At 41.1% G+C, this 72,089-nt stretch overlaps 1 protein-coding gene and 1 long non-coding RNA gene across 5 annotated transcripts; one reads left to right on the forward strand and one right to left on the reverse strand.

Moving 5' to 3' along the window:
• Positions 1–24,025: 24,025 nt before the first annotated feature.
• Positions 24,026–38,535, reverse strand: LOC119856302. 4 transcript variants are annotated; one of them, XR_006281403.1, is made up of 6 exons: positions 36,452–38,535; positions 35,330–35,454; positions 32,113–32,306; positions 31,934–32,006; positions 27,470–27,584; positions 24,026–24,081 (listed from the first exon to the last, which is right to left on the reverse strand). It is a non-coding gene; the product is annotated as an uncharacterized LOC119856302 (long non-coding RNA). The 4 variants fall into 4 exon arrangements; XR_006281400.1 differs by lacking the exon at positions 24,026–24,081 and having other exon boundaries at positions 26,043–27,584; XR_006281401.1 differs by lacking the exon at positions 24,026–24,081 and having other exon boundaries at positions 26,043–27,584; positions 32,101–32,306.
• Positions 38,536–42,682: 4,147 nt separating this feature from the next.
• On the forward strand, positions 42,683–55,698 carry ZFAND5 (zinc finger AN1-type containing 5). The gene is made up of 6 exons (XM_038402164.2): positions 42,683–42,819; positions 47,661–47,818; positions 48,248–48,356; positions 48,990–49,090; positions 53,600–53,725; positions 54,035–55,698. Exons 2-6 carry the CDS (start codon positions 47,668–47,670, stop codon positions 54,181–54,183), a joined length of 636 nt encoding a protein of 211 aa, XP_038258092.1. The 5' UTR covers positions 42,683–42,819; positions 47,661–47,667; the 3' UTR covers positions 54,184–55,698.
• Positions 55,699–72,089: the final 16,391 nt, after the last annotated feature.

Below are 72,089 nucleotides of genomic sequence, written 5' to 3' on the forward strand. Positions count from 1 at the left end.
GTTGAAACAAGTGCCGAAACTCAGGGATACAGAATCCCAGGAGATTTGGTTATGAGGGCTTGAGTCTTTCTAGCTTAGTGGTAGTAGAAAATATCAGACAACATGGGAGAATTTTGGGCAGAAGGGTTAGTCTGAGGTCAAGATGTTTAGTGTTAATTCCATTTGTCCAGATGCCTGTATTACAAAAGCATGTAATAACGAAGCATTATTAAAGAGAGATTTCTGGGAGACCCTTGCTTGTTGAATGCAGCTGTAACTCATACACAGCAGACATATTTACATTTTCACATTCAGTAGATACAGATTTGTAGTCTCTGGGCCTGATTCTTCTCCTCCTTCTACCTTCTTCTACTCTGTGGTCTGGACTGATATGAATAATTAACACAGGGTGGGAAGCCTCATTTCTTTGAGGATAGAATTAGGGAATTCAATAGATCAGTAGGCTGAAAACATAATGTTTTTGTGCTAAATAAGGTAAGTAAGTAGGTCAGTAGGCTAAAAAGACAATGCCTGAGTCTGCTAAGATAAGAGGGAGAACACCTGGGGACCATTTACTAACAATGGACAAGATAAGTTAGGAATGTGGAGATGAGGTAAACAGTATTAGGTCAAGCCTGGACAAAGCATGCAGCACAGAGATTGTTTTCTGCAAAATAACCAAGCCAATACAAAAGCGTGTGATGCAATGTATAGTAAATGCAATGAGATGTGTAAATGTATATAAAGGAAGAGGTTTTCTGTGTAACTTTGGATGTGTGGTAGGGCCCATACTCACCCGCTACACTTGAGTTTGATCAACTCAGCATAGCGTTGCTGTATGCCAAATTAAGGAACCTGAGTGATAAAATCAGAAGTCAAACTGAGTTTATTGAATCCCAGAGAACTGGATGAAGTATTGTCCAAGAACTGGACAAGGTGTTTTGGGTATGCTGAGTGGGTTAGAGAAGGGATCAGAGATAGGTCATGTCATGTCATCTCTCTGGTTTCCAGTCAAAGTGGAAAAGAGCAAGAGGTTGCATTGTTTTCTATCCCTGCAGTGACAACTAAGTTAATATTGAAGTTTACCCCTGGGTTCTCTCTCCTAATATTTCAGTTCTTCCAATTCCTGTGCCTGGAACCAATATGTGATACTGAAAATTAAAATAAACAAAACAAAAGCCTGAGTCCAATTTTCAAACCTCAAAAAGGTGTAGATCCAATTCTGATACAGAGACAGGTCAGTTCTTACTTTATTCAGACTAATTCACCCATCCCTAATTGACAGTAAGACTTGGACTGAGCCTCTACAGAATGAAAATGTACTATAACCCTGACTCTGCAAATACACACACACACACACACACACACACACGCTCAACTTTACTCATGTCAGTTGTCCCATTGACTTCAATGGGACGATTTATATGCTTAAAATTAAGTAAGTTCTTAAGTGCTTGTAGAATCAGAGTCCAAAATAGCCACCACAAGAGAAATCTCTAATATTATGCACAGTCATCTCAATAAGTTTCATATGGTCCATCAGGAGAGCTAGGTTTAAAGGGTATTCAGTTTCCTTTTTGCATAGGGAATTAAGTATATTCCAGGAATATTAAGTATATTCCAGGCAGGAGGAGAACCTTCCAAAAGAAAAAACAAAACAAAAGGATCCTGCTAGAGAAGAGGGCCTGAGGTAGGATTATGAACACAAAAATCTTAATTAAGGAGATGGTCTGTTTGTCCTCTGTGGAGAGGTTTCCCTATATAATCTTATCATTTTCCCCAGTGTACTTAATAAAGAGATGTGTTTTTAAAAACCTGGCAAGTCTCTCTTGTATCCAGGCCAGTAAGAAGCGGAGTGGAGTCAATCTGAAAAAGGTAAACAAGTGAGACTAGGAAACTTTGGGCATATGTAATTGCTGTAAAATGAATAGAACAACAACAGCATAGGGGTTGAGACTTACACAAGACTTAGGAAATAGACCTCTTTCAGACTGGAAAAGCGTCACTGGAATGCTGTCTGGTAGCAGGCTAGGGCAGGTGTCATTTCCAGCCTGCTAAATCAGATGTCTTGACTTACTCTCCAGCCTTCTTTTATGTCCCCTTTACCACCCTGTAATTGAAGGATTATATGCTATTAGAGACACGCTGACCTTGCCAAGAAAGTGCAGGCTGTTTAATACACACATTCTTTGAGTATAAACCAATCCAGAATTTGGCAAGATATTGGAGATTATAAATAACAACCATACCACATTTATCCTTGGCTACCATCGTCTCGAAATATGTGATACTATCTGTCAGCCTGGTATTTCATGTTAACAAACCAGTAAACATTCTGTTGATGTTGTCCTAACCCTTTGGATAGACACAGCCCTAGCCAGCTTCCTACAATCTTTCAGCTCACAGTGGTGCCTTGCAGATAAATGTGGTAGGATGATAGCCAAAAGAGAAAGGAAGAAAGAAACTAGGAGTAGGCTTAACTGGCAAAATTTGGGTCAGGATCTGGACTTTGAATCCCTCATAGTATAGCACCTACCAACATTTTAGAGTACAAACAAGGATGTTTTAAAGTAGAATAAATGTCTACACATTCAGGTTAGAGTTGGGCAGGGGCTTCCAGCTCCTCTTCGTTGGTGTGGGTCAATGTCCCAAAAATACAAATGCCACTTAATCTGTGCCCTCCTGTACCCTCAGCCCCCCCCCCAACCCCATCAATTAATTCTGGTCCCCCTCAGCCCCATATCTCAGTATCCCTTCAGCCTACATCTGCTCCTCCCTCCCAGCACATCTCTGCTCCCTCTGCAGCTCCACTGGCTAAGAAGTAGGGAGCATAGTAGAGGTCAGAGGCCCATGATCAGAACTGCAGCTCAGACTGCATGTACAAGTCATGTAAATGCATGTTTAGCTTCTAAATAGCCTTTTGCACGTGCAGATACCTGAATTGCACATCCATAACTTCCACTTGCAGTGTTGCTACCTCTCACAATTTTATCACAGGTCTCATGATACTTGGTGTTGTTTCTTAAAGCCCCAGCTCCTAGGTTATATGATTATGTAAGAATTTTCAGCTTTCTTTCCTTTTCTCTTTTTTTCTTTAAGGCAAGTTTTTAGCGTTTATGATTGTGGAGAAAAGCTTGAAAATGTGAAGCCTAAAGGCTTAAAAACCATAAAGCTAATTAGTCCAAAAATATTATTTTCAAAACCTAACAACTTTCAAACCTATCTCATGAGTTTTTTGAGGGCCTGACTCGTGGTTTTTGAATGTTTGGGGTTGGCAGTACTGCATTATACACATTGTATGCACACAAACCTGAGCCCCTCTCTTCTGAAAATGGATTGTATTCTGCCTTCTGAAAGGAGCCCATAAAATGTGGTGGATTTTTGCTTAGTATCAATTTTGGCCTTGCAGTCTGGCAAATGCTAGTGTTCTATGAGTTAAAAGCTTTGTGCAAGTGCGCCTTGGCAAATGGGATTGTTTTCAGCAATTACTTCCTATCTGTAAAATGCACCAATCTGGCTGGCACCAAAATTCCTCTCCTTATACCATGTGCTGACTGATGGAATATAAATCTCAGAAAATAAAGATAGAAAAGATCTATTGGCTCATCCATTCATTCCCCTGTCAGACCAGAATTGTTCCCTGCAATATATTCTCCAGTGCTTGTCAATTCCTTTTTTAAAGTAAAAAAATGGGGCTTCCACCATTTCCTTGGCAATCCATTACAGTGTCTAACAGATCTCACAATTAGGGAATCTTTCCTAATGTATAGCCTTTGCTCAATTTCATTGGATTACTTCAAGCTATATGACCTTGGAACACCCTAAACAACAACTCTGTATTAAATCTTTTATAAGCTGTATATGACTCAGTCTATTTCCACTCTCAGTCTGCAAGTCCCTCTTGTTGCTTGTCTCCTCTTGTCAAGGTGGTGAAAGGAGGAAAATAAATGCACGGGGCCAGACTACGGCTAGCCCCTATAGAGATGTGCAAGGGCTGGAGGCAGATGCAAGGAGTTTTATCTTTTTGTATTCCCATTAGTAAACTGATATGTACTCAGATATGATGGTGAGGGGCGCAGTACAAGAACCTAGATCAAAAGACAGATTAAGATTAGAGAAAGATTTGTCTCTTCCCTTCCCCATCACCTTGCACGCCCATGCAGGGCTCAGCAGCAATGGCAGTTCTTGTGCACACCTGAGCACAACTTCTGCTTATGGGTAGTGCTGGTAGCCACCTCAACAGGAGTGAGGCAGGACAGAGAGGAGGTCGGACGATGCCAACCAGCAGAGCCCCACAGAGTTGAGCACACATTATAATTGCCTTAAGAGGTAGAACAATGAGTTCACTCTCCATAAATACTAGTGTGCTCCAAGAGGCATTGCAACTCAGGAAGGCTATGCCAGACATGGTGCTGTACATCTAAGTACAAGTGAGCCTCTTTTTGAAAGAGAAACTTTCTTCCAAGAAGTACTGAACCTAATAGGATTTGTTCTAAAGATGCTAGCCAGGGTGGTACTTACAAACACAAAGCTGTAAGTCAAACTTTCTGGCCTATGGATAGAAGGTTTCCCCTGGCTATTCTAGATCTCCATGTCATGAAAACTGAAAGCATTCTCTAATTTGACAGAGCTTAATAGATTCTTGAAATCTCTGCACATTTGTATGTGTTGTTTATGCATTACACACAGGGCTTAAATTCAGCCGGAGCTGTCCAGAGCAGAGCTCCGGTAAATATTTAAAAACCCACAGGGCAGAAGTCCTGAGCCCTGGTGCACCCTCCATGGGGCTAAAGCCCCAAGATCCCCCCCTTCCCACAGCAGAAGCCCGGAGCCCTGCTGCCCTGCAGGCCAGAAGCCCCTAGATTCCCCACACATGCATGCGCATGCGCACACACACACCCAGGACAGAAGCCCCAAGTCCCCCACCCCCACCCCGCAGCACAGCAGCTTAATCCCCAAGCCTACTCCCCACCCCCAGCACCCTGGAGTTTTTATAGCATGTTGGGGGGGAGAGGTGAGGGGGCTCTGGGAAATAATCTGCAAATTTAAGCCCTAATTACACAAAGAGCCTCACAAGGTTTCCTATTCGATATACTTTCTATTCCAATTTGCTCTGTTCTTTCGCCTCCTACTGAAGCTGGTTGTAATAAATACCCATTTTTATGGCATGCTGATTAGTGATTGCTAAATATGCCAAAAGCCTGGCTTAAAAGAGCAGGCTCTGGAGCGAGCACAGTGTACTGTACTTTCTCCTTTTCATCACCCGCCCCCCTCCGCCTCTCTCTTCCCCACCCCTACCCCTTCTCCTTCTACAGAGGTGACAAGAGCACAGAAACAAAATTTGAAGCTTTTTGTGTGGCTGTTTTATTTGCCCTGCAATGACTTCAGCATTTGATTTAGATGAAACCTTCAGATGCCTTCATGCTTTCCTTGATGGAAAATATCATTTTACCTAGCACAGTAAAGCAAATCAAAAAACAAGAAAAATCCTTTCTACTCCAGTAGTTAACTTCTAAATTGCATGGCGGCCTCAGGGGAAGACTCAGAAATTGGTCTCGTGTCTCCTAAAAGACACAGATTGTGTCCCACCCACCAGTGCCAGTCAGTAGTCTGAGTATGAGTAATAAAATGCACTTTGTTGTCACTAACTATATGACTAGAAATCAATGCTGAGCACTCAAAGCATCATTTCAATTGGTTTAACAACATAGATTGTAGTGTCATAGAATCAGAAAAGTAAGAGAGGGAAGAGAGAGATTGTTTCATCTAATCATGTGCTGTATTGTTCCCTACAGTATGTTTTCTAGTGCTCTGTCCATTTGGATTTTAGGTGTTTAACAATGGGGCTTCTTTCACTTCTGATGAGGCTACAGATGCTTCCAATCTGCTATTATTACCAACTTCTCCATTAAAGCTGTTATTACTAGAGCTGTGTGGAGCATGGAAATTCCAGTTTGTCAAGGATGTTGAGTTTTTGAAATTTGACTTCATTCCAAATTGGACTAAAACCCCAAAATTTTGAAATTCGCTGCAAAGGAAAAGTCTGGGTGGAGGAAATCATTGGTTAAAATATATAATGCAAACACAAAAACGAAACAAAAGTAATTTCAAAATGAAAAATCAAAACATTTCAATCTGAAAATGTTGAAATGGGATGTTTCGACATTATTAGAACTTTTTTCCAATTTTCTTCTGAAATGACGTTCTACTGAAATTGACCCAATTTCACAAAGCATTTCAGTTTTGAGAGAGCTGCATATTCCAACAGAATATGGTTCTGTCAAAGTTTCTCTCAGATGGTCTAGTCATTACACAAGTATTTTTTTTATGTTCTGCCAGATAAATGACTGACCAAAGTATAGGCCAAATCTGTTAATATTCAGTTCCTGCTACATGCCGCATATAGCAAAGTATCATCTCCAGTTTAATTCCAGTGTGCTCTTAGTGTAAGTTTCAGTATACTTCAAATGAATCCTTAGAGTTTCTATGTATGCATAAACCTAAACCTATTGCATGCATATACCTATTTAATTTCTCATGCCAGATCCCTTAGTTAAAATAATATGCAATACTGTAGTTAGAGGGAGGTAGGGATAATTTTTTTTCATTCAGTTCTGACACGGGGGGGAGGGAATGACACTGTACTTCCACTTAAAACATATTGATGCAAAAATGTGTATAATTCTCATAGTTCCAGGGAGGCTCATCACATTTTTAAGCATTAAGCAACACTTAAATTTTAACAATGATTCCCTGAGGTATTGCAGTAACTGTTACAGTTAACAAAAGAACTTAATTATTAGCCTTAACAAAAGGTCAGCCTTAGTTTAAATTCACATAGTGCTGGCATGGCAGGTTAGGCTCCAGCTCTTAATTGTTTCTATTTATGATATTCTTTTTAAAATAACCCAAGCAAAACACATTTTCCGAAAAGCACATAAGGGTATGGTAACATTGAAGGGAAAAACAATAAGGAAAATAGATTTGTCAGTCCCAGTTCAATGCACTCCAACAAAAGGCCCTGATTCTGCTAACATCCATGTGTTTAACATTAAGTAAAATGAGTGATGTGAGGCTCAGGGCCCAGCTTTGTGGCCTAATCCTGCAAAATTCTAAGTGCTGTCAGCCCCCAATGGAGCAACTCAGCTACATTTTGTCTTGAAATGCTTTACAGAATTAAATAACAGAAGAAAGCAGGCAGGGTATGGTTTACGCTACAGAAAGTGATGTGTTAAGATGTTGCAGGATGAAGACTTTGTCTACGCAACAGATCTTACAGTGGTACAGCTGTACCACTGCACTGCACCACTGTAAGGTCTCCCATGTAGCCACTCGATGCTGTCAGGAGAGAGCGCTCCTGCCAGCATAATCAAACTATCCCTCGTGAGTGGCAGTAGCTATGTTGGCGGGAGAGCAGCTCCCACCGCCATAGCGCTGTCCACACTGGCACTTTTGTAGGTGAAACTTTTGTTGGTCAGGAGAGTGGGGGGTTTTTCACACCCATGACCAACAAAAGTTTTACTGACAAAAGTGCGAGGGTAGACAAAGCCTAAGTTTTAAATCTAGCTTCTAAACTGTGCCCACAAAATTTGCACACAAACGTTGCTCATGTAAAATAGATAACTGCATACAATTACAAATGCTATGAGTATTACTTGTTTGGATTTTGGTAATGTTAAAAAGTGGGATATCTTCACACACACACTCCCCACACACACACCGCCACACACAGAGGAAAATACAGTCCTTGCCCTGAAGAGCTTGTAATCTAAGAAGATAAGCAACATATGAAGGGTGAAAGAGAGGGACACAATCAAAATACATAGTTTTGTATACATAGTTGTATGCATTGTTAATATATTTTGTAAGTATATATGTCCATTAGTATCAGCAAATAAAAGTTTTACACAGAGAGACATTTGGGGGCATGATGGAGGCAATTTAGGATGGAAAATGTGGCCTTATATAATGTATGATGAATAAATAAAAAGCAGCTAATCATAAGACAAAGAGCACAGGAAATTCTGTTTCAAAATACTCAACCTCAATACATTTGGATTTTGTTCAGTTAAAAACTGGTTTTCGTTTTAAAAAAGCAATCAAGGAATACTAAAGAAACTAAAATCATGACCAGAAGAAAGGAGTTTGCTGCTTGTTGTTACTCTTACCTGGCATTGCTTTTGTCAGTGTTCAGAGTACCAGCCTGATTTCATTTTCAAGCTGTTAAATTATTACTTGCTTCAGAGAGCTGCTGAGGGGAAAGAATTCTAACATTTGCACAACTACAATGAAGCAGTGAGATAAAGGTCCTGAGTGTTCAAGCCATTTGTTGACGTATTTCTAAAGTACTGTCAAGGGAATTTGAAGTTCCTTGATCCAGTCCAAAGTCTGAAAGCTGCCATGGTATTCCGCAGACCCAACAGCACTGCCTCACATAGCGACATGGTCATACTACATGCCTATAACCTTTTTTTTTTTGGAAAATACAAACCTTGGACTTTTGTAATGATACTGTAACTGAAACTGGGCTGGTGTACTAGAGGGTACAATTTAATCCAAAATACTAATTTAGTCCTTTGTGATAAATTCTAATTGTTGAATTATCAGCAAAAGGCAGGTTTTTTCTGTGTAATGTGGTAAATGAAATAGTATCGTCAGATTTCCTTAGCAACCTACAGCTGGGATTTTTTTGTGAGCATGCAGGAAAAGTTACCAGCCTGTCTCAAATACATATTTTGTCTGTTGGAGACGAGCTAAATTTTGGTGTGTTGGTCAGAATTATTCTAGCTCACCTGAACCACATCAATGCAACTCCTCTCTAGAAAAGCAGTTTAGAGCGGTTGTAGTTAAAAGACCTGATTCCTCTGGTGTAACACCACTTACTTCGATGGCATTGCCCCTGACTTATTCCAGTGTACAGAAGACTTAGGGCCAAACAGTCAACATCAACTCTCAGTTCCTATACAGGGGTACAAGAGTTATTGAAAACCTTTCCTGTTCTAAGAATGAAGTACTATTGTGGTCTTCCACACATCATATTAACTTGGGTGACTTCAGTAAATGAAAAAAATATTAAGTGCCAAATTCTGGGCCAGGCTGAAATACTCTTCCTTACACTGAGTAGAACCTTAATTTGCAAGTAGTCCCATTGATTTCAACGGGCCTCTGCATGGAGTAAGATACTTCTCAAGGTGAGTAAGGGCATCACAATCTGGCCTTCTGTAAAGTCAGGGAACCATATTCTTTTCTTGCTAATGTAAACGGGGAGTGAATCTACTGACTACAGTGAATTTACTATGGATTTATAACTGTGTAACTGAGATCAGGTTTTGGCCCAATGTGTTTTTAATAAACATCTTAAAAATATAGGGGGGAAAGAACTTAGTGGGGGGAAAAAAAGGAAAAAACAACCAAAAAAAACCCTGTGGTCCACATGGACCTTTCTAGTGTGGGGGGGTCTTTTAACTTTGAATTTCCTGGCTTTCAGATGTTCACGTTTGTGCTTTTAAAAGGAGATTGTAAAGCACTTTTTTTTCTTCTTAGGATATTGATAGGAATTTCCAAGCCTAGGTCCACCTTACTGAAGATGTTTGGGCTGGAAATATATAAAATGTATCTCAAAATTGGCTATTTTCAATATATTAAATAGTGTCAGTTTCCACACAATTGTCACTAGTATTTTATTAATCTGTTCATTGAAAACACTGCTAAAATTGTCTAGTTTTGCAACATTTGAAATACAAAGCCTGATTCCCCTCTCCCTTACACTGGTGTAAACCGGGAGTAATGCCCTGAAGTCAGTGGAGTTACAGAGCCTACAACTGGTGTGAGAAGAGAATCAGGCCTATACTAGTCCTCTTTCTCCATTCCATGGCACCAGTGTAACATTGCTGAAGTCAGTGTTGTTATACTAGTATAAAACTGTATTTTACAGCTGTGCGGGTCCATTTTATGAAATTTTTATAACAAATATGTGCAAATTATCTCATTCCAAAAAGGCAATGCTGCATATTCAGCTCCTTGAATGGAAGAATGATGGGAATTGCACCTCCAAATGGAGATACTCCTCTGACCTCTGAGCCAGAAATAAGATGCCATGATGACAGCTGCCAAATGAGATAGAAGGGATGTTTACAATGGGAAAGAAATAGAAAATGAGGCTGTTTGCCACAGTCTAAACCCAAACTCAGACCTCTTTGTTCAACCTTAATTGATGTCATGCACTTGCCATATGTGATACTTTGATATCTGAAGGAAATATGGAAGTGCAAGCATTTTCCAAGCTTATTTATTCAAAAGCTGTAAATGAAATACCCCAGAACTGATGTGCGCTCACACGATTTTTATGTCAGTGTACCTCCATTGACTCCAGTGAAGATACTCCTGCTTTACATCAATGTGAGAGACTACTCAAGTCCAGAATCTCCAGAAAGGTTTTGTTTGATACATTGTTGCCTTCCTCTGTGATAAATATGATATTGAGCCATTAAATAATATAGCTAATTTGTCATCTCCAATTAGTACTGGTACCTTACCATAGCAGCTCAACACTAAAGTTCCAGTACATTGCGCATAAAGAGCAATGATTTTTTTCATTTATCCCATGTGCCTTGCGCTTAGAAAATAAAATAGGCTGTAATGCTTTAAATCAGTGGTTCCCAAACTGGGGTTGGCTAAATGTTACAGGGGGTTCTCAGGAAAAAATTCCCTAATGGTGGACATAGCTGTCCCTAGGCAGCACGGGGCCAGCAGCATGGAGCCCCTAGATTTCCAAGAGCTAAGCAGATCAAAACAAGTATATCTATCACACTGAGGAGATTTAAACTTCAAGAATCCTTATAAGAAATGGAAAGGGAGGTGGATATTTTTTGCTGTTTTAAAATTAAATAGGCCGCTAGTATTGTTTTTAAAATTATTATGAAAAACAAGTTTAAGCTTTGTTGTAATGTGTGTTGTTTGCCTGGACTGCTCAAGACATGAATGCTTGTGTAGGAGGAACTCTTTGAGTTGGCTTCTTAAATACCTTCATGCTGTTTCACATCTGATACTCCTTGGTGAAACATAGGAGCCTTGTCTTATAACAAGCTTATTCAAAGTGATACAAGCTACAAAAGTGAGATCTTGGAGGAGTGTTGCCGTTTTCATAATGTAATGTAATAAAAACACTGTAATTATAAATAGTGATTAATAATAAATGGTGTGTAATAAGTATGTCATAAAAACAAATTTTATGTTTCCAAAATCATTGCTTTTATACTTTATACTCAGGTAAAGCAGAAAATCCCTCGAAATATTCATTTTTAGGAAGGGCTTCGCGAGATTTGACATTTTAGTGAAAGGGTTCACAGGTTGTTAAAGTTTGGGAACCACTGCTTTAAATTAAGATTTCCATTTACAAGTTTAGGGTCCAATCTTGCACCATTGAAGTGAATGGGAATGTTGTGATTGACTTCAGCACAGCAAGAGCAGTCCCTTAATATATTAATAAATATATATGGATCTTGCATACCAATTAATTATTCAAACATATGTATTAACGATTAATATGTAAGGGTGAAGTTCTGCCCAAATAACTCTTGTGAACTTTGAGAGCCATATTTTATAGAAAAGGAGGCTTAAGGTCTATCACAGTTGAATACCTATAAATGCACATGCAGATACCATGACTGTGAATGTAGATCAGCTATTACATTATTTGCACGTTATCATATGAACTGTGCATGCCAAATTAGTATTGATTACAATATTTGGCTACTCGTATTCACTTACACTAGTTTTCTGAACAACTTACATCCATATATAACTGATACCATTGTCTATTTATCTGGCCCAGAGACTTCTATGGAATTCCACCCATTTACTTCAAGCTAAATTTGGACCTTAAAGTATTGTTTTTCATCAGTAAATATTAGGTATAATAGAGAAAAATTATATACTCTGTCCATTTGACAGTATAGCATGATGGCTTCTGTGACGTTTCCTCCTACAAGGGCGCTGGTTTCAGAATTATGCTGTAAAGCTTTAACGGCAAAAGATCAACAAAAAATTAACACAGAAATTAAACACGGGACCTGACACGTGAGTCCCAGTCCAAAATCCATTGAAGTCAATGGAAGGACTCCCACTGACTTCAAAGGGTTTTGGATCAGGGCTTTTTAGCTATCAGTTGGGCACATTTGCACTTAGGGCTAGTCTACATGCGGATATTTACTGGCAGAACTAGATGTGAATAATTGTATTGCTATAGTTATACCACTACTGTAAAGACAGTGGTATAATTATACCAGTATCATTATGGCAGTAAATTTCACCATGTAGACAAGCCCTTAATCTACTAAAATAACTAGTAGAAATAGTACAAATTCACCTTATTTGTCGAGCCACATTTCTTTACTTCTGCATTTGTATTTAGATTTATGAAGAGGGGAAATCAGTTTACTTTCTATGTTAGGGAAATATTCCTGTATAACAGCCCAAGTGGGATGGAGGTCAATTTTTTTTAACTATATGGTATTGTATCCTTTTTTTTCTTCATTTATATCAAATCATTTTAACAACTTAAACATATGCATATGATAGTATGATGTGACTCAGAACATAGGGATGCAAATAATGATACTATATTTTTCCTCTTTACCTCCCAAAAGACAGACAGACACACACACACACACACACACACACACACACACAAAAGAAAAAACCCTTGATGAGCTAAGACTCGGGAGGGGGGAGGGGAAGAAAGCATTGGCAAATTCCCTATTTCTACTAATTAAACGTAATCGCAGCTGACAATCAACTGTTGCCCTGGGGGTTCACAAAGTCTGTTTGAAAGACCCAATTCAAGATAAAATCAAAGTACAAACAGTACTGAAAGGCATCCAGATAAAGTGGGCACCATTGGAATATTAAAATATAACATCAATCTTCTGACACAAATCAATTAATTTCTTATCTGGCCAGTTCTTGCCTTGGTGAAAACCCTGGTTCAATACCCATTCATCTATTTTGTCTTTATTCAGTAATTTGCTCCTTTCTCCACAGCCAGCAATAAACTCTGGAGGTGGAACAATACACTCTTTCACTGAAAGAGAATTAAATAAAACCCCTTTCACTAGAAGTCTTTTTCTTTTGGTGTCTCTTTTCCTGTAACAATGAGAGCTGGCTGGCTAGGCACTTTAAAAAAATAAATAAATAAAAAGAATAAAGAAGCAGTTTGAAAGTTATAATGATCAAAGAGGTCAAACTTTTCTTAGCAAATGTCATGTATGTAAAATTGGGCATTCACAGCGCTAGATCATCAACTGGTATAAACTGGTGTCCAGGGACCTACACCAGTTTACACCAGCTAGCTGACGGGCTATTTGAATATGTTAGAGAACAGACACAAACTCCTTATAGACTATTAGGCCCAATCAGGCAAGTACCTCTATGTCGGTGACTTATGCACCCTTGATGAGCCCCACTGACAGTTTGGGCAAAGGAGTCTGTCGCTGCAGAGGCACTTGCAGGATCAAAGTCTTAGGAGATGAAGAATGCACTATATATGGCATGTCAATAAAAAGGTAATTTTCCCTAGGCACATAATAATGGCTTAGATTTGACCTAGGCTTCTGATGTTAATGACCTCTATATAATGCATGAGGAAGACAAAGGTAGTACTTTTGTTTAGTACAACTGCTAGATTTTGATAATTTAAGTGGATAAACACAATGGTTAAAATACTCTCACTGGTGCTGTGTAGGCATCAAGCTGCCTAGAGCTCTGTAGCCTGGCTTAGCTCCTTGCAGCTCTAGTCTATTTATATTGACATGGGGCTTATGTGGGTCTACACAGCTATGTTGGTAAAATATCACACCCAAGCCCAACATAACTATGTTGATAAAACTTTTAAGCGCAGACCAAGCCTATCAGCCAATTTCCCCGGGTTCTCTCTTCTCACACACAGCCCCCAACCGACTTTACATTGTCAGGATGCTATCCTGCTAATTGCTGGAATTAAATGGGCTCAGTTGGGGGGAGTCTGCCCATTTGGAGCAACTTGTAGTATTGGGTTGTTTTGTTTGTTTTTTCCCTGTGGAGTATCACAGGCTGAATGATGATTTTCATAAGCATTCCTGGAACATTTTTATAGACTAACCGCATGCGCTCTAGATTTTACTTGCAAGTGGTAAAGCTGAATAATACATTCCATCCGCCATCCCAAAAGAATTTTTCTTCAGAGTTTTGTAGGTTTTGATATTTAAAAGATGTTGTTGTTCCTCTGAGTCTTTTAAAAATGCCTTCATTTTAAAAACAACATTGTCTTAGACTGTCTCCAGGAGTTTGTTTAAAAGTGAATTTCTTTTGTAACTACATCTTTTTTTCATTAGAGAAATATGTTCTCGTTTACCACACAGACCCGAACCTATGAGAAGATCAGCAGCTCCTTCAATGTGCTAATACTCCTCACAGGAAGTACTCAGCACCTTGACTAGTGAAGGTAATTTGGGAAAAAACTTCACATATAGTTCATCAAACTAGAAATGGATGAATAGACACTATGGGAACAAATGAGGTATAAATTCATAAATTAAATTGACTCCTTTTGCCTAATTTGAAATTACTCAAGCATCACAGGTTTGGAAATTTGACTCAGATTTGAACACCACTATATTCACATTCTGTTTAAGAAATAATTTTGAGGGAGAGAGAAGAGGGGAAAACATTCTAAAGAAAAAACAGATACATTATATTGTAGATGATGCAGGTGGTGATGCCAATAGTTAAGGTTGCCCAAGATTTTCCATTTCAACACCCTGTTTTCAATGACTTTTAATTTCACCAAATTTAAACAATTCAGGCTTCTGTGGCTACCAGTTACTCTGTAGTCTGAAATGGTAGAAGACTTTGCTATGGATCTAAAGATTCCAAGCCTGGTGATGACCCATAAATAGGGAGTCAGGATGGTTCCACATGATGAAATTTTTGTGCTTTTTTTCACTTTTCCAAAATTTTAGGAAATTTATATCCTCCCATCTAATCTGACCACAAATAAACAAACAAAAACACCCAAATAAATGTATGTTAAAAAAACATTAATGTTGCAGAGTCAAGCATTCAAAAGTAAGGAAATGCCAGAATTAAGGTTGCCAGTACAAAACTTCCCATGGGAAAAAAATAGAATGTGATCATGTACATAAAGATTGTGTATGCACAAAGGGGCTGAATTAAGGTTGCACCAACAACCTGAATTCTGGCATTTAAGTCCAAGGCTTTGCAGCCTTAGTGTACCTTTAACTTCTTTTTTTTTGGCGGGGGGGGCGTGGATGCAATACATTCACAGCAGGACACCAACTTCTGTCGGTCTTGCCTGCGTGGTATGTGAAAAGCACAGGCTTCTCTTTGAAAAGATGAGAAAATTGAAAATTTTCCTCAGACACATGCATGGAAAAACATGGATGTTTAAAATAGTCTGAATCACCTGTGACGGGGCAAGGCCAGATGGCTATAGAAAAATAGTGGGAGATAGATATATTAGCTCCAGGCTAAACAAATCCCTGGTACCAGGTTAAGTGAAATGGAAGCTGCTCCAGGTCAATTAAGACACCTGGGGCCAATTAAGAACTTTCCAGAAGGCAGGGAGAATGCTATGTTGATTGGGACACCTGAAGCCAATCAGGGGCTGGCTGAAACTAGTTAAAAGCCTCCCAGTCAGTCAGGTGGGTGTGCATGTCAGGAGCTGTGGGAAGAAGTTGCGCGGTTGGAGCGGCTGAGTAGTACACACCATATCAGGCACAAGGAAGGAGGCCCTGAGGTAAGGGTGAAGTGGAGCTTGAGGAAGTGAGGGCTGCTGTAGGAGAAGTAGCCCAGGAAATTGTACATGTCATGTTTCTAAAAGGTCAGCTACCATAGCCGATACTATTAGGGTCCCTGGGCTGGAGCCCGGAGTAGAGGGTGGGCCTGGGCTTCCCCCTCCCCACCTTTGCCCCCTGATTAATCACTGAGACTGGGAGACAACAGAAACTGTGCAAGGAAGGATAACTTCTCCTCACCTCCCTCGCTGGCTTATGATGAAAATGGCTCAGTAGACTGTGACCCTTGTCTCTAGAGAAAGAAGGGTTACGTGGAGGGTCACAGTGAGCCTCTGAGGCTAGCGAAATCTGCCAGGAGACGCAGGACCCACGGTGGCAAGGACAGAGCTTTGTCACACACCATTGCACAAAAAGATATACTAAAGTACACAACACTACAGTAACAACTCCAATTAGTTTGCAAAATCTCAAAATGCATGAGGCTCACCATTCCTAAAGTCTGGCCAAAAGTTAAGGTAATGTTGATTGCAGATGTTAAACTGATTCCTTTTCTAATTTTTGAAAACCATTACAGAACCTCCTTTCCCTGTTCTCTTTTCCAACAAATATATTTATTTTATTGCACAATTTTTACACAAAATACCCAGGCACTTTGCTGATATCCAGGGCTAGGGTCTCCAGTATTAGAACCTTGACTCTAAGATTTTTATTTAATTAGTTAGCACAGTAGAATTTTGCTAATCTACAGTTTGCTAAACTACATAATATAATCGTCACAAAATTAGGTGGTCTCTTCTCTCCTCTAAGCAGAGACAGATACCAGGCGTATGCTAGAAACTTTTGACAGTATAATAATGTCAGTTAGAGGTATGATTTTTTCATGGAATTTTTATACCAGCAAAAAGTTCCACTGTGGGTGTAGTTATACCCAACCAAAATGTTCTTTAGCTAGTATAAGGTTTCCCTTCACTACGGGGTTTGCTCGTATTGGTACACATATATCTATACCGACAAGCCCTTTCTAGTATAGACAAGACATTAGTACCAAATACTGTGATGAGATCCCATATTACAAAAATTTCATAGTTTTTTATAAATCATAATACATTGTGCTCACTGAAATATTGTCTTAATCAAACACTGCTAACTTTTGTTTTGTTTTTAATTAACTGAGGTACTGCCCGCTACAGCCCCGTATTCTCCATTAGCTAAACTGAAATCAAGCACTTAGATTACAAATTACTTATACTGATCAAGGGAAAGAGAGAACCACTGAAGGAAAACAGACACACAAATGGCACTTTATCGCTGCTACTGGGTCTAAAATATAAAGCTCATCCTCTACAAACTTTGGAAAGCTTTTAAAACAAGCAAACCCCAAAAGGTCAAAGTGTCTGAATGCTGCCACAGTATTTTGTCATTTGTCACTGCATTGGGAATGCTTGTTGTAACAGCTGGCTGACTTCAGGCAATACTGTACACAATCAGCCTTCTTCAAAGATAACCTTTTAATCTCATGAGGCTGACTTTTTGCACTATGAAGTAGCTTAAAACAAGACTAAAAACAGATTTTCAGCAGGTAAAACGAGCTACAATCTCCTTTAAAAATTGACAGTTACTTCATCCTCCAAAATGTTAAACTGATACGATCATAGTGTTTAGTGTATGTTTAATGATGGCAACACACACACACACACACAAACTTAAACTGTATCTATGTTGTCTGCAAATATATACTCAGGCTCTGAGTCTCCCAGTAATAAATAAGTGGCAGAAACACTGGGAATAGAAGACATGAAGCATGAATATTGGAAAGTCAATGTAACCTAAAAATAGAAGAAGAGAGAAATATTAGATGAAATCCTGGCCCCATTAAAGTCAATGATACCAGGATTTCACCCCTTGTCTTGATATGAAGTCAGCTAAATATAACAGCATAAGCAGAAATGTGATTTTAAGATGCAACAGGGATAGCCTATGAATTCCTCTCTTCAGCAGTTTTGAGCTTGTCTTGGCACCAGAAATCCACAGAATAATGATATCCTGTGAGCAATCCTGAATAAAATCCTGAATCCTGAATAAAACCTACCCAAAGCCATTGGTAACCAACAGACTTGGCAACAGCCCTTACAAGCATGACTAATTTTGCACTTGAAATAAGCAAATACCCACGCAAAAGAGATATGGAAGCCAGAGTGTGGAAAACCTTCCATCATTCTCCTTGACAAAACAGAACTTTTTAAAAAAAAAAAGACCATGTACAGACAAGCCCAGCTCCTCGTTTTCAGTTCCACAGTCACCGGCACCACTATGCTGCTTAAGGATGTGATTTATTTATTTATTTTCCTGACATAGCTATAGTTTAATTTCAGTCATGTAGTTTCTAAATATAGCCTCTAGGGTATCATTTCTAGGCTGATGACAATCACCTTTATGTTTTGTTTGATTCTTCTAATGACTCAGATAACTCCACCCTCTCTTCATTCTTTGATTTTATCAATACTTGGCTTCATCTTCACTTTTGTCATCACAGGCCTAATCTAGATAATGAGCACACAGCTCGCATAACTCCACTGTGTGCTCAAAGCAACTCAAGTAAGACCAAGCAGAATCATTAACCCCAACATACAGCAGCCAACAGGCACCTGGTGTATAGGCCCACTGGTGATAAGAGATGTAGCAAATGTGACCTTCTGCAGAGCCCTACTAGATATAATGGCAAATGGATCGTGTAGTTTATGAACTCACTGGCCAGTCTCCAACCAATCTTTGCCCCATGTGCAGTGGCAGATTAGCCACTAGTCCATGAGGCCTGTGCCCGCCAACTGCGGGGCCCCCAGAAAATATCTGCCACCCAGCGGCTGAAGCCTGGAGCTCCTGCTGTGGGGGGAAAACCCCCACAGTCCAACCCCACTCCATGGCAGCAGTAGCGGGTGGGGGAAGCCTCCCTCAGTGGTTCCTGACTCCGTCCGAAGCCCCCAGGCAGGGGAAGTCCCCTCCACCCCGTGGCTCCCGACTGTCGCTGGCCGAAGTCCCCTGGGCACGGAGCAGCAGGGGAAGTCTCCACGCCTGACCCCACTCGCTGACAGAAGCGTTGGGTGAGGGAGGAGAATCTCCATTGCCCCAACCCTGGTCCCCTGCAGAAGTGCGGGGGAGGTGGCAGGGAAGCCCCAGAACCCAGACCCCCACTGCAGCCCTGGGAGTAGAGGAGCTCTCACTCCCTGCTGTGCCCCAGGGCCATGGCACAGTGACAGAGTTTCTCCGGTCTTGGGGGTTGCAGTTGGGAGGGGACAGAAAGAAGCAAAAGGGTTTGCGGGACTACAGTGACAGGGTGCAAGAAGGGGACCCTCAGTGGAATGGGGTGGGCCCTGCCCCCAGGAAGGAGCAGAAAGGAGTGGGACTGAGGGCGGGGCCACAGTGGAATGGGGGACAGGGCAAGGCCCCTCCCACTTGCTTTGGCCCAGAAACCTTTTCTGGTGGAAACCTTAATCTGCCTCTGCCCATGTGCTGCAATGGAGATATACCCTATGGAATTTGTCTCAATAGCACAGAGGAAGCATAGTTTTCCTGAACAACCTCCCTGTTTCCCAATAACCCACTCCCATGCAGGGGAGAATTACAGGGCTTAATTCTCTTTTCACGTACACTTAGTTTTACACCATTGTCACTGCACTGACTTCAATGGCTTCACTCCTGATTTATAATGTCATTAAGTTGGAAAAAAAAAACTGTTAAAAAATGACAAGGACATTAAGGTTGCAAAGTCAAGAACTCGTCATTTAGGAAATGCCAGAATTAAGGTTGCCTTTGCACCCATAAGTCACTTCCTTGTGCATATGCATAATGATATAATCTTTAATTATATAACTGCAAGTTTGGCCAATTTATTAGCAACTGAAAACAGGGGCTGATAATGGAAAGAGTTAGGCAACCTTAACTATCGGCATCATTACCAGCTCCACCTATAATAAGTGATAGGAAAATCAGGATTCATCACATGATTCTATTGCCTCTGGGCTTTGTGGATCTGTGAGTAGGAGGACTGAGCTTTAACTCTGAGAGCATTTCCAAAGCTAAAGTTATTAGTCTTTAGAAAAAGTTCTCACAAATATAATTTCAGCTTCTTGGTTATATTTTTAGACATAAATTTCTCTTTTGCCAACAAAGTCAGAAATCATGGAGTTATCCCATTTTCAGACTTTCTCTTTACTTCGTATACTTATGAGATTTATAAATAATCACTGTAACAATACTGTTTATACATAGTATTGGCTTGTCTTGGCAGAAACCCATCTCTTTGGAAGAGACCATTACACCATTAGTGTAAGTCCATTGTGCCTTTTAAATGTTCAAGTGACAAATCAGCTGGATGCAGTGGAAGAGTTATTGGGTCCTGATGAATCAGACTGAGCTGATCAGCTTCCCCCAAAAGATAAGTCATAATTGAACTGGGGGAACATATCACATCTAGAAAAGAAGGGTAGATACCCGAGCAGAGAAGTGGGCCTTCAACTACCCACTGAAAATTGCACATTTATGGGTAAGTAACAGGCCAATGAGCCTCCAGAAGAGAAAGCGTTAGGTGGGATAGCTGGGGCACATTGAAAAAGAGGGGTTATGGGGTAGAGATAATATTGTCGAGCTTGGTGGTGATATAGGTACAGGGGCTCAACAGTTGAGCTAAATCTGATAAGCTTCAGAGAAGTATCCCAACTGCATCCATCTTTAGAACCTCTTCTGTTTCCAGATCATTAGTCTTATGATGAAAGGTCTATTAGAATAAAATGTAAGTCTATGGACAGAAAGTTAACAGGAGTGATGTTAACCAAGAAAATACAACACAAGAAGCAGCATAAAGAGTTCAAAAATGAATTAAGGAAATAAAATGAAGTTCAATCAATGAAAGATAAAAAAGGATAAAAAGAAGGTGTAAATAAAAATGCTAAACAGAATACAAGAAGAAGCAAAGAAAGACAAGTACAGTACACTTGGCTGAAGAGTAAATACCAGTTTTTCTACTGATAACACAAAGGATATTTTGTTTTGTTTGGCTTTTGGGATGTTTATTTTACAAGAAAATGAATTGGCTTTGTCAGCCTGAACAATACAAAGCATGCAAAAGGGGTATTGTTGGGCCATGGCAGAACGGACTAAACTTTCCTGAGGGTTACTGAAACTGTTTAAGAGAGCAACAGTAATTTAAGGGTATGTCTACACTATGAAATTAGGTTGAATTTGTAGAAGTCGGTTTTGTAGAAAGCGTTTTTATACAGTCGATTGTATGTTTCCCCACACAAATGCTCTAAGTGCATGTAGTCGGCGGAGTGTATCCACAGTACTGAGGCAGTACCGTCGACTTCCGGAGCTTTGCACTGTGGGTGACTATCCCACAGTTCCCGCAGTCTCCGCCACCCATTTGAATTCTGGGTAGAAATCCCAGCGCCTGATGGGGCTAAAACATTGTCGCGGGTGGTTCTGGGTACATATCATCAGGCCCCCATTCTCTCCCTCCCTCCGTGAAAGCAAGGGCAGACAATCGTTTTGCACCTTTTTTCTTGAGTTACCTGTGCAGACGCCATACCACGGCAAGCATGGAGCCAGCTCAGCTAACTGTCACCGTATGTCTCCTGAGTGCTGGCAGACGTGGTCCTGCATTGCTACACAGCAGCAGTTTATTGCCTTTTGGCAGCAGACAGTGAAGTATGACTGGTAGCCGTTGTCGACGTAGTCCTGGGTGCTATTTTAACCGGGCACCTGGGCAAATATGGGAGTGACTCAGCCAGGTCATTTCCCTTGTTTCGTTTCATGGCAATTGAGTTCTACCGGCAGTGCACTGTCTTTTAATCTGCAGCTAGCAGAAGACGATGACCAGTAGTCATACTACACCGTCTTCTGCCGAGCACCCAGGAGATGACGATGGCTCGCAGTTGTACTGCACAGTCTGCTGCCAGCAAGATGTATAAAGATAGATGAAGTGGCTCAAAACAAGAAATAGACCAGGTTTGTTTTGTATTAATTTTCTCCTCCCTCCCTCCCTCTGTGAAATCAATGGCCTGCTAAACCCAGTTTTGAATTCTATCCTTGAGGTTTTGAGTTCTATCCTTGAGGGGGCCCTTCAGTTTCTCACAAAGCCACCCCCTTTGTTGATTTTAATTCCCTGTAAGCCAACCCTGTAAGTCATGTTGTCAGTCACCCCTCCCTCTGTCAGGGAAACGGCAGACGATCGTTCCGCGCCTTTTTTCTGTGCAGACGCCATACCACGGCAAGCATGGAGCCCGCTCAGATCACTTTGGCAATTAGGAGCACATTAAACATCACACGCATTATCCAGCAGTATATGCAGCACGAGAACCTGGCAAAGCAATACCAGGCGAGTAGGCGACCTCAGCACGGTGACAAGAGTGATGAGGACATGAACACAGACTTCTCTCAATGCACGAGCCCTGGCAATGTGGGCATCATGGTGCTAATGGGGCAGGCTCATGCGGTGGAACGCCGATTCTGGGCTCGGGAAACAAGCACAGACTGGTGGGACCGCATAATGTTGCACGTCTGGGACGATTCGCAGTGGCTGCAAAACTTTCGCATGTGTAAGGGCACTTTCATGGAATTTTGTGACTTGCTTTCCCCTGCCCTAAGGCGCAAGAATACCAAGATGAGAGCAGCCCTCACAGTTGAGAAGCGAGTGGCAATAGCCCTGTGGAAGCTTGCAATGCCAGACAGCTACCAGTCAGCTGGGAATCAATTTGGAGTGGGCAAATCTACTGTGGGGGCTGCTGTGATGCAAGTAGCCAATGCAATCAAAGATCTGCTGATCTCAAGGGTAGTGACCCCGGGAAATGTGCAGGTCATAGTGGATTGCTTTGCTGCAATGGAATTCCCTAACTGTGGTGGGGCCATAGACGGAACCCATATCCCTATCTTGGCACCGGAGCACCAAGCCAGTGAGTACATAAACCGCAAGGGGTACTTTTCAATAGTGCTGCAAGCACTGGTGGATCACAAGGGACATTTCACCAACATCAATGTGGGATGGCCAGGAAAGGTACATGACACTCACATCTTCAGGAACTCTGGTCTGTTTCAAAAGCTGCAGGAAGGGACTTTATTCCCAGACCAGAAAATAACAGTTGGGTATGTTGAAATGACTATATCTTATCCTTGGGGACCCAGCCTACCCCTTAATGCCATGGCTCATGAAGCCATACACAGAAGCCTGGACAGTAATCAGGAGCTGTTCAAATACAGGTTGACCAAGTGCACAATGGTGGTAGAATGTGCATTTGGACGTTTAAAAGTGCGCTGGTGCAGTTTACTGACTCGGTTAGACCTCAGCAAAACCAATATTCCCACTGTTATTACTGCTTGCAGTGCGCTCCACAATATCTGTGAGAGTAAGGGGGAGACATTTATGGCAGGGTGGGAGGTTGAGGCAGGTCGCCTGGCTGCTGGTTACGCACAGCCAGACACCAGGGTGGTTAGAAGAGCACAGGAGGGTGCGGTGCGCATCAGAGAAGCTTTGAAAACCAGTTTCATGACTGGCCAGGCTACGGTGTGAAAGTTCTGTTTGTTTCTTCTTGATGAAACCCCCCGCCCCTTGGTTCACTCTACTTCCTGATAAGCTAACCACCCTCCCCGCCTCCCTTCAATCACCGCTTGCAGAGGCAATAAAGTCATTGTTGCTTCACATTAATGCATTCTTTATTAATTCATCACACAAATAGGGGGATAACTACCAAGGTAGCCCAAGAGAGGTGATGGAGGAGGGAAGGACAAGGCCACACAGCACTTTAAAACTTTAAAACTTATTGAATGCCAGCCTTCTGTTGCTTGGGCAATCCTCTGGGGTGGAGTGGCTGGGTGGCCGGAGGCCCCCACACCGCATTCTTGGGCGTCTGGGTGAGGAGGCTATGGAACTTGGGGAGGAGGGTGGTTGGTTACACAGGGCCTGTAGCGGTGGTCTGTGCTCCTGCTGCCTTTTCTGCAGCTCAACCATACGCTGGAGCATATTAGTTTGATCCTCCAGCAGCCTCATCATTGAATCCTGCCTCCTGTGATCACGCTGCCGTCACCTTTCAGCTTCAGCCCTCTCTTCAGCATGCCACTTACTCTCTTCAGCCCACCACCTCTCCTCCCAGTCATTTTGTGCTTTCCTGCACTCTGACATTGTCTGCCTCCACGCATTCGTCTGTGCTCTGTCAGTGTGGGAGGACAGCATGAGCTCAGAGAACATTTCATTGTGAGTGTGTTTTTTTCACCATCTAATCTTCGCTAGCCTCTGGGAAGGAGAAAATCCTTGAAACACATGCAGCTGGTGGAGAAAAAAAAGGGACAGTGGTATTTAAAAAGACACATTTTATAGAACAATGGGTACACTCTTTCACGGTAAACTTTGCTGTTAACATTACATACATAGCACATGTGTTTTCGTTCCAAGGTCACATTTTGCCTCCCCCCAGCGCGTGGCTAACCCCTTCCCCCACCCCCTCCCCATGGCTAACAGCGGGGAACATTTCTTTTCAGCTACAGGCAAACAGCCCAGCAGGAACGGACACCTCTGAATGTCCCCTTAAGAAAAGCACCCTATTTCAACCACGTGACCATGAATGATATCACTCTCCTGAGGATAACACAGAGAGATAAAGAACGGATGTTGTTTGAATGCCAGCAAACATACACTGCAATGCTTTGTTCTACAATGATTCCCAAGTACGTGCTACTGGCCTGGAGTGATAAAGTGACTACCATGGTTGATGGAATAAGGCTGCCCTTCCCAGAAACCTTTTGCAAAGGCTTTGGGAGTATATCCAGGAGAGTCATGAATGCCAGGGCAAATTAATCATTAAACATGCTTGCTTTTAAACCATGTATAGTATTTTAAAAGGTGCATTCACCAGAGGTCCCTTCTCCGCCTCACGGGTCCGGGAGCCAGCCTTGGGTGGGTTCAGGGGGTACTGGCTCTAGGTCCAGTTCCTGGCTGTCGGGAAAACCAGTTTCTCCGCTTGCTTGCTGTGAGCTATCTACAACCTCATCATCATCATCTTCCTCATCCCCAAACCCTGCTTTCATGTTGCCTCCATCTCCATTGAAGGAGTCAAACAACACGGCTGGGGTAGTGGTGGCTGAACCCCCTAAAATGGCATGCAGCTCATCATAGAAGCGTCATGTTTTGGCTCTGACCCGGAGTGGTCATTTGCCTCTCTGGTTTTCTGGTGTGCTTGCCTCAGCTCCTTAAGTTTCACGTGGCACTGCTTCGGGTCTCTGTTATGGCCTCTGTCCTTCATGCCCTGGGAGATTTTGACAAATGTTTTGGTTTTCTAACTTTACATATTCATCATCTGTCACACTGTATTTTGGGGAGCTTTGGGGAAGTTCTTTTTAAAATGTATCTTATCTCTGAAAATGTAATGTGAATGATACTCTTAGAAGTTCTAGTGAAAATTTGTTTACTATCAGAGCTTAAAGTAGGGTGGGTCACACGGGGTTATCGACTAGCCAAAACAGGTAGGGTCCTCTGAGGTAGGTCTGAAATAAACTTCTTATGTGAGAAGGAATATTGAAAATGTTTTTAAACACACTGCTATCGTAGTTTTATGGATAGAAAAGTGGTCTCAGAGTCAGAAGCTGATTTTTTTAGAAGGGCCAAGAACCCAATATTCCAGCTGAAGTTATGAGGAGCCAGATGTATTGAGAGTCTCTGGAAAGCAGGCTGCAAGACAGCTTATTTCTATTCCTGGCTGTGCTATTGGTCTGCTGTGGGACCTTAAGCGAACATCAGGGACCACGGCTCCGAAACACTGGTCCATAGGACTTTTAGGTATTAGTATATTCCAACCCACCACCCAGTGAACTGATAACAATTGTCAAAAGAGGAGCTGAACTCTGACTGAGGACTCCAGTCCTGGGATGTGATTGACAGAGTGATAGGGGTCATGATTGGCTCCTAGCTTCTACTTAAATCAAGCATAGAAATGGGAAGCTGTCCATGCCATTGGGTCCTCTCTGATTTGAACTACTTCCCCCTGCTCCTGCTCCTCTGGTAACCTGACCCTATCTGCCTCTCAGTTTGCCCTCTGGCCTGTCTTGGATTCTGAACTCCTGGTATCTGATTCAGCCTGACTCCTGGTCTGACCACTAGGTCAGACTGCCCATGTCCCAGTCATGACAGCAAATCACTAAAGCCAAGCTTTTTACTTCTATTTTTGTCTCTCATTTTTTAGATGCTGAACTTGAGACATCTTGAAGGTTACTGGTTTTCCAAGGGTGGGTGCTGAGAACTTTCTGAAAACCAACACCTTCAAAAATCAACACCTTCTGAAAATCAACATCTCAGGTAGGGCACCTCAGTTTTTGGGTGCCCAAAGTTGCTAGTTACTTTTGAAAATGTGATCTTAATCTGTGTCTCAGTTTCCGCTGTATACAATGGGGATAATAATGCTTACTCACCATCATAAAGAGCAATATACAAGTGCTAAATATTAAAATTTTGTTATGAACCGGTTAAATTCCATCACTTTGTAGTAACATGGCATGTCTCTGCAACCATATTAAATTACACTTACACTTGTAACAAGTTTTACCATACTCTGTCAATAATTTCACATGCATACAGTAAATTAAATTGTTAATATTTTATATTTTAAATGGCACATTCAATTAAACAAACAGTTCAATAAATAGACTCTTTTGTTATATCTCATAAGTCTTAACATTTTAATTTAAAAAAATATGTGGGTGATTTGTGCTATCAACTCCTGTGCTGAACTTTAGTAGTGGTGCTTTTGAAGATGACTTCCTCCATACAATATAAGACAAATTTTCAATTGGCTTTAATAATCTGAAAAAAACTTGTCAGCATAAAAACCTAAGTTTGTAGAAGGAAATCATGTGAGTACATGTGCAACAGGGACGCTTTTTTCCCCTTTATCTAACTTGCACACACAAATTTTGTAAGTATAATTATAGGTTCCTCGTTGAAAATTTGGCCTCAAATGTAAAATTTATTTTTATACAGGCAATGCCAAAGTATAGTCTCCATTCATTATAAAAGTGTGATTAAGATTAATGGAGAGTATGAAGTGAAAAGTACACGCCGCTTCTTTCCCTTTTCCCAGTTAGCTAGAGTCAGGTCTATAGATCAATCTTTTCCAGGCTTGCCAGTCTAATGTTCACTCTGTATGTATTCTGCCTTCCCATACACAGTCTATCCACTGTTTTCTTGGCCATCCTCTTGTCTCTGCCTGCAAACTCTAGTCTCAAATGCCTCCTGAAGAGGATTCTCTTCATCCATCTTTTGTAGATGGCCATACCGTCTCAGCCTCCTCTCGCTGCTCTTCGATACCACAGACCTTGGTCTCACTCCTGTCAAATGCTTTCTCCAAATCAAGGAAAGCCCAACCATTCTTGATGTTTCCCTTCAGCTTCTTTTCCACCAACTGTCTAGCAATGACATACCATCTGCTATCTTTTTTCCTTTTATAAAACCAAGCTGCTCTTTTCCTAAAATGGCCTTCACTGTTCAGTGAATGCAACTATTTATGATTCTCTCTTACAGTCTCATGCTGTGAAACAGCATCTTAATTCCTCGGTACTTTGAACAGTTATGTATGTCACCCTTTTGTTTGTATAGCAGTACTAGCATGGACTTTCTCCATTGTCTTGGGATTTTCTTCTCTTTCCAATCTCTGCACAGGACTCACATGAACCAGCATACTCCAACCTCTTTCAAGGATTTGATCGTTTCCACCATGCCTTCATCCGGATCTGCTCTGTTTCCAGGTACCATCTTCAGTAGTGCAGCCTTGATGTCTGCATCTGATAGGTCAAAGCAAATTTTGTCACATTCACTTTACTTTTTCTTGATTTATCTCATGTAACATATTTTTTTTTCCCCCTGGGCCAGGGTTATGTGAGTTGCTGTGTACCCTCAACTTCCAATGAAGTCCATCTAGTAACACCTGATCATCAGTAATAATCAACATTTTACCCTCTGCAGACAGCCAGCACAAACCCAATGCACCATTTAAATGTCATTGTAAGGGCAATTTTGAGAACTTCAGTGGGATGTACATTTTGCATAGGCCTTGGTTTGACCGTCTGCACAGGGCGTAAATTCCATCCTTAATTACTGGGCCTAATCCAAGGCCTGCTCAAGTCTGTGAAAGACTTTTCATTGACTTCAGTGGGCTTTGAGCAGGCCCACTATGCACTTTTTAAAAAAAATCACCATGTAGAGTTTTCTTTTTGTGAAAGAACTGATACATAATTCTGAACTATGTCTTTAAAACTCTGGTCTTTTTAAAGATCCCAGTCTGTGTGTAAAATTAAAATTAAAAATACATTTGCTTCAGTATACCCAAAGCTCGGGTAACCCATTCCTCAGAACTTTGCCAGTCTTGCATAAGCTTCCACAGTGCAGACTATGCAAGGCTTTTTCTTACTTTTCTTTGTGGATCTAGTCTTATCCACTCAAAACCAAAAAAAATCTGATTTGTGTGTGTGCGCGTTTAAAGGAGTTAACCTGCTTTCGAGGGTAATATCATACATTCCTCTCAGGGTTCTTTCACCCCAAATTTACTTATCTTATTTCTCTCAAGACATTTATGATAAGTTGGTTTTGATCTAGTGCTGTAGTGCATACACAATGATCATACAGCAACCTAACTGAAGGTAGAAGCATAACCATGAGCTGTGGGGAAATGGAGGTGACATTTTATTTAACTTGGTGAATTGATCAAGCATCCCTTTAACCCCTCCCTCCTTCAGAGAAAATGGCAAAATAAAATTGCCCTGAAAACTTTTGTGAGTAAATACCCCCACCCTCACCTGACTTTCACAGGGATATTAACAGATAATTGGCAGTGTCTAACCAAATATTCCCACCTTTATGCTGGGCAAAAACATAACCCATGTACCCAAATTAGCTCTAGAAATTTCCCATTTCTGAAATGATGGGAAGGCTTCCAATTCTAAATACAATCCCTGCCCTTAGTACATGATTCATTACATATCACTAAGTACATATGCAGAAATCTGAATACTTAGAATCATAGAATCATAGAATCATAGAATATCAGGGTTGGAAGGGACCCCAGAAGGTCATCTAGTCCAACCCCCTGCTCAAAGCAGGACCAAGTCCCAGTTAAATCATCCCAGCCAGGGCTTTGTCAAGCCTGACCTTAAAAACCTCTAAGGAAGGAGATTCTACCACCTCCCTAGGTAACGCATTCCAGTGTTTCACCACCCTCTTAGTGAAAAAGTTTTTCCTAATATCCAATCTAAACCTCCCCCATTGCAACTTGAGACCATTACTCCTCGTTCTGTCATCTGCTACCATTGAGAACAGTCTAGAGCCATCCTCTTTGAAACCCCCTTTCAGGTAGTTGAAAGCAGCTATCAAATCCCCCCTCATTCTTCTCTTCTGCAGACTAAACAATCCCAGCTCCCTCAGCCTCTCCTCATAAGTCATGTGCTCTAGACCCCTAATCATTTTTGTTGCCCTTCGTTGTACTCTTTCCAATTTATCCACATCCTTCCTGTAGTGTGGGGCCCAAAACTGGACACAGTACTCCAGATGAGGCCTCACCAGTGTCGAATAGAGGGGAACGATCACGTCCCTCGATCTGCTCGCTATGCCCCTACTTATACATCCCAAAATGCCATTGGCCTTCTTGGCAACAAGGGCACACTGCTGACTCATATCCAGCTTCTCGTCCACTGTCACCCCTAGGTCCTTCTCCGCAGAACTGCTGCCGAGCCATTCGGTCCCTAGTCTGTAGCGGTGCATTGGATTCTTCCATCCTAAGTGCAGGACCCTGCACTTATCCTTATTGAACCTCATTAGATTTCTTTTGGCCCAATCCTCCAATTTGTCTAGGTCCTTCTGTATCCTATCCCTCCCCTCCAGCGTATCTACCACTCCTCCCAGTTTAGTATCATCCGCAAATTTGCTGAGAGTGCAATCCACACCATCCTCCAGATCATTTATGAAGATATTGAACAAAACGGGCCCCAGGACCGACCCCTGGGGCACTCCACTTGACACCGGCTGCCAACTAGACATGGAGCCATTGATCACTACCCGTTGAGCCCGACAATCTAGCCAGCTTTCTACCCACCTTATAGTGCATTCATCCAGCCCATACTTCCTTAACTTGCTGACAAGAATGCTGTGGGAGACCGTGTCAAAAGCTTTGCTAAAGTCAAGAAACAATACATCCACTGCTTTCCCTTCATCCACAGAACCAGTAATCTCATCATAAAAGGCGATTAGATTAGTCAGGCATGACCTTCCCTTGGTGAATCCATGCTGACTGTTCCTGATCACTTTCCTCTCCTCTAAGTGCTTCAGGATTGATTCTTTGAGGACCTGCTCCATGATTTTTCCAGGGACTGAGGTGAGGCTGACCGGCCTGTAGTTCCCAGGATCCTCCTTCTTCCCTTTTTTAAAGATGGGCACTACATTAGCCTTTTTCCAGTCATCCGGGACTTCCCCCGTTCGCCACGAGTTTTCAAAGATAATGGCCAAGGGCTCTGCAATCACAGCCGCCAATTCCTTCAGCACTCTCGGATGCAATTCGTCCGGCCCCATGGACTTGTGCACGTCCAGCTTTTCTAAATAGTCCCTAACCACCTCTATCTCTACAGAGGGCTGGCCATCTCTTCCCCATTTTGTGTTGCCCAGCACAGCAGTCTGGGAGCTGACCTTGTTAGTGAAAACAGAGGCAAAAAAAGCATTGAGTACATTAGCTTTTTCCACATCCTCTGTCACTAGCTTGCCTCCCTCATTCAGTAAGGGGCCCACACTTTCCTTGGCTTTCTTCTTGTTGCCAACATACCTGAAGAAACCCTTCTTGTTACTCTTGACATCTCTTGCTAGCTGCAGCTCCAGGTGCGATTTGGCCCTCCTGATATCTTTCCTACATGCCCGAGCAATATTTTTATACTCTTCCCTGGTCATATGTCCAACCTTCCACTTCTTGTAAGCTTCTTTTTTATGTTTAAGATCCGCTAGGATTTCACCATTAAGCCAAGCTGGTCGCCTGCCATATTTACTATTCTTTCGACTCATCGGGATGGTTTGTCCCTGTAACCTCAACAGGGATTCCTTGAAATACAGCCAGCTCTCCTGGACTCCCTTCCCTTTCATGTTAGTCCCCCAGAGGATCCTGGCCATCTGTTCCCTGAGGGAGTCAAAGTCTGCTTTCCTGAAGTCCAGGGTCCGTATCCTGCTGCTTACCTTTCTTCCCTGCGTCAGGATCCTGAACTCAACCAACTCATGGTCACTGCCTCCCAGATTCCCATCCACTTTTGCTTCCCCCACTAATTCTACCCGGTTTGTGAGCAGCAGGTCAAGAAAAGCGCTCCCCCTAGTTGGCTCCCCTAGCACTTGCACCAGGAAATTGTCCCCTACGCTTTCCAAAAACTTCCTGGATTGTCTATGCACCGCTGTATTGCTCTCCCAGCAGATATCAGGAAAATTAAAGTCACCCATGAGAATCAGGGCATGCGATCTAGTAGCTTCCGTGAGTTGCCGGAAGAAAGCCTCATCCACCTCATCCCCCTGGTCCGGTGGTCTATAGCAGACTCCCACCATGACATCACTCTTGTTGCACACACTTCTAAACTTAATCCAGAGACACTCAGGTTTTTCCACAGTTTCGTACCGGAGCTCTGAGCAGTCATACTGCTCCCTTACATACAGTGCTACTCCCCCACCTTTTCTGCCCTGCCTGTCCTTCCTGAACAGTTTATAACCATCCATGACTGTACTCCAGTCATGTGAGTTATCCCACCAAGTCTCTGTTATTCCAATCACGTCATAATTCCTTGACATCACCAGGACCTCCAGTTCTCCCTGCTTGTTTCCAAGGCTTTGTGCATTTGTATATAAGCACTTGAGATAACCTGTTGATCGCCCCTCATTCCCAGTATGAGGCAGGAGCCCTCCCCTCACAGACATTCCTGCCTGTGCTTCCTCCCGGTATCCCGCTTTCCCACTTACCTCAGGGATCACAAGGGTCACTTGCTGTGACCTTAAGGAATTACTCTTCACATCACATAAACTCTAACTTTAGTCAACCAAGATCAATTCATATTTGTCATCCTATGTCAGTCAGAAAGGATGCACTTACCAATACAGTGAGCCAAAACTGTGTTCTTACCTATAACTATGTAACTCCACTGGGGTCAATGTGCTCACACAGGCATAACTGAAGGCAGAATTTGGCCATGTGACTGTGTTAGAAAAATCAAAAGTATATTGTATTTAAAAAACCCCATGCATTGCAGATTATTCACACCTACTTTCATAAAATACTCATCTATTTACCTCTATTTTTACCTGGTTATCAGTCAACACTATAATAGCAAAATCCATTCCTTAAATGTTTCCTGCCTTTTGAATGAATGAAAATGTGTTCATTATTTCTGTCGGATCAGGGACCAGGTTGGTAATGAACTAGCTTTCCATGTCTGGATATGTGGCTTGTAGATATCTGTCCAGATCAGCACCACCATCAAACACCCGTTGAAGGTCTTTGCTCAGGAGATGCCCAGAAATAAAAGAGAAGGTTAGAGCAGGAAAAAGAAGGTGGGTCTCCTCACAGGACAACTAGGGAGGGAAGCTCTGCAGTATCTCCCCAATGAGTTAGCATATGACTTTTATTAAAATGTATCTAAAATTGTTTTAAAATTACAAAAAATACAATATAATTAGTCTGGACAATAAAAGAAAACAGTTTGAGCAAGGCTAGAAACTAAACTGGGTGATCAGTGGAAACAAAATGGCCAGCTCTGCAGTTTTCTCAGGGGAAGCATTAGGAAGATGATATATTGGCTGAGAAAGGGCAGTAATCTGACATGTAACAAACTGTGGACAACACATGCATGGGCTGTAATTTGTTAGCACTTTAGCATAGGATTTTCAAAAGCGCTCAGTCTAGTCATAATTCTGCTCCCATTGAATCAGTGAGAATTGTACTGTTAATTCCAGTGGAGTGGAGTCGGGCCAATGCTATGTGCTTTTGAATGTGCTTTTGCCAAAGCTGTATGGGCCTGATAGTTTCTTGCACACTAATTGTACTCTGGTGTAACACCAGTGGGGCTATTACTAATTTGCACAGATGTAAATGAGAGCAGAATCAAGAAATCTAATAACTGAAGGGGGGAATCTTTAAGATTTTCACTTTATGCTTTATGTTTTCATGCATTAAATGTATTTCAATTACTTCAAAAAATACTTCAAAAAAGTACTGATGGCAGTAGGGGCCACAATGATCCTAAATACTGCAATCTGAGCTAAAACTGTCGTGTAGCCTTGGGCACAGCTTTAGCAGTGTGTCTCCTGCCTTTGAAGTATTTCAAATGAATATTCTTAGAGCAAAGAAACCACACATAATTAAATAGTAAGTTGCTTTAAAAGATATCTTACAAAACTGGTAAATAATCTAGGTTGAAATTCAAAGAGGGTTAAGTGATACTGAAGTAGTGCATAGGCCTTGTGCTGAGGCCCTGCAGAGAGGGGAAATTCACCTTTTGTAGGGAGTGGTTCTCACATCTACTTCAAAGGCAAGAGAAACTAGACTAAATTCTGTGTTCCACTCTGGCAACTCAATTTAAAATTGAGTTAGTTACTCCTGTTTTACACCCATGTGTGAGAGAGGAGAATCAGGTCCTCTGCCTAGCAAGAATTTTTTATAGTTGTAAATGCATGTGTTCACATCAGAAATGCCTGCTTCCAAGTAGAGAACAGAACAATACCATGATCTAAGTCAAGGGTCAGCAACCTTTCAGAAGTGGTGTGCCAAGTCTTCATTTATTCACTCTAATTTAAGGGTTTCATATGCCAGTAATACATTTTAAGGTTTTTAGAAGGTCTCTTTCTATAAGTCTATAATATATAACTAAACTATTGCTGTATGTAAAGACAATAAATTTTTTAAAATGTTTAAGAAGCTTCATTTAAAATTAAATTAAAATGCAGAGCCCCCCCACCCCCCGGTGGCCAGGACCCAGGCAGTGTGAGTGCCACTGAAAATCAGCTTGCATGCCGCCTTCGGCAGGCGTGCCATAGTTTTGCCTATCCCTGATCTAAGTGTTCAAACAAAACTCACCAATAGTTCTTGAATTTCAAATATTTACAATACATTGCTCATGAATGATCAGCTGCCCAAGGCTGATACTGTACATTGAAACTATTCAGTGAATAGTTTTTAATGGTAAATAAGCTTGAAAATCCAGTTTCATGACAGCATTCACCAACAGACTTTAAGATGAAATAGGATCCTAAAGTACAATGTAATCTCTCTCTCTCTCATCAATCTCATGAAAAATGTTTTCAGCACATTGTCCATCCTGTTTCCCCTGCTTTTTCATAAGCAGAAGGAAGAATGGCCTTGTGATTAAGAAGTGATGAGGAGCTTAGTGTTCTGGGATCTATTTTCAACTCTTCTACAGCCTGCTCTGTGGTCTTGAGCAAGTCAGTTAACCTCTCTTTCCTTCACTTTTTCTTCTCTGTTAAACTGGAATAATATTCACTTCAGAAGGGTGTTGTGAAAATAAACTTCATTCATATTGGGAAAGTGGACTGAAATCCTCAAATGGAAGCTGCTACATAAGTGCATGTTGTTTTGTTGTGTTGATTTATTATTATTTTATTGTTATATGAGGAAGGATTATATGGTTATGTGATATATCTATGCAGATATACACTTATGACAGTCAGATGGTTCATAAACGTTGCTGGCCACTTAATTTTTTCTTTTATCCATTCCATTTATAACACCATTTATAAACGCGAGAAACACAGTCCTGTTCCCATTAATGGCAGTGGCGACACCTCCTTTGACTTCAGCAGGAGCAAAGTAGAATATTGGATTCTTGAGTTCTGATGTAAAGACTACTAGTCTCACTCTATCAAACCATGGTGAGAGTAGGATTTTATTTGAACATGACAAATATGGGTTGTGTGAATGAAACTCCTAGATCCTAACATATGTGCTTTCTGATGAATAAACAGGGTAAAAGTCACAGCTGTTCAGCAGGCAAAAGAAGACAAATGGGAGAAAACAATCACTTATTGTTCATATCTCAGTTCCTTTTTCATTTATTTTGTAAGCACTGAAAAAAAATACATATTTCACTTACTCACTGAAAGTGCAGTAAAAGCAGATAAAGAAACTGAAATTATTTTTAATAATTATTCATTCAAATCCGAATACAGATGAATGACTCAATGAAATACATAAGGGTCTGTGACAGAAAGAAAATATTAACAGACATCAGGGAATGTACTGAGGACTGATCTTGCACCCACTGTCATCAAAATCAAAACTCCTGTTGACTTCAATTGGAGCAGAGGCAGGCCTGAATTTGTTTAATCTGATTCATTTTTTAAAATTTGTGACCTCTTCCCTCACCAAAACAATCGCTGATGGATAAATTCATGGAGGATAGGTCCATCAATGGCTATTAGCCAGGATGGGCCGGGATGGTGTCCCTATCTTCTGTTTGCCAAAAGCTGGGAATGGGTGACAGGGGATGGATCACTTGATGATTACCTGTTCTGTTCATTCCCTCTGGGGTACCTGGCCACTGTCGGAAGACAAGATACAGGGCTAGATGGACCTTTGTTCTGTCCCAGTATGGCCATTCTTATGTTCTTATTCAAGATTCTGTAAAACAACTTTAAAAGGCCAAAAAAGTCATTTGTGAAAAAGTCATAATTATAAGTGGTTTTAAAAATAAAAAACAATCATTAAAAATGTCAGGGTTGTTTACTTTTCACAAGATTTGAAACTTACCCATTCTTCATATTTTTTTCAAAAGTTTTACTGAGATTTATATTAAAATCATTATCAAAATGGTTATCAAAAATTTTCATTTACTGAGAAGTGAGTAATTAGTAAACATTTTCTATAACCATTTCTGTAAAGATTTTGACAATGATTTTGATAAAATTTTGATACAATTTTCACAAAAAATAAATTTTAAAAAAGCCAATAGTTTTTCATGAATATTTTTGTTTTGTTTTTTAAAATGCTGTTTTGTTGTGAAAAATCATTTTGTTTGAAAAATTTCAATCACTTCTACTCATAACATACCATACATATTGTAAATGAGGTAGTGCATAATGAATGTTTCAGGAGCCAAGTAGCTAGTTACTGTGCTAGCAACCTTGATGTAGTTTATGCGATGTATAGTAATATTTTTAATGTGTATTTCAGGCACAGAGCATATTTTATGTGCTCCCAGCCACTGACACAAACTTTGACCAGACTGGGTACAGGCAGACTGTATCCAACCCACACCATATACTAACAGTCTAGCACAGATCCTGTCAGTAACAGGCTGGTGGGGCAGACCTTCCTGGGTCTTGAAGCAGACACTATAGACTTTGGGAAATGCAAGCAAAGGCAGAAAGCCATTTTGGCATCCATCACAGGATGGACAAAAGAGACCAGAGCTCTTGTAATCTGAGAAAGATGGATCCTTCAGCTAAGAGGGTAGAAGTCTCCAGGAACTGACTATAGGTGAGAAACCTGCTTAGACAAAGATTGCACCTTGCTGAAGTTAAGTTTTAGTCACTAGATAGCATGTTTTGTTTTGTTTTACTTGTAACCATAGCTGTGTTTTCTATTCTTATTGCCACTTAAATATCTGTTCTCTGTTAATAAACTCACCTTGTTTTATTACAAAACCATCTCAGTGCTGTGTATTAAACTGAAGGGTGGATCCTCAGTTAAACTAACAGGCAAAGGACTTCATAACTTCTGTGAGTATCCAGTGAGAGAGACTGCATATTGCAGGGGAGACGGCTGTGAGGAGGCTCAGGGTTGGAAGGGTTGTTGGTGTCACCCTGCAAGGAGAAACCAGACTGGTGAAAGCCAGGGTGAGGCCACTGTGCTCTGAGTAGGCTGCTAGTATCAGGACTCTGAGCCAAAGCTGCACAACACAAGTACCCAGAGTTACAGGGCAGGTAATGAGAGAGCCCCTTACTCTATCTGGGTGAACCCCCCAACCACCACAGTGATATTCTTCTGTTTTACATGATTCTGTCTGGGCAATTCATTTCTGCCATAATTTTTTTAATTGCTGTTTAGCACCTATATGTGCTTTATAAATTGACATAAATATTTGAAAGAATAGCACACTTATTAATATGTTTTCATTAAACTAAATACGGAAAATATCAATTTCCCTTTGAGCTCTCTTGCATGTTTAATTTTAAAATAATGTTTCTTAGACTAATTCTAGAGAAAATGGCAAAAAATATTGTGTTTGTTTCTAAATGTCATGGGAATGAGATTACGTTTTATCATGACATATTTTACTTTAATTTTTTCTAATAGGCCTTTATGACAAAGTATTTTAAGAATCAATTATTGTATGTATCATCAAAAATGCAGTTTATTATTAAGAAAGTAACAACCTTTCTAGCAGTTTATTACTTCACATTAAATATTTATTAGGGGAAAAATTAGAAGTAGTAAGCTCATTTCATTTCAATAATAATGAATAAAAGTATACGTGAAGTTATTTTTTACAAGATAGAACTAGGAATGTTGACATTTGAAGCCTGGACCTTCAGCATTGCAGGACAGATTGTTACTGCTTGAACTACAGGACTAATAACATTAGTAGTCAGCAAGAGAAGGCTGTTTTTGGGGTGGGGAGGTAGAATGGGCTGCAGCTAGGTCTGGGAAATGGTTACAAGAAGCTCACCCTGATGTGATTTGCTCTCTCTTCCCTTCCCCATACACTCAGGGAATTTGGGGGAGCTGCCACCCTGGAGACTGGAGGGAGAGGGAAACTGGGCCACTGATGCCATTGCTAGGTGTGCTACAGCTGCTTTGTTAGCTCCCCGTGACCCCAAAGCAGCATCTGCTGCTGCTGCTTTGGTAGTGGCATGAGCCCTCAGCCCAGTCTAGAAACAGTCAGTGATTTCATCAGAACAGCGGTGCTGGAACGATTTTCATTGTGGAGGTGCAGAGAGTCATTGAACCAAACTGTAAACCCTGTATATAATGGAAACCATTTCAAGACAGGGCTGTGGGAGCACTCCCAGCACCCATAGTTCCAGCACTTATGTATCAGACTGCCAAAACTGCCCTGAGGAACACAAAAGAGGAGAGGAAATGGTGTCTTAAATACTAAAATATATATCACAGCCAAATCTGAATGGAATTATTGCACAGGACAAAGAAAAGGCACATCTAAAGGGAACTCACCCTGCCCATGACAAAGGTTGGCTGCAAACAGAGATGTGAGAGCCAGCACTAGGCATTAGCAGGCAAAGCAATTGCTTAAGTACCCAAACAGCTCAAAGGGGACCCTGATTTAGTATTGCCAAAAAATACCATTAATTTAAGGTGGACTTTTAAAGAAGTGTATCAGTATGCGTTGAGTTAGGTTTTTTTCCTTTGGTTTGTGGAAATAATGCAATAGGTATTTTTAGGGGGTAAGTGAGGGGTAAGGGGCCAGTCACCAAAAATATTCCTGCTCAGGGACCCAATGGGCTAGCTCTGACTCTGGTGAGAGCTGTTCAAAAGAAGGCCACAACAATCCTTTGCAGTTGAAAATGTGAGGCCCTCTAAGTTGAGGAGTCTCACTGCAATGGCACTCGCATCCATGCTACACTACTAGTTGCCTCCGCTACACAGAGAGAGGGACATTTTTGTTGATTTAGCGTGGACAATGCAAGTATGCCTGGCCAAGCCCAGCTTAGCTCTAGCTGCCTCCCTCCAGTCATCCCATCCCTGCCCCTCAGCCCAATACACTGCCCCACCCCACACACTGAGCATACACACACACCCCATGGCTGTCCCTGCCTCATGCAATGTGCACACCCTGCCATGGTTGTTCATGCACTGCACACACCCCACACCCCTCCCCGTTGTCTCCGTCCCATGCACTGTGCACATCCAGCCCACCATCCCACCCCAGGGCCGGCCCACAACATTTTGGCACCTGAGACAGGGAGCTCAAATGATGCCCCCTCGCTTGGGCCAAAACTTTGAAAGGTCTCAATTCTGCCTTCTTCCTGTTCTACTCCCCATGGTACTGCTCTACTACCTACCCTAATAAAGGAGAATTAACAACTTAAAATGCCTCGTTCAAAAATTTTAAGTAACTCTTAACTTTCAAATGTCTGAACAGCAAATGTAACTTTTCTTGGCTGCATAGTAAACACTAGCATTTTTATATGTTTGAATAATCAAAGGTGCTTTCCTTGCCTTCTTGGTTGCATAGGTTTGAACTGCTTCCTGCTGAAGGTCCACAGTCTGGGCAAGCTCATGCTCTATTGAGATAATTGCAAGGCCAACCTGCCTCTCCTGTGTCATTGTGGAGCATAGATGTGTTTTTATTAACTTCAGCTTGGAGAAGCTGCGTTCTCCACTGGCAACTGTTACAGGAAGTGTTAGAAATATGCCCAGAGCAACAAAAGCATTTGGAAAGAGGGTGGTCATCTTATTTGTGCACATATATTCCAGAACACCCTTTGGAGATGATCCTGCTGAAATGTATCATGAAAGGGCTTTCAGTTCATCACCTAAATCACTCGCATCAATATCGCGCATGTCATCATGTGTCAACACTGTCTCTAGTGCCCTGCATTGCTGGTGTAGGTCTTTTTCAGGTATACTGAAGTATGATATTCCAAAACTCAACATCCCAAATATACTGCTATGTTCCTTGAGCTGCATGAAACATTCTTCAACTGATTGTGCTGCACAATCTAGCACCTGGTTAAACAATTCAATTTTGAATTTTTGTTTGGGGTCTCTTATGGGATTATCCCTTGCTTCGTAATCAAAATGTCGTCTTCTTCGGTGACTCTTGTATTCTTGAATGGGTGGGAAAATAGCTTCAGTGTGAAGTTCCTCTGGCAACTTCTGTGCACTCTTCAGAACGTTTTGAAATCCCTCATTTGACTGGTAGGACTATAGGTATGACTTTGCTTTGTCCAGTTTTTCCATTGCTCCAGATATATCAAGATCAACACCTTGGAGTCTCTTGCTTACATTTATTTCAAACAGTATGTCATGCCACAAAACTAAGCCACACAGAAATTTGAAGTTATGTATGTTTCGGGTGATTCCATTTCCCTCTGCCACTGTTCTCCCACAAACAGTTCCTGTCACAGAATTATTCTCCATAATGGCAACTATGGCATCATATATCTTCCCAGTTTGGTGTTTGATAGGCTTTATTGCCTCCACTTGACTTTCCCATCGTGTGGCACTCAGTAGTTTCAGTGTCAGAGAGGATGTTCCCAGATGTTGCTTCAAAATTTGCCATTGATGAGTTGATGCAGAGAAAAATGCAGAGATGCTTTGAATTACATTAAAAAATTCAGCAGCCTCACTAGACGTAATGCTGCATCAATGACCACCAAGTTCAATGAATGAGAACTGCATGGGACAAAAAAAGCTCAAGCGTTTAACTCTCGGATCCATGTCGGCACTCCTCTGTTCTTTCCTCTCATGTTGGCACCATTATCGTAGCCCTGACCTCTCATGTCAGCTATCACAATTCCCGTATCTTCCAGCTTTTTAAGGAGCACATTTGTCATACCAGCTCCTGTAGTATCATCAATGTCAATAAATTCTAGAAAATGCTCTCTGATAGTCACCATTGCAGGGACATTTTCACTAGGTTCTGTTGTTACAAAACGCACCATTAAAGTCATTTGTTCTGTATGGCTGATGTCAGGTGTGCAGACCAGAATAACAGCAATATCTTGCTGACTTCAGATCTGCCACAATTTTCTGTTTGACTTTTGTTGCCAGTAACTGTATGATCTCATTTTGAATTATTTTTCCAAGGTAGTGGTGTGTGTACATTTCTTGGGTGGTGACTATTCTTAGATGCTCCTGGAGTACAGCATCAAACTCAGCCGTCAGCTCCACAATTTTAAGGAAGTTTCCATTGTTTGGCACATACAGCTGATCTGAAGTGCCACAGCAGTGCTAGGTTATGGGTAGCAAGCATTCTCACAATGGCAATGAGCCTTTTCAGAACATTTTGCCAGTAAAGAGATTCTGATGCAATCTTCTCTTGATGCTGATAATCTATGGTGGCCTTTAACCTTAGTCTCATCTCAAGCTCTTTCCACCAATGGAATGCTCTCTGGTGATTTGCTGCCTTCTCATGGCATGCCAGATTTCTAGCCAGATTTTTCCAGTCCTTTGTTCCTGTAGAACCCAATGTGGCTGGAACATTAGACTGGAACAGTTTGCAACAAAAACAGTATGCAGCATTCTGGGGTTTTGAGTACATAAGCCATGGCCTCTCCACTTTGTCACCATTGGGGATTTCACGCCTGTAATGTGTTGGATGGAAACTTCTATTTTCATTATCTTTGGGGAACATGAAGTTTTTCACTTGCTGTGGCCCCTGCAGTACAAGGAAGTCCCTCAGGCTATTGCTCAAGTGGGTCCACAGTCCTGGATCATCTAGACTTAAGGAACTAAATTCAGCAGCAGCTGTTTCTTGCACCTCCACCAAACTCTTCTCTGATCTACACTTTTCTTCAGGAACGTGCATGGTTACATCCATTTGAGATGGCGATATGGATGCTGAAGTAGCTGCCAGGTCACCTGCACTCTGACTAACTGGAAGATTAGGTATCTTCTCACCACTCCCATCCTCACTGGGGCCGGAAGGCTCACCATGAACATTTGTGTCTATGTATCTCAGGAGAGCTCCTTCCTGCTTAGACAGAAAAGCTTCCTTTGCTTTCTTTCTTTTTCTGAATGCTGCCCTAGAGGGGCATTTTCTTCTTTCCTCATGACTGCTGTTCTGTGCCAGCTATAGTGGCTCTCAACACTCAACTGAATGGGAAAAATAAGCAGGCTGGTAGCAGGGCCTGAGTGAGAGGAGATAGCAACAGCCGAAGGGCCTAACTGGCTCCTACTACTTCTCTTGACAGCCTGTTCTCCTCAAGTGGGTTCAGGGAAGCAGCAGGAAACAGGAAGCTCCCTGAGAAGCTGGTGTTAACCAGTCCAGGCTCCTGGTTGTGCGAGAGAGTTGCATAAAAGGCTCCTCCTCCTCGCTCTCCCTGCAGCTCCTGTTGCTGTCTGTTGTTCCCTCTCACCTTTTCTCCTGCCTGCCTGTTACGTCTCTTGTGCCCTCCTTCCTCCAGCCCAGCACTCCACCATCTCTGTGCATCTAGATCAGAGAGAATTCATATGCACCAGCAGCAGATGCAATTTCCTACACTCTGGCTCCTTGTGGCGCCCCCACAGTTTGGCACCTGAGGCAGCCGCCTCAGTTCACCTCAGCGTAAGGCCAGCCCCATGGCTGCCCCTGCCCTACGTACTGTGCAAACCCTGCGCCCATCGCTGTCCCTGTCCCATGCACTTTACACGCTCAGTACCCACGGCCCCCTGCAATGTGTTCACTCCGCCCGCCCGCCCTGCTCCGTGGACACCCCTTCCCGCATGGCTGATCCCGCCCCTCCTCCACCGTGACGATGGCTGTGAGGTGACTACTCTGCACACGGCCCCCCCACCACCACCACGGCTTCGGTGACGTCACGAAGACCCCCGCCCCTTCCTGCCTCGCCTTCTCTTCCTCCCCACCGCCAGCCGCGCGCCAGTGTGATTCCAGAGCGCGCGCGCGCCGGCCGCAGCGTCATCGCTGGCTCTGAGCGGCCGCTTCGAGTCAAGCCTCCCTCCCGGAACAGCGCGCGCGCGCGCGCGCGGCGGCACCGACCGATACCAGCGCCGGTTTCTGCGGTTGCGGCGGCGCTTCCATCCGGCCCCGGAGCCTCGCGGCGCAGCAGTAGCAGCGCGAGCCGGCACGCGTTGAGTAGCAGGATCCGCCTCCCCCGCCCCCACCCCTCCTCCGCGCGGCGCGTCTCGCTCCGCGCTGCTGCTGCAGAAACAAAGGAGAGGAGCGGCGGCGGCGGCGGCGCGAGCTCCTTGCCGGGCCGGGACTTGCCCCGCTCGCGCCGGGATAGCCACCCCTGCCCCCCCCCCTTTTGTCTGGCCTCAGCAGAACCGACCACTCACCCGGGGCCCTCGCCAGTCGCCTCTTCGAGCAGGTCAGTGGCGCCCCGCGGCCTTGGCGTCTCCGCCGGCCGGCCTGCCTTCGTGGGGGTGGGGGGCCGAGCAGCGCGCGGCGGGATGGGGCGGGCGAGCGAAGCGCTCCGGCCCTTACACGGGCTAGGCACCCCCCGCCTGTCCGGGGAGAAGGGCCCGGCCCGGGGGCAGGGGGGTAACGAATGGGGCCCTGAGCAGGCGGATCCCCGCCGCCGGGCCTGGGGGAGTCCCCGGGCTTCGCGGGCCGCGGCTGCTGGGAAGAACAAAGAGCCGGAAGGGGCTGAGGAGGCCGGCGGCGCCGAGCGAGCGGCGGGGCGGCGTGACTCAGGGATTTTGAGAGGGGCCCAGCAGGCCTGGGGCTGCCGGTGGCCGGGCGAGGAGCAAGGCACGTTGACGCTCTCGCGGCTCGGGCTTCAACAGCGCTGCCCCCCGGCGAGTGGCTCCTGCCGCGGGAGGCGAGCGGCGCCCTGCCCTTTCCTTTGTCTTTCTGGCGTGGCTTAATTGTGTCTTCGTCCTTTTTCCATCCATATTTTCCGTGCATCTAGGGAGCGCCTCAGCTCCCCTTTCTAAAGCGCAAAATGGCCTGGGTCAACCCCGCTTCTGGGGTCTCAGAGACTTGGGTGAGCCTCCCATTCTGCCCCATCGTTGACGCAACTCCCATCCATGGATTTACTATTGATTTCAGTATAGCTTGTTTTTCCTGTTCTCCTTTCCCCCTCACGAAGTTCGTTTTAAAAAATGGAATTTATCTGCTGTGAATATTGCAGTTTGGTTAAAAAAGCACTTTTTGCATGGAGAACTAAAGTTCATGGCTGCTGCTTTATGGCATTTTGTTAAGCCCACTCCCAGATTCATTGTTTGTTATGCTATTAAAGTGGTCTGGAGTTTAGCTGTAATTCACGACAAAATACCTCGTATGTCGTCTTCAGCTGCTTACATATAGTTATCAAGTATTTCCCTGCCCTGGTTTAACTTGTGTAACTAGCAGCTATCCAGGTTACTGTAATAGAATCGCTAGCTGTGCTAATGCAAGTTGCAAAACCTAGTTCTCCTGTAAAAGGAAACAACGGGTGAACAAGAACCTTAACCTTTTAATCAGTTTGCAGAGTAGCAGCTGTGTTAGTCTGTGTTCGCAAAAAGAAAAGGAGTACTTGTGGCACATCAGTGTCTTCCTTCCACCTAAAAAGGAACAAACTGTGATATGCAGGCAAATGCTTCTGTTGAAACCACCCACCCAAAAATGCTGAGTACTGTATATGTGTGAGTAAAGGCAGTGCAACAGCAGTCATCTTTTGGGCCTCAGCTCATACTCAGCTGTTTTGTCTTTATGCTGTATGTTAAAAATGGTTATGGCTGTTTGAGATGACTAGCCCATGATGCTGCATTTTCTAAATATAATTTAAGAATGTCTCCCTCTCTCTTCAGAGAGGAAGCTGTAATCATCCTGTTAATTGGATTTTATATTTCTCCATTACAGTGGGTGTATGCTTTGCTGCTTCAGTTCTGTGGGTTGTGTAGGAGTTGGCAACCTTTTGAGATATAAATAGAAGCTGATTTCAGAGGCCCCTGTTGACGAGGTTGTGTGTCTGAGCCTCTTGCTCAGCCTGTCACATTGCAGCCTTGTGACAAGCGGAAGCTAATGCATTCACCCATGTGATCTAAGCTTCTGAGAAATATTAAGGAAAGCAGGCACACGTGATACTATTATAAGCTGGCTTTCTAAGGGAAAGACAGAACTGTATGTGTGACATTAAGTGGATGACTGCTAAATTATGAGGTCCCATCCTAGTTGGCAGCTGCTGATGTAGACTCCAAACACTTCTGTTGTAAAGAGCTTGAAACAGTTAGGTTTATGAAACCCATAGTCATTTGAGCTTCCCAGTACATTAATCCAAAAGTACAAATAGCATAATTTAGTTTCTGGTTAATAAATACTTATTAATGGATGATGAAAGTATATTTGTCTTCATACTCGTGTGCTTTTTAAAGGAAATGATTAGTCAGGTGATAGTTGGACCTGGTACAAGAAAAATGAAATGGCACAGTTTCTTTAACAGCCACTGTAAAATAACTTGCCCTTTTAATTAGGGGCATATATTTCTAGTAGGGAAAGAATGTGCTGACAGGAGCCATGAAAGTGTTTGTATTTACATTATATTCAAAACAACAATTAAAACCTAAAGCTAGATTTAAATAGCAAGTGGTAAAACATGTTTACAACATCTTCATTTTTAAGAGGAGCAAGTTGGAGTACTGGAGACTCGTTCATGGATGCTGACATGTTTAGAATTATTAAAAGGAACACCACTTAATTAAAATTAGAATCATAGACTTTAAGATCAGAAGGGACCATTGTGATAATCTACTCTGACCTCCTGCACAATGCAGGCCACCCGGAATCCCACCCACTCCTGTAACAAACCCCAACCTATATCTGAGCTATTGAAGTGCTCAAATCATGGTTTAAAGACTTCATGGTGCAGAGAATCCTCCAGCAAGTGACCCATGCCCCATGCTGCAGAGGAAGGCAAAAAAAACCCATGCCTTTTCCAATCTGCCCTGGAGAAAAATTCCTTCCTGACCCCAAATATTGGCAATCGGCCAAACCTTGAGCATGTGGGCAAGACTCACCAGCCAGACACCCAGGAAAGAATTTTGTAGTAACTCAGATCCCACCCCATCCAACATCCCATCACAGACCACTGGGCATATCTACCACTAATAGTTGAAGATCAGTTAATAGCCTAATTTTGGCAATCTGATCATATCATCCCTTCCATAAACTTATCAAACTTAGTCTTGAAGCCAGATATGTCTTTTGCCCCCGGTGCTTCCCTTGGAAGATTATTCCAGAACTTCACTTCTCTAATGGTTAGACACCTTTGTCTAATTTCAAATCTAAACTTCCTGATGGCCAGTTTATATCCATTGGTACTGAGCTTAAATAATTCTTCTCCCTCCATGGTATTTATCCCTCTGATACATTTGTTAGCACTTATATCCTTTGAATATCTAAATCTTAGGGCCTAAAGTTACTATAGATTAGAAGAAAATATTTTCTGTATTTTTAGTTCATGTGGCAGTACTTTGTATAGTCCACTGTTTCTGCTGTTTAGCTGATCCTTAAAATAAATGAAAAGTGATTGAAAAACCACAATTTGGTAGGAGAAGCCTATGGCAGGTGTCAAAAAAGCAGGTCTTGTCAAGGTACTGAAGTAGAGATCTAGATCAAGAGATGTCACTAACTATGTGAGTGACCTTGTGCAAGTCACCTAATTTCTTTGCTTCAATTCCAGATCTGTAAAAGCGTACATGTAACTGTTCCTTTTTGCCCCTTGGTGTGCCTTATCTAGTTTGTAAATTTTCTGGGTCAGGGATTTTCTGTGTATTTACAGTACTTACTATAGTGGGCCCTCAATCACCCTTGGAGCCACACAGTGATATGATATTATAGTAGCTCAAACTACACTGGAGTATCTCTAAAGAAAGACCTATCATCCTTGGGAGACACAGACCTTTAATTTACAGAATTATGTTTTGGTCCATAGCAAGCATCTGTGTATCAACATGTTGGGTTGCTGTGAACCTTAAACTAGTCTTTTCAAATATCTGTAATTCACTTTGGATGTAACTAGAGAGGGAGACAGTAATATGAAGCTGTTTTGTCAAAATATCTAGCTCTTTTCAAGCTTTAAAAAGTTCATTGTGCCCCAAAAGGTGTATTGTTTTAAAACCGTTTTTTCTAGTGGCCCAGTCTAATATTTGAATTTGCCCTGGATTTGTAGGAGATCACTTGATTATACTGTGCTCCTGTTATAATAGTGCTCTTGGGAGCCAAGGATTCCTTGCTATATCAAGTTTTCTACTAAACTTGCATTGCAGAGATAAATCACTAGTGAAGGTGAGATATTTGTATTGTTAATTTTTGCTGTTTGTTATGCAGAGGTGAGGGCTTTTATTATCCAGTGCCAGACATGGGTACCTTTCTATAAATTCTTGAGCCAGAGTACTTTGAGCTTATGGAAATGAGTAGGCTGTGTAAATGGGTGTATTTTAGCAGCCAAAGCATTTCTTGCAAGAGTTCTGTTCAAGTTTGTTGCACCTTTTTAAAGCACCGAAAAATAAATTCGTGATGTTTCAGAAATGCCCACTGATCCTGTATATGGAAGATTTTGCACACATGTTGCTGCCAGTTAACATAGTGTCAGCTTTCATACACAACAAGATTACTTCTTCTATAGTTAGAAGTGCATATTGAAATTGACCGTTGGCTAGTACTTGTAGTAAACTTCCCCACTCTGTTTTGAGTGTATAGCCAAAATTCAATTTAATACATGGAACTTCTGAGTCGAAATTATTCAGGACCCACATGTCATATAAGCAGTGAAGGCAGTTTATTTGCTGTTTAGTCTGTTGATAAATAGATTATATTAATTTCCAGAATTGATTAGTGTACACAGATTTGGTGTGGTTTATTCAGCAGATCTGACTTCTTTGGGAATAGAAAATACTCAAAATGAGTGACGGGTGGCAAGGTTTGGGTTTTTGGCTTTTTAATGATCAGTGATGCGTGAAGTGAATCTGTTCATAAGGGTGCATAATTTCATGTACCCTTCTTCCCACATATGTGATGTGATATTGAAACTTTTCTACTAGGATTTTATAAAGGTATAACAATATGTATGCTTTCCATTGCTGCAACTTTACTTTTTCTACAAATATCAGCATTCTTAACAAAGGCTACATTTGTGTTATGTAAAGATACTGATGACTGTCTCATACAAACTGATCGATTTTTGGTTACATGCCAACTTTTAATGCAGTTCTCTGGTTTTATTTACAGCACAGAGATGGCTCAGGAGACGAACCAGACCCCAGGGCCCATGCTGTGTAGCACCGGATGTGGATTTTATGGGAATCCTAGGACAAATGGAATGTGCTCCGTCTGCTACAAAGAGCATCTTCAACGACAGCAGAATAGTGGCAGAATCAGTCCAATGGGTAAACTTTTTTTTATTTGGAGAAATGTCTGAAAAGATGGCAAGAATTAGAGGACAAATGTTGGAGGCAGGAACATCTGCATTGGCTATACTGAAAACAAGCAATGATTTGGGGTTAGGAGCATGAAGGATGTTGAAGGAAAATGCTTACAGGGTTAGCAATGAATAAAACTTGCGTTGGTTTGTACATTCTGGACAACACGCTATACTTGATGCCCCCACCCTAAGTCTCTGCTGAGCACTTGATCCATATATTTAGATCACTTTAATTGTATTTCATTGGCATGCAGTTTTAAAGACACACAGCAATCTAACTATCAAGTAATTGGGTGAGAACAGCTAAACTAATATTATACATAAGTGTGCTTGAGTTATTGATATTAATTTATATTCTACATGTTTACTTAACTTTCAAATTTCTATTGCATAGGAACAGCCAGTGGTTCAAGCAGTCCTACCTCAGACTCTGCATCAGTTCAGAGAGTAGATGCTAGCTTAAACTGTGAAGGTGCTGCTGGCAGCACATCTGACAAATTAAGGTAAGTTGTAGATTACTGCTCTGAGGCTAAACTGAGTTAAATCCATAAAATAGAGGGTTTATACTTAAACAGTCATGGCCTAGGCGTACTGATATCACCTTATTATAGTTAGTTTTCTGGAGGAATAAATAGCTGACAAACTGTCTGGTGGAGAACTATAATTGACCGATGCTTTGTGAACTTAATTGAAGATATAGTGGTTGCATTTGAGAATTCTGATGTAAGTGGTATACGATGTTTGGTATTAGACTGCTGGATATTGCAAGAACGCTTTCTTGATTCTTAGCTGAACAGCCGTTTGCTACATAGCTTTTTCAGTCTTCTAGAGCAGTATTTCTCATCCTATTTGATACCAGGGACTGGCTTGCTGCCTTTCTAAACTGTGTAGGGGAGATCTCAGGGACCGGTACTGGTCCATGGACCAGCTGTTGAGAAACACTGCTGTAGAGTAAGTGAAGTAATTATTAAAAGCATCTTTCATTACTTCCTTTAAATATGGTAGAAGCTATCTCTGTAGTGACAAAACAAATAGTATAAACTGCTGAGAATATTTTAAGTAGAGTTTGGACAACACATACATTTAGTGTAAACTCAGAACTAACCTGAATTGCTTTTTCTCATTGAACGTAACAGAAATGTACCTGTTGCCGCCTTGCCCGTAACACAGCAAATGACAGAAATGAGCATTTCAAGAGAGGAAAAAGTAACACCGAAAACAGAGACAACAGAGCCAGGTGTGCCATCAAATTAACTTTGAATACAACTAGTGGATTTTAACAGAAGCTGACAGTTTATCTTTTACCGTCTCTTCCCTCACCATCATAATACTGTCATAGGAAATATATTAAAAACTGAAGGTGGTGGTTCTGAATATTTGAGTGTTCATTTTGTAGTGCAGAGAAAAATAGCTGGGGCTAAATTTCACCTTTGGACATGCACACAATTCCCATTGAAGACTTTGACAAGAGAGCAAGTTCGGCTCTTAAATTTTCAGTTTAAATTTTGAAACACTTAGAATTGTACACTTGTTTTTAGAATTGTAAGGGGAAAGAACGGAGGGCTAAAACGATAGAAACCTCTGTTGAAAATCTAGGAGTAGCTTTGTCTCAAATTTCTGTTGGCTTTGGACATAAATAGGCTTCTTGTATTCAGCCATATTAGAGAAGGAAACGCAGCTTTTTTTTGGAGGATAAATAATTACTTGAGCTTACTGGCTAAAAATTTTTAAGAGTATATTTCTTTTATAACTCTGTCCCAGGGCTGTGCTCTTAGTTTAATGCTTGTGACAGACAAGTCTGTTGAAGGATGCACTGATCAAGCACCTGTGGAATAATTGATCCATTGTTCTTGAATTGGAGTGAACTTAATCGTTGGGCCATATTATGTTCATAATCCAAGCGGGTACTTTAGAAGTTGTACTTTTATGTTGGGAAGGTTGCAGATACCTTACAGTGGTATTATTTAAAGTAAAGAAAAGTTAAGCATTAACTTTTTTGTGAAAAGCAGGTCTACACCAACAGATACCAAGTCCTTGAACCCATATTTTTGTTAAACTGTCACACAAGTTTGAATAATGTGCATATTCTACAGCTACTAACACCAATGTTGTCTTTTCCTTTCTCCCATTTGATGTGTCCTTCAAAACACTTCATTTAAATAGCATTATAAAATTGGTGTTTGTTTTGTAAATGCTGCCATAGTTTTAAGAGACTTTTCTGTGATACTTAGACAAAATTACCATTTTTCAAAACTGGAAAAACCTGAAGGTGAAGAGTCACAGGAAGATTACATTAACTAGCCCTTTATTTCTGTCTAGGTTTTTCTTTTCCTGTTTGAGCTGCTTTAATGTCTTGCATTAAACTGTTTTGTATTCATACTTGGGCTCTTGCTATTTGGGATGTAAAAGAGATGCATTAATAATATGATTGTGACATGGATTGATAAATACAAGTGTATTTATTGCTCTGATGCTTTTTGGGGTGTGTACAGAGTTTAAGGAGACTTTTATAAGCTATGCAAGTTTCAGATTATCTCCTGTAACTTAGTCATGTGCCTTTTTAACAATGCATCTTGAGGTCATACCTGAGAGTGCCAATGGGGAAGGAAAGAGTATATGTAAAATAAGGTAGTAATGACAGTGTGGCAAGTGAGTCAAATTAAAAATTCTTAACAGTTAAAATTAGTTACCAAATTGCAGAAGTCCTCTTTGAAACTGATTAACTTGTAAGCTTCAGATCTCATTGGGGGTGAACAGATGACAATAGACACCAAAAACTATGCTATGCAAAAGAGTACTTTAGTCTTTCTATGCTAACAGAAGCTTCTTGGCAAAAGTTGCTTATAACAATTTTTAATTTAAAATATTTGTTATTAATTACCAGGCTAATAGCAAATGCCTCTATGGAACTCAAAACTCAGGGTTTTATTGCAGTTTAGATGGAAAGGAACAAATTGCATCCTGGAAGTATATGAAATATCTGGAAAACCTTAAGCTGATTTCCCCCCCCCCCCCCCCCCGTATGAAATCTTTACACTGGCACGCTTCCAGCATATTTGGCTCTTCAGGAAAACTGCTCTCTGCTCCAGTGTTTTGTCTCCAGTCTCTATTCCTTAAATTCTACATATGGCCATTCAACAGGTATCTTAAAGCCAGTTTTGCCAGATCATAGAATCTAGCTTCTAATTTTTGCTTTTATCAAGTCTTTATATTGTGCCTACTGTAGTATCTGAGCACTTTTCAAAACTGAATAACTTATGTGTAGACTCTTCATCTTTCTTTTCTTCCTCTGGCAGCACCTAGGATTTCTTCGATACTTTCCTCAAAACAGGAAGAGGGAAAATCATGGGGGAAATAGTCTGTATCAAGGAGGAAGGACTTGTTCAACTTAAATCATGACAAGATTTAGGTTCATTGTCATCTGCCACTCTTTAAGAGAACATCAGTGAGCAGCCTTGCTGAAAAGGCTTTGGCTGCTCCTCTCACTAATCTTGTCCTGTTTGAGTTCGATAGTCTACAAGTATCACAGTTGTTTGGAGGGATCATGATCACAAAGAAAAAAGAGATCCTCCGAACAGACTTGGTCAAAGCCCATTTAGCATCTTGAGGATAAATACTACGACTAGATCCATTCACTTAGTGGGTAGTCATTAGAGACCTGAGCACTAGTGTTGTCCTTCAACTTTTATCGCATGTGGATTTGTGGGTGCATGCCCAAATACAACAGTCTGGTGGTCACAAATGCATGGAATACCATGGCTTGGGTCAGACTTGTGCCTGACAGGATGCAGTCTTCTGGCAAGCTGTAGGTAGAAGGGTGCTTTTCTTGCTCCTGTTGCTATTTGGAGGTCTAGTTTGGACTCCAAAACCACATACCATTTCGTGACATTAGGAAAGATACTCTGTTGGAAAAAACTTACTGATATTCTCATTATTTCCGTCTTACCCACATCCACTTCAATTTTCCCAAGATTGAACTTCAGCTAGCTGCTCCTCCAGAAATATATCCAGGTACTGTGACAAGTAGTGTGGCTATTACTAGCATTTGGGATGAAGATATTTTGAGTATCTGTGTATTGTAGGCACTTCGGATTATGGCACCTGGCAGTCTCTCCCAGAAGCTTGTAGATGTCAGAGTTGGGGAGACAATGTGTAACTCCATAAACAATCTATCAAGAAAGGGTAAGCAAATAGGGCTTACCTGCATCTACATGTCCTAGTCTTTCAAGTAACAAACTTTTATCTGTTTCCATCAGTTTAATTTTATCATTCATCTAGATTGTAAACTGTTTAGGGTGGGAACTGAACGTGCTGTATATGCTTAGCATGTTGTTTTTGACTTTGTTTAAACAAACACTTAGACATCCAAAATATACCTTGGTCAGATTTACTGGGTGTGAAGGGGAACCTTAAAAAGACATGTTTAATCATTTAAAAGGGGTGGTTTGCATTAAAGTCTTGACCCTTGTAAAAATACATTGCACTTTTGGATTTACAGTCCAAGAAAAGCTTCTTAAATTAAACTAGACTCAACTGGGACCCCAAATGTTCATGGGAGACCAAGCAATTGAAAACTAGCTTTAGAATGAGTCAATTTAGCTATGCTACCTTTACTGCCATACTGAATTTACTGAAATACAAGAATGTCTAGGTTCGGCATAAATGTGGGCTGTTGCTCTTTTCTAAATTACTGTAGGAGTGCTTGTATGGGAAAGTGGAGAGCACTCTCATAGGCAAAGGTAACTCTTTTCCCTCTGAGAATAGAGCTCATAGCAGGGAATTGTGTGAACCAATGTGTAATAGTCAGAAATGCAGCTGCTGTTGCAGTCTTAGGCCTGACCTACACTAGAAAATTAGGTTGGCATAACTGTCACTCAGAGATGTGAAAAATCCATACTCCTGTGCAGTGTAGTTAAGCCAACATAAGTCCCTGTGTAGACAATGCTAGGTTGACAGGATTCTTCCATCAGTTTAGCTACCACCTCTTGGGGAGATGGATTACCTACACTGACAGGAAAATCCCTCCCATTGGTGTAGGTAGTTTCTACATTGAAGCACTACAGTCTCATCTGGCTATTGTTAGATTGGAAAACCCATATTCATCTCATATTTTATTACAAACAATAGTGTTTTAATCTGGATTGTTTGTGGAGTAAGTATTTTATAGCTCAATGCTTTTAGGGTTTTTCAATTTTTCTATTTCAGAAATCAAGTAAACTTGTGTACAATTTAGATTGTTTAAAGCGTAGGTGGTCACAAAGCTTTACCTATTCACACTGTGGGGAATCTCTCAAAGGAATACTAACAAACACAACTGTACACTTGGTTTACCGTGTGACCTCAAATTTAAGCTTTCTTGTATACATTGATATTCAGAGTAGGTCTTATGACTTGCATAGCACTTACCGTGAACTTATACTAGTCATAGTCCTTTATGACGGTAGGTTAAATAACACTTACCCTTCTCTCCATTTTTGCATTTAAATGGTGAAGTGGCCATATTCCTGACTTACTAGCACTTGGTGTAATAGACACAGCTGTAGGTTTATGGCTAAAGATTTCAGTATTAATATAAAACTTTAAACGTATTATTGTATATGCTATGAATTTTGCATAGTTTCTGGGAAAGGAATGCAATGTCTTGGGCTGTACCTACATTCTTGAACAAATACTTGTTGAATAATTCAACATCAATCTGGAGCGCTCATTTCAGTTTGCTTTATTTTTTTTGCTGCTTTTTCCATAGTTGTTACTCAACCAAGTCCATCAGTATCTCAACCCAGTACTTCTCAGAATGAAGAGAGTGCTCCTGAATTGCCCAAACCAAAGAAGAACAGATGCTTCATGTGCAGAAAGAAGGTTGGCCTTACAGGTATATGAAAAGGCTTTGTCAATATTTAACAGCTTTTGTTGACTAGCATTTGCATTTACTAGTCCTCTGGATGGAACATTGTATTTGGTATTTTCTAAAACTCACTTTGGGTAGGAAGCATTTCAAAATTCATTGGGATGAGACCCTGTGAAACAGCTGTGTGTTTTGAAATGCATGGAATCTTTGTTCTTCCTATATAGCTCTTAACAGAACAGTTGTAGTAAATGGGTCTTTGTCTGTAGTGACTAAGCTTTAAAATCATAGTTTAGCTAGAGCTGAAAGTGACACTGCTTCCTTTTGTTTGTACAGGGTTTGACTGCCGATGTGGAAACTTGTTTTGTGGACTTCACCGTTACTCTGATAAGCACAACTGCCCATATGACTACAAAGCAGAAGCTGCAGCTAAAATCAGGAAAGAAAATCCAGTTGTTGTGGCCGAAAAAATCCAGAGAATATAAACTAAACTACTTGTGAAAAGACTGACTTTGTTTTTATTTTAATATATCCTAGGAAAACATTAAAGAGCAGATGCATGGCCATTTTCTTTTGATGTTCTCCAGAGTTTTACTTTAGTCTTGTCTGTCTTATTGATATTTCAGGATGTTTGGGTGTTTGTTACAGGCAGAATTGGATAGATACAGCCCTTTTAAAATGTATATGCCCTCCCCAGAATAAAATTGGATTAATTTAAGACCTGCACAGGATGTTAGAAATGCACAGAGGACAAATTGTCTAGTTCACATGTGCCAAACAAATGTATCAAATCTGCATGTCTGCAGCAGATCTGCCTTTTGGGAATGTAATTGAGGTATATCATCTTTGGCTAGTGTTGCGTGCCTGTTTGGGGGAAGAAGATACACCAGAAAAAAGTTGGCAGTCTACTTCTACCATAGTTAAATCTTTTCCTATCTTTAATTTCCACAGTTCATTGTTTTGAAGCAGAATGTGAGCTTACATAGGGGATCCACCTTACATAGAGGAGTGTTGGTGCCATATTTAAGAGATGGTTAAAGTTGTTTAATAAATGCAGCAGTAAAAGTGAGAAATTGATACTTAAAGGGTGTGAATGCTCCTGGAAATGACTACATTATATAGTTCAGAACAATCGGAGCAGGTTCCCAAAGGAAATACCCTTTTAGAAACTTCATGAACTGGCCTGCAACAGAAGGTTTGTCTGCTTTACTCTTGCATAGCTAAAAATATTGTGTAGCAGAATGCTGTAAGGTTTTTATTTACAAAAGAAAAAAAGCTATTTGTTTTTAGATTTACCACAGCAGCTATATCAAGTAACAATATGTTGGAATCTAAGTTGCAAAGATGTTTGAGCAGTTTAATTTTTCATGTATCTTCATGTTGGGTTCAAGAGAATAAGAGCTTTTTTATTTAATAGTTCCTTAAATAGAATAAGGTGGCACCATTCTGCATGGAAAACCATACCCAACATGGCTGCTGTAGACTTAAGTGGTACCTGGCACCACTCTGAGGGCTGCTTTATCATTTTTAATTGTATTTGGGTGTAGGACTGTAGTGTTCTTGGGTGTATTGCATGGGCTGCATTATCTACAGCATTGTACAATAACTCTAGAAAAGGCAGTATACTTCACTGATGCTTGTCTGGTAATATCACTTCTGTGTTATAATGGAAGTTTTTTGTGATGTATGAAACTTGTTTTTTATATAAACCAGTACAGTTTAGACTAGTGTTGTGGTAATGCCTGTTTTCATCTGTAAATAGTTAACTATGTACACATGGCGCTACTTCTGATTTTTATTGCAGTGTTCAGTCTTAGTTTTTAACTTCACTATTAAAAGCATCAGGTTTTTTGCTTTAACTTTATCCTTCAGTTCTGAGTTATTAGATATGCAAATGTGTACAGATAGTTCATATTTATGTATTGCACATAATCATGCTACCCAGCATCTATGCTATGTTGTATTATGTAAATAATAAAATCATGTACAGAGGGAAATAATTCCTTTTGTTATAGTTCATTGGGTTTTGAGTTACTGGGTAACCTGAGGCTGTCTTATGGATTGGGGGAAAAGCTGCAACTAGCTTCTAGATTCTGCTCTGTGGACTTGTTGTTTTCTATGTGCCTTAAGCCTGTATATTTCTAACCTGTTTGGCTTTCATTTACCAATTTAAGATGGATTCTTTGCGTGAGAAAATCATAGCAGATGGAATACAAACTTATTTTCTTGATGGCCAGATAATTTCAGCATATAACAGCAACATCATGTCTACAGGGAAGAAGGAGAGCATTAGCTGTGAACTTAAAGGCATTTTTTTGGGGGGGGGCTGCTTTGCCTACAAATCTATTTCCAATGGATCTCTGGGACCACATAACTAGTATACTGTATAGCACCATTTTATCCAAACCTCTGAAAACAGGAGCATTTCCACTGGGCCCTTCCCTGGGATCTGTACCTAAATGTGGATTTCAAATATGGGGCTGTGAGAGATGCCCTTCCCAACTGTGCAAAGGAGCCACAGGTTGGTGTGCATGGCACAGAGTAACTTGTTGGAAAGAGGCAGCCTTCACCAATGGATAATACATGTGAACTTGTAATGGAAACTGAGATAAAAGTTGTCATCCATCCAGTCTACTGATTCTGCATGTGCTTGCTTACTGTCACTGCTTGTTCTTATGACGTGGGGAAAGGGCTTGCTCGGGAGCTTCACATGCCAAGATGAGGATAATCCATATTGGTAGAAGCCAAAAGGAACCACACTAAAGTAGTGAAAAGTAACATTTCTCCATCTTTGGAATTTAAAGTAGAAAGCATAATGAGATCTGGGTTACCTTTTGATCCTGAGAAGTAGAGATTTGCACGTGGATATTTGAAGAGAATTCAGGTTGGGAGTTTGTGGGTAGAGAACCCTAACTATATTTATGCCATCAAGAACAGTTTGTGAAAACATGTCAGTGATGTCATGGGTTAGTATGACATAGGGGTTATCTGAGGAAGTATGGGACATTTGAATTGAATTTCATGAGTTTAAATTCACGTGGTGTTTCTCAAAAATCCCTAATTGACAGCTATAGTTTACATCACTTCCACCCCTTTCTCAGACAAATACCCATCCCGGGACTTGTAAGATAACGGAGTATATTGTGTGGGATCCCACACACTGCTCCATCGAATCACATTTAATCTACATGTAAGCTTGTTACAGGTGAGGTTTGAGTATATATGAAAATTACAAACAGGTTGGTAACATACGACTTTAGATAAAATTAACAGCAAACCAATGTGCTGCCCCCAATGAATGTGTGGTTTTTAAAAAAGTGTAAATTTTTCAAAATTGTTTGAGTCATGTGCGGACGGATGCTTTTACATAAATCTTTGCATTACCACACAGGTCTAATTTATTGCTGAAATTCTTTTGTGCAAGAATCATGCTCAGCATGGCAGGGGCCAGGCCTTTGGGAAGGTGAATGTGGCTACTTAATTCTCTGCCCTGTCCCAGTGCAGTAGCTCAAGCTACTGGATACTAGCTTGTAGCAGATAGCTGTACCCACTGAGGAAATCCTAAGAGTACAGGAAGGGTCAGGTTCTCTGTTTTGGAACAAACAGGTAGGCTATCTGGTCTTCTCTACTAATGAAGCCAAATTCAGGCATATGGGATGTTGGGTATTAAGACCTCTTTATTTTAATTGTACTGGTACTGAAATAACCATACTGCTGATTTTAGAGTTGTAATACCACTTAGAGCTGGTCTAACAGCCTAAGCTTTCATTTCATTCTCATTGCAGTGTAGCACATTGCATCATATCATGGTTTATGAAAACCTGACTTTCCTCATAAAGTAACCTTTTCCAAAAGCATGAACAATCATATTCCAGCATGGCCTTCAATGGAGTACTTACATGGCTGAGGCCAGAGCTATTGGCTAATTTTTATGCTATGTATATTCATTGTGTACTGTTTTTACATGTTAAAACCTCTAAATGTAAATTCAGAAGACAAATGTCCAAGTGAAGAACTGTTTAGCATGCAACATTATTGAGAGGATGTAATTGTCTACTTTTACTAGTGTAAACACCAAGGCTGGGAAGGTATATTGTTTGGCTTCTTAAGAAGGGTACAACTACAAGTAAGGACATTAGTTCAAGAAAAGGTAACTTCAGTCTTCTATGATAGACTGTGAGTATTCCACTTTTAGAAAAAGAAAACTGTCAGTCCATTGCCTGAGGTGCTTAAAACCAATCTCGATAAAGAGTTAATGTACTGTTGAGCAATCTGGCATTGGGAAAGGGATGTAATAGTTGACCTCCTAGCAGTGTATGGCATCATATGATCCAAATACATAAGAGCAATCCGCTGTAGTACTTTAATAGAAGTTATTCTAATTAGATGGCTACTCTGACCACTTTTCTGTATTGATTGGTCTTCAGATTTAAAGTGGTAGATGTTTAGAAACAGGAAAACCACTTGCCAAGAAAGAAACCTCATCACTTGATACTAGACTTCATTTAACATTAGACAACTTGCTGAGGTGGTTTTTATCTAACTGCAGAGTGCAATTAAAAATATGCAGTCCTGGAGAAGCATCATTGGGCATTTTAAAAAAAAAAAAAATACAAGTTTTCCTTACAATAATCAACACTTCCTAATGCTGTATAAACATAGGAAGATATGGAGGAAGAATGTATAAGTGTAAATGTAAGTGGTCAGGTTGAGTAGCACATCTCATTTTGAGAAATCTAGGTTCCTTTCCTTAAAGCAGCCACATTATTTAAAAGATCTGGGGGTTTCCATAGTCTTCCCTGGCAAACCCAACTATGGTTGCTATTCCCTAGATGGAAGGGACAGGACAGGCCCCTACAACACTCCCTTCCAAGCTGCCACCATAAGATGTCTTTCACCTAAACCTTGGTGATTGCCCTCTGCTGTGTTGGCCCTTTGGGGCTGCTAGGCACAAAACAGGGCTGGAAGGCCCTGACTTGCTCCTGGCAACCTCTTCTGTACTTGGTGCTTTGGAAATGCTTCCTAATCTGATTAGGATACAGATCCTAAACACAGATTCACAGATACTGTAGATATACTTACTGTGGGTTATAAGTACTGGTTTAGGAATTGGTTGGTTGTTTAGACACCAAGGAATAGATTTGGTTTTGCTCTATGTATATACAAGGATGATGACTGGATGTACTTTCCTAGTTTGCCAACAATTTAGGTTTTTCTCTCCCAGATTTAGAATGAAAGATCAATGTCCTAAATTCTTAAAGAAATTGGCCTTTAGACTGCTGTGATTTAATATTCTGATTTGTACTGTAGACCTAGCTACCATTACCTACAGTGATGGAGAACCCCTCCCCTTGCTGTAGTGTCTACACTGAAGTGCTACAGTGGTGCAGGTGCTGCTGTAGTGCTTTAAAAGTAGACACTAGGCTTCTGATTTTTTTCAAAAAATCCCACATGTAACATCCAAGAGAATAGTCTAATATTATACACTCTCTTATACAGCTTTCTTACAGATTTCTTACAATAGAACCAATTTTAAAGTTGCAAAAATTGGTAACTTTAATTTATAAATAATATAGCTGTCAAATATTTCATTTAAATACCTTCAAAAAGTACTTTGGGCATTTTTTTTTTAGAGAGTTCATGAATGGATGCTAGTCTTAAAATGACTGAGGTAGCAGATTTGACTACTGCAATGACTTAATGTTTCATTTTTCTAACAGAAAAAATGGATGTCATTAAGGCCTAAAATTAAAAAGTAGGGGTGTGTGGAGGAATGACCCAAGTTTTTTTTTTTAATTTGAAATGTACTTTGGTTGTGATAAATATATTTTATGCAAAAATTAATGGGATATAAGTTCTTCAGGATAAATTAATCTCTGTGAAAATGGCAAACTGATGGAGGGGAAGCCTGCTATTCAGTTTCATTATTGCCTACTGAGCTAAGGTAACTTCATAAACTCCTTTTTTATAGTGCAGTATACTCAATATACCAGAGATATAAAGGAAAACTTGAATTTTTTCAGGCATCAAACATTTGGGTTCTGGAAGATGTACAAAAAAGCTTATAGATTACAGCATTTAAGTAATCCCACATGACATTTTAAAAAGAGTGTTTGTAACTTAAAGGTCCTTTGTTTGAATGCATACCTTCAGGCTAAAAAGTCCTCTGTCCCCTTCACTTTTGGTTGCAGAAAAAGGGACAAAAAACCTACTAGTTTGGCCTAAACTTTTTAGAGGTAGATAGGAGCCCACATGCCCTTACTCCTCACCTCATTTTCAATACTGCAAACACTATGTCAGGCAAACTGGAGATTTAGGACCCTGCACTAATCAAGAGGGAGCCATAGTGCCAGAAAGGAAGAGGAAGCCTTAAGCCTGGTCTAACTTGAAAGTTTTAATAGTCTAACTATTTCAGTTAGGGGTCTTCTTTTTTTTTTTTTTTAAAGTGACCAGCTATAATGGCAAAAGCCATAGTTTGAATGCAGTTATATTGGTCTAAAGGTGACTTATATCGGTGTTGGTCCCCTTTTTGCACAGTATCTGTATATTGTGTCCACACTAAGTGATATCACTTAAACTATACCAGTATAGTTAAAATGGTATAATTTCCAATGTAGACAAGCTCTTGGGGACTAAGGCAGAGGCACTGGGTCTTGTGTCAATGCTTCAACCTTCTGCAGATGTCTTGAGAGCGATGGGAGCTATCTGCCTTTGACCACATGACATGAGGGTAACTATACCTATGTCCATAAATTCAGCAGTGATGGGTTTGTCCTGCAGGAAGCAGTCAGATGTTTTTGATTGACTGGACTGACTCACTCCAGATAACTCCTCCCACTACAGAGCCCTGCCAAAATTTTCCTTGCCTCCAGTGTTGTAGCAGTGTACTCAGATGCTCTGTAGAATGACCATACCATGATTAACTTTTCCCCTTTTTTCCTACGGTCTTTTTTCTCCGCTCTCCACTTTGTAATGCAGAGCTATTGCCTTGGGAAGGGCCATTAAAATTCACTTCACAATTGCCTAGAGTGCCATGGGGCCTTTAACCAAGATCTACCCCCAGATTAGCATTGGTAATGGCCAAAAAGCAAAGTAGGGAAAGGGCGGAGTCTGTGTACAGCATCTGTGGCTAAGTTAATTGAAGGGGGAAAGAATTCCTTTTATTCCGCTAGTCTTGGTACTACTACAGTTAGAAAGCAGACTGCCAGCATGCCCCATAGGACAGCCCAGCAGTAACTGCAAACTAACAAGAGGCCCAGAGAGAATAGGTGTTGATAGTGGGTGTTTAACATGTGGCTACTGACATAGACCATACCCCATCACTAGGTGAACTACAAAGGTCTCAGAGCTGCAGCCTACTGATCTGGCACCATTATCTTCCCTCCCCTCCACCAGCCAAAGAATCGTGATGGGGCTACATATGTTACCAAGGACTCTTCCCTCTCCCCACCCCTTTCCCTCACTACTGCACATGTTGTACACTGCACATCCTATCTATTTCTGAGGGTTGCTGACAACCAGTGGTGGCACAGAGGAAATCAATTTCCTGCTATTGCCCCTTCTTCCCTTTATAGCGGGGTCATAGTGGAGTTGAAATCTTGTGCAACCCAGTTAGCCGTTTTAGAATTAGCTCTCAGCCTGCCCTCTTAGTGGTCATCTTAAAGTGCTTTCAGCTGAAAAGTGCAGGCATAGGGCTTCCTCTCTGAACTCTTATGACTTTGAATCTTTGGCCCTCTATCCTCCTAGTCATCTCTTAAAGTGGAGTAAGGGTCTCTGACACAAAAACCCCTTGGGAAAGGGTCCCCTGTTCTTTGTGAACAACTCTCACCTCAGACCTGAGAAACTCACTACACCAAACATCTTGCCCTTCATTTTACTCTTTATGGATACGCTCTATCTACAGAAAACTCGTAAGCTGTCAAAATTCATAATCATTGTGAGATGTATGTACAGGTAACACTTAAGGAATAATGTACTGAAAATATGCTTTATGTACTTAAAGTAGAAATTAGTCAGTAGAAGATAATGTGATGGCCCGTTTGGGCAAGAAGGAGTTGTCACCCCCCCTTCACCCCTCTGTCTGGTTGGGGATGCAATGCAAGGTTCAGTGGCTTAGTATTGCACAAGGCTAAGACTCTGAATGGGAAACCATCAGAGGCTATGACAGACAGTTGAAGCCACTTAAAGGTAAAAAAGATACTCTACAAGACAGTGGTTTGCCTGATCTGTGAATGGAAACAAATGGTTGTTTCAGTATAACACAGAGGCGAGAGAAGTACTCTGTGTCCATGCACTGAGATAACCCCTGATGGAGCATGGTCTCCTTTTATGAACATTTGGATCCTGAGAAACCAGCCATCTCTGCAACAGACTCAACTTTGTGGGGGCTGAGAGAATCTACTTTATGAGATGGGAAAGGTAACTTGATAAGCATTGATCTAGGTTCAAGTTTTATGATTTTGTGTTGTATTCATAACTTTGTTTCCACCACTCTCTCATTTCTAGTTTAAATCCTTTAATAAATCTACTTTTGTTTTACTATAAATGCTCACAAGTGTTGTGTAGTTTAAGGTAAAACTGGTAAACTAGGGTACACTGCTCCTTTGGATGTAGAGGATCTGGAATTGCTGTTCGTAGCCTCAGGTTGGATATCAAAGCGAGACTATTCTAAGGGTCTCAGGCTTGGGTGGACCCATTGTTCACCTTCAAGGTGAAGTTAGGACCGGCATAGCCCTGAAGACCCTGTGTGAGTGGCTGAAAGGCCAGGGGTGGTAGGGAGATGACACCGACTTACCACAAGAAAAAGACTCCCTCTTGCTGGAGGCAGGGAATAACATGGTGAATCACCATGTGAACAGTTTTGCAGGTTAGCAATCTTGGGCATCACTACATACCTTCACAAAACTCAATAATGTTGATAGACTTCAATCAGGTGAAGCAGACCGTGCCAGGAGCGGGCTGCAAGCCATAGCTCATCCTTAGTCCACCCAACAATTGATAGTGATGGAGGGAGGGTACTAAGACAAAGAACTCCCAACGCTAAAGGATTTATGGATCCATCCAGGACAGTCAAAATGAGAAAATTTGTCTCACTTATCTGGAAACTTTCATTCTGGGTAGGAAGATAGTCCACAAATTCATCCTACCTTGTACTTTTCATCTCCTTCTACTGAGAGAGGTTTTTTTCAATACTGTTGCATTGGGTTCCCTCCCCCACATTTTAGAGAACTTTGATGCATAACCATGTGCTTACATTTAATCTATGACCCAGTTAATATGTTTTTGTCAGGTTGGACAGCTCTACTTCCTAATGGTTGGGCAGATTTATGAGCTATTGTGAAAATGTTTTTTAAATAATGTTTTATTGAGATATAACAGTTATCAGCTTTTGGAAGTGACTCTCTGGGGGGACTCTTCAGTGGGAGGAGTTATCTGGAGAGTTAACCCAGCCAATCAAAAACATCTGACTCTGCCTCCTACAGTGAATAACCCATAACTCTTGAATTTATGGACCTATCCCCCTACTCAGAATGAAAATTTCTGGTTGAGACGACTGGTGAATTTACAATGAAACCCTAATCAAAGCTTAGCTGCAACTGTGTCAGAGAGAGAGAGACAATATGTATATATATGTATGTACGAATATAGAGTAAGTGGAGTTATAGTATAAATAGTTTATTAGTATGCATTCGGGAAAGCCACATTAGTCACAAGTGTAAATAAAACTTGTATACTACAATAGACTTCCATGTATTCTGTACATGTCACAACTATAAAATCCTGTCCCTACACATGTCATGTCCCTTAGTCTCATTCTACCAAAGATCAGTTGCAGGCTGGCTGACATATAATGTGAGGCAAATGATGCAGAAACAAACTCTGACAGTTGCTCAGCATTCTTAAGAAACCCTACAATAACAAACCAGCATAGGTACTGGAAGGAAGAAATATACCCTGAATAATGGCATCCATTTCTGCTTTAAGTATCAAAAGGTGTTATTGAGGGCAAGTCGGATGCATTAAGCTTATGCTCTAATAAATTTCTTAGTCTCTAAGGTGCCACAAGTACTTCTTTTCTTTTTGCGAATACAGACTAACACGGCTGCTACTCTGAAACCTGTCATTAAGCAAGGCACTGAATTTAGCCGTATAGAGTGGAAATGCATCCGATGAAGTGAGCTGTAGCTCACGAAAGCTTATGCTCTAATAAATTTGTTAGTCTCTAAGGTGCCACAAGTACTCCTTTTCTTTTTATAAAGGGGAAGGGAGTCATAGTGAAAAATTTAAAATCTCTTATGAGAAGTGAGAATACAGATTTGAAAACTGATATATAATGGGATTATTAACCCAAAAGGCAAACACGTAATGTACATAAGAATCATGGATAGAGGGAAGAAATCTCATCCAGTACATATCACTCTCAAGTAAGCCAGCATTCTAAACTCTTAGGTTTATTCATGAGACAGTGAATCAAAGCAATAATCACTTTTCATGAATTAGTTTGGAGGGTGCACAGAATGTGCTTTTCTTGCATAAATTACCATTTCTATTGTAAATTGTTTTTCTTATGCATATTCTCCTTACAGTCCCCTAAGGGGCATAGTACAGGATTCCTAAAGCAAGCAGGCAGCTGAAAACATGATGATTTGAGTATTTAAGTGCTGAATCTATATACTAAATCTCTATCTATTTTTTAAAAAAATAAATGAAATACTAGTGATGATTTTCAAAATGAAGTGAATCCATACATTATTGAAACCCTGGTCTTTCTGATGTCTCTTTTCAGATGCCTCATGGTGTACATTATGTAAAGAATTTTTTAATGGTTATTTCCTTTGTCTTTAAGCTTTCCTATATGCCAAATAACCAGAACTGTCTATATAAGATCAGAAGTTTGGGTTGTGGGGGAAACCACCTTTTTCACAAACATCACATATAATGTGTGAGCTGGGGCATGATTCTCTCCGCTCCTTCTGCCCTTGCAATATAGTTCATTAATTCTTTTTTAATAGTGTGTCAAGAATTTTCATATAGTTTTTCATCTTGCAATTTTACATAGGTGTATGGCCTCCATTTTCAAAAGTGACTAGTGATTTTGGGTGCTTCTTTTGTTGGGTGACCAATTTGAGACACCTTAAAGGGGCCTGATTTTCCGAAAGTGCTGAGCCACCTGCCCTCTAAAAATCAGGTCCTTTTATGGTGTCTCAAGTTGCCCAAAAATTGAGTCATCCAAAGCTAGTGGCACCTGAAAAAATTGACTCTATATTTGTTTTAGCTTTTCTTCAGTTATCACAGACAGACAGCCTAGACAGGACCTGAATTTTATAAATATTTTATAAAATCTTTCTGGTCCTCTTTGTATGTCTAAAGAAACAAAAAAGGACACAAGGATTTGGGGAAGGGTGGCCAGGCCAGTTGGTTTACCTTCAGCCTCCACAGGTTCGGCAGATCGCAGCTCCCACTGGCCACAGTTTGCCGTTCTAGGCCAATGGGGGCTGCGGGAAGGGCGGCCAGCACATCCCTTGGCCCGCACTGCTTCCTCTGATGGGCTGTTTGCCAAAGGTTGCCTATCTCTGGTCTAACAGATTCTTTTGCTGCTGCCTAAGCCAGTGTCCATTGTTCCTGTGAGGCTGGGCTGGGTTTGTCCCATCCTGCACATCACGTGTAACTTGCTCTTTCAGGTTCAGTCTCATAAATTTTGGGTTTTTCCTATAGCACCCTCTAATAGTTCCATCATAAAACTAGGATAAGTGATGGAGACAGCATGTCCCAGAGGATAGGGTAAGTGAGTGGGAGTCAGGAGACTAGACTGGGGTTTGGTTTTCAAGCTCATTGATGTGAGACAAAATCACTTCATTTCTTTGTGCTTCATCTTCCCTATCTGTAAAAAAGAAGATTACGGTGCTTAGGTACGTTTTAAAAAGTATATGCAATGACAAAAGTGCTATAAACATATGAGTATTTTAAATTACATATTTACACTTTTGCTATTTGGGCTTCTGGCAATTTTGGGATTGATTTCACTTCACATTTAGAGCTTACGGACAACAGTTTTCACACATTTTATTTATCACGTTTCTTTAAAGGGGTTTTGTTTTTGTTTTAATTTGTGGGTGAACTGAGCACTTGGAAAAGAGAGGAACTAGAAGCACAAGCTAGCTGTAGCTCACGAAAGCTTATGCTCTAATAAATTTGTTAGTCTCTAAGGTGCCACAAGTACTCCTTTTCTTTTTGCGAATACAGACTAACACGGCTGCTACTCTGAAACCTGTAATTTAACAAAGAAATTGATATGTACCAGGCTTTTTATCCCAAGGGGAGCCTCTGACACACTGCAAACAAAACACACTGCTTCAGGTAGAATAAACAAACAAATTAATTAACTATAAAGATAGATCTTAAGTGATTATAAGTCAAAGCATAACAAGTCAGATCTGAACAAATGAAATAAAAGCAAAATGCATTCTAAGCTTATCTTAACACTTTCAATGTCCTTAAAAACTTAGATGTTTCAGTCACTTGGTGGTGGTGGTGTCTGTAGATGTAGGTGGAAGAGAGAGAGCATGGCAAAATGTCTCTTCCTTTTATCACATCCTTTCTTTTCTCTTGGCTTTGGGCTATATTGATTTGGGCTATAATGTCCTCACTATGTGGATGGTACACAGCTCTGACCTCTTTGTCGTCAGATCGAAAGGAAGTGCTGTAGTGGTTTCCCATTGGTTGATGAAACAGGCACTTTGGAGTAAAAGCCCAGGCTGAATACTGAAAAAGAGAGAGATGGTGGTGGGTTGGCTGGGGGAAGCATCCAGAGATTATGAGAGGTGGTGCCTAACATTGTGACTCAAGGGTTTGTCAGTGCGGTCAGCAATATAGGGGTACTCATGCAATCCCAGCTGGTCCTGTAGTTCCTGGTGGTATCAGGAGCTGGGATTGTTGAATTCCATTTGCCCCTGGCTCACTGACTGACACTGTTTTTCTCATATGTGGAGCTTGCTATTGTCTTCCATTCCTTTGTCACCTCTATCATTGGATTATTGCAAGGTATTCTGTATGGAAGCTGTGAAGTATACACAGAAGATACAGGAGAATGAAGCTTAATGGGGCTGGCTGAGGGAGCACATTACACTAGCACTCCAAAGCCTGCACTGGATCCCTATTACCTTTCAGCTGCATTGATCTTTTAAGCGTGATCACATGGGCTCAGATCCTCAGAGCTGTTTAGGCACCTCACTCCCACTGAAATCAAGGGGTCTGAGGTGCCTAAATACTTTTGAGGATCTGGGTCATCATGGTGCCTAGGAGACTGTCTCCCCTTATCCTCCATCACAACAGATATCATCTAATGAGTTGGAGCTGCTATCGAGGGTTGGTGGCAGGCACGTACATTTGGAGGGCACTCCATTTCCCCATTTGTTTCAGATAGCCTAAGCCCATTGATCTTTAGAACATATCTGTTTTCTCTGGCTTTTGCCTTAGGCAGTGGAGATAGTGGGTACTGGTCTTATGTTTACCTTTGATCTTGAGAGTGGCATTGTAGCTGACTTGGGCGACAAGGATTGTTGAGATTGTTGAGGTTGTTTTTTTTTAAAGTTTATGTACCCAGATACATTTGAGAAAGGTGCATTTTTATAAATATAGCAGTAAATAAATGACTGACAAGAGGAATAAAAGTGTTTCTTTGGAGAGCTTTTCTAGACCTTTAGCGTTTGTCTAATTGGGAACTTACATTATGTTAGAAAGCGGCCCTGAGGAGTCGTGGTAACTTACACAATGCTAAACATTCAGTGTAAACCATGATTATATATTTAACAATGCATAAGGTGGTGGCAGTGAACAACCAACCTAATGTAATTAGGATGGACAAGCCCTAGCAAGTACGGACATTTAAATCTCACATACAGATCGTGAAGGAAATTGAATGGACAGGCTAGTGAATAATACTTAGTATTTACACAGCCCTTTTCATCTGTACATTTCAAAGTGCTTTACGAGGATAGGTAACCATTATTGTCCCTATTTTAGGGATAAGGAAAAAACTAAGGAACAGAAAGGTTAACAACACTTTAGTGGGGGAACTAGGACTCAAACCCAGCTCCTTTAACTCTTAGATGGGTGCCCTAGCCATTAGGCCACATTTAACTTCACACTATTCTTATCTGTCACAACTATCTCTGACCTGATCTCCTCAGATGCCTATATTAAACAACTAAATAAATAAAACCCCACTTCCCTCTAGAGCTACCCAGAATTCCACTGCTGCCTTCAAGACACCCCACCCCACAGACCCATCTTCCGCCAAGCACTGGCAGAACAACAGCAGGTTTCCAAGGTCAGGATGGGATTAGGGTAGGTTGTGTACCACTTGTTGTCATTGAGCAGGCCTCTAAACTGCAAGTCATGCTTCCAAGACATGCCCTTAATAGATAAATTGCAGTCTAGATCAACTTTCCCCATTTGTAGCAGAAAGTGTACTGTTTTTCCATTTTGTGTCACCAAAAATAGCCATCTGCTCCAGTGTATTTTAATGAAGGCTAAAGGTGTGTCCCTAATTCCCCCTTTTGCCCAAATATGCCTGTGAATAACCTGCAACAGTTGGCATTTATTGTACCACACCTGCACATAACTATGAAAACAGCATGCAGCAGTTCTCTTACTCTTGAGGTTTTTTGTTTGTGTCCCAAAATACCCTCCCCTTCCCCAAAATGTCCATCTGTGCCCAACCTGTTTTCCTGCTCACCCTGTTTGTACTTTACTCCACTGTTCAGATCTCCTTGGTAGCAGATTAACACTATCTGGAGCAAATTTGCCAAGACTTATTTAAAGCAAGCAGTCACGTGGCTTGAAAAGCTGCTGAGTGGGTTTATTTTTTAACTAACTAAACAGAAGCAGAAGATTATGCCAGGAAATTGATTAGTACTGGAGAATATATGCATCGCTTGCTTCTAAGTATAAGTTGTATGCTGTTTTAAGCTAAAAATACCAAGATATTTAAAAATAAACTGACACAAGAAGATCATTCTGTTGGTAAATGCCGAGTGTTTTTTGTTAACTTCCCTCTAATTCTGTATAATTTTCATGTTTCTTACTGGTGTTTCTTAATATTTGTTGCTAGGTTTGTCTTGTTTTTCAACAACATATAGTTTTTGCTTAACCTAATACAAACAAAGTGCTCAAACATGAGTCCATATATTCTCCTGAAAAAACAAATGTTTCCTATTTCTTTTTGTAAATTGTTAAAAAATTGTGTGCATTGTCTCTGTTGCTGTAGTGCTTGTCTTCCTCCATTTATGGGATAGTTCTAGATAAACACTAGTACTGAAAGTCCCTTTTTTTTCAGACTATAGTCTTTCTTATCCACTCGAACTCCTTCAGTGTCAATACTCATTGCTTCCTATGGAGAGCTAAATCATTGGATTTCAAAACTTTATAGCTTTTAAAAACACTTTCCTGGGCAGTAAGTGATAGCTGTTTCTGTTTGAGGGAAGCTCTGTGCGATTGGCTACACTAGCTAGTTTTTTGCACAAAGGGAGAAACAAAAGCAGAGCAGAAGCCTCACAAGCTAAAATAGCTCCCTTATGGCCAAGTTTGTTGCCTCTGTAATGCCACTGACATTTCTAAGGGTGGAATTGAAGCCTTGGGGGCAGATGCAGAGGTGATTATATGACAGGATTGCCTGTGATAGCAGGAGACTGAACCCAATGACCTAGGAGGTATCGTCTGTGTTTTCACTTGTACTGGGGACATAGGCAACTTTCTTTCACCTCCTCCTTTTATCCTGGGGTGCAAGTAGTGCAGGCTCAAGGCTGTTCTAACTTGCCCTGGCTGAAAAAGTCCTGTAAGGGACCAACTGATAGACTTACAAGCACAGTGATTTTATCCCTTCCTACCACCATGCCCCTTACAGAGGAGTGGGGCAGAGTGCAGAGCTGGGGCCATAGTATTCAGCATGGACCACATTTTAAAAGGTATTTAGGCACCCAAAGATGCAGATAGCTACCAAAAGTGCCTAAACACTGAATTCTCAAAGAATCATCACTCCTGATCCCAAAGAGCCAGGTATCTAAGCACCTACTGGGATTTTCAAAAGTACCTATCTGCATCTTAAGGTGCCTAAATACCTTTAAAAATCTGACCCTAAGGTCAGAAAAGAGATTTGGTTCACACTCAACTGCAGTAAATTGGCCTAATTCCATGGAAGTCAGCCCAGAGAACTCCATTTGATCTGCCATTGGCTGGACTGTTAATGTGGTCAGTGCTGGTTATCTGCACAAGAGAAAACAGTTTAAACAACATGACACTGAGTTTGAATCATCACCACAATGATTCATTCCTAACTTTATTTCCTCCAGCGACTTGAAAGCAACCCCAGTGGCTGCAGCCTCTGAATTTAGCCCATGGCACCCTAGCTTAGGAGAGGCGCTTTTTATTTACACTGAAAGAGAAATTAAAGAAGACAAAGGTGATTCATGAGTTCCCTTTACCACAACTGCAAGTTAAGTACAAAGCTGATCTGCTTGCTTGTCAATTAAATTCACCAAGAATAAAACCTGTAATTCCTATTCACCAAGAAGTATCAAGCACATAAAAAAAATATTCTTGTGTGTATTTAGGTTTGATGCAAGGGTAGCCCCCAATATCATAAAGTTTGAACACTCCTGCATCCACTTAAATCAGCAGAGAAAATTCAGATAGGCAGGACAAACTTCCTAAGCTGAAATTTGACCAGAACATCAGGTTCATGTGCTTACTAAAATTGGTCATAACCTTTTATTTTACCTGCCATTCAAAAGCTAGTAACCTCAGCAGACAGTGCTCCCTGACACCAGGCTGATTTATTACAACTGACTCAGAGGGAAGATTTCAGAATAGCAGCCGTGTTAGTCTGTATTCGCAAAAAGAAAAGGAGTACTTGTGGCACCTTTAGAGACTAACAAATTTATTTGAGCATAAGCTTTCGTGAGCTACAGCTCATTTCATTGGATGCATTGAGAGGGAAGAGTGCCACCTATTGAATCACCAATTTAAGTGCATATAATTATATGTTGGGTTTTTTTCAATTCAGCTGTCAGACACAATTCTTTGCATTTAATTTCTCTTTATATCCCTTTGGCATTTTATTTTCTATAACAAACTTTTTACATATATAACTTTCTGCAACACCCAGTTCTCCCTTGGCATTCTCCCATCCAAATACTGACTCAACCCAATCCTGCATGTGAAATTTTAAAGCCGCACAGCACAAGATAATATAGGTCTAGGTAACCTAAAAGGGAGGCAAGATATTGTTTTGAGCACTTGTAATATCGTGTTAGGGAATTTTGCAAATGATATTCTAAACTTTTTTGTCAATTTGATATGGAAACAAAAACATGAAGACTTGTTCTATTGCATGATGGTGGGATAAAATATTAAAACAATATTCTAAAAGCCCATCTTGCTAATATGTCAGTCAGTGGTCAGCATTTAACTGAACCTGGATTTTTGCAAAAGGCCGTGGTTATTTCATTGGGCTTCTGAATGTGCAATCCCTCCACCGAGTCATATGGGGATTGAGTGGGACAATTTTCCCAGTTCTTAGTATGCAAGAGAGTGAGCTGTGGAGGAATTGTCTTCTTAAATCCTCACTGAACGCATTAGCTCAGCCCCCATCTTTGGAGAGTTAAACAAGGGGAGATTTCGAGAGCTAAGTGAGTTGTCATCTAGTGTACATAGAAGAAATCAGAACATTTGGCACTATTGTCATATACACAATTAAGCTTGCAAAAATCTAACTAAATATTGAAAACACCCAATGTAATTATTTATTAGGAAGTTACAATCAGCCTGCAAGATCGCCGAGCGCCATGTGCTGTGCTGGAAAAGGCAAGGGGTGATAATTCCCTTAGTATAATCTTTCCATAGTGTTAAAAACAAAATAATAGCAAAAATAAGTATAATTACGGCTGCAAAATTATTCATTTCCTCCAAAGTAGCATGGAAATTTAAGATTAAAACTGTACTCTGTTTATACAGGATAGGAAAAATGTATTACAATGCTAGTCATTCTACTCTAGGCCCTGATCCACCAAGCCACTTACTAATTATTATTTATTATTATTATTGGTCTATAGTGTGATAGTACATAGGAGCCCCTGTCATGGAATATAATGCCATTGTGCTGGGCACTGTACAGACACATAAGAAAAGATGGTCCCTGCCCCAAAGAGCTTACTATTATATGTTTAACCATGAATTTAAATGTACATGCATGCACAGTCCCATTTAAGTAAATGTAGTACAGTAGTTATTTCAAGTAAGCCGTGGTACTACTAACAAGGGTCTTGTTTCTATAACCCGTAATCACAGAAGCCCTATTTCAGAGTGGTAGACGTGTTAGTCTGTGTCAGCAAAA

The sequence above is a fragment of the Dermochelys coriacea genome, chromosome 5, assembly GCF_009764565.3.
Source record: "Dermochelys coriacea isolate rDerCor1 chromosome 5, rDerCor1.pri.v4, whole genome shotgun sequence".
NCBI classification, from domain to species: domain Eukaryota; kingdom Metazoa; phylum Chordata; order Testudines; family Dermochelyidae; genus Dermochelys; species Dermochelys coriacea.

Bases quoted from the DNA above. Each gene is read 5' to 3' on its own strand.
- ZFAND5 (XM_038402164.2), top strand. From the start codon at position 47,668: ATGGCTCAGGAGACGAACCAGACCCCAGGGCCCATGCTGTGTAGCACC. The intron at 48,357-48,989 runs GTAAGTTGTAGA...TGAACGTAACAG, and splicing joins AGCACATCTGACAAATTAAG to AAATGTACCTGTTGCCGCCT. The intron at 49,091-53,599 runs GTGTGCCATCAA...CTTTTTCCATAG, and splicing joins AACAGAGACAACAGAGCCAG to TTGTTACTCAACCAAGTCCA.